At 40.3% G+C, this 72,089-nt stretch overlaps 1 protein-coding gene across 1 annotated transcript; it reads left to right on the top strand.

The window, feature by feature from the left end:
* The first annotated feature begins 21,412 nt into the window (after window positions 1–21,412).
* Window positions 21,413–66,949, top strand: LOC124622163 (molybdenum cofactor biosynthesis protein 1-like). The gene is made up of 4 exons (XM_047147810.1): window positions 21,413–21,622; window positions 30,827–30,972; window positions 39,676–39,761; window positions 66,882–66,949. The coding sequence occupies exons 1-4, from the start codon at window positions 21,413–21,415 to the stop codon at window positions 66,947–66,949; spliced, it is 510 nt and encodes a 169-aa protein (XP_047003766.1).
* Window positions 66,950–72,089: the final 5,140 nt, after the last annotated feature.

The raw sequence follows: 72,089 nt of genomic DNA, 5'->3' as shown, positions 1-72,089 counted from the left end.
GGCATATGGTGTCCCCATCTTTTCTGTTCATCCACGACGGCTATTGCTGGAGGCAGAATGCAGGGAGCAATACACCAAGCACAATCCTGGGCTTTCACTCATAGCATCCATTTTTTGCCTGCCATGACCTATGTTATGCATTTCTGTCATTGTGTTTTTTAGGACCGGTCTTAGATGCCTAGTTGACATGGGTTCCCCGTCTTTGTCAACTAAAGCAGACATGTAGGTCGCACCTGAATGCTCTTCTATGCCTCAGCGACACTGACCACGGTGTGGTCCACTCTACTTTGATATGGCTGTATGCAGCATTGGTGAAGTCACACCTAGATTACAGGAATCTCTCATATGACTTTTCATCAGCTTCGACATTACGTCTGGATTCGATACACTATTGTGGGGTAAGACTGGTAACAGGTGCCTTTGGACTAGGCAGCAGTTCCACTATTGTGGGTTCTGCACCATCAAAAATTGATGGCAGCTGCTCACCCATAGTACCCTAACTGTCATCTCCTCTTTCTAGATACGAGATCTACCTCCCAAATCGGCAACACAGATCTGGGGTTAAGATCACCAAGTTAGAGTCTTGGTCCAGCACACAGTTTTAATCTGCCAGGAAGTTTCATATCAGTGCACACTATGCTGCAGAGTGAAAATCTCATTCTAGAAAACGCTTTATCTGTAATTCTCTTTACGTATTGGCTATTTTCTTCACATATGGGGCACATGGTCTCATCTGAAAAGTGAAAGCAAGCCTGTAAATGAAAGGGGGGGGGGGGGCAGTTCTCAATTCTTGAGCAGTGACCCTCTTGGTCCTTTTTTTTTTTTTTTTTTTTTTTAAACCTTTGCAATTTGGGTGAGTTTATGTTCAATCCTTGGACCCAATTTACTTTTTCATCTACCTACTTTTTTTCAAATCAAGCAGAACGATATTTATGCCCATTGCTTAATACCTGTTTGTATAACTTACAAAGCTGGTATTTATGAATTTTTTAGCATTTGACTCCGGAAAGACCATTTTTCTTTGTAGTGAGGTCTTGCCAACAGCAAATTTTCTGGATGGAAAGTCGCTCAATCTGCTCATATACTCTAAAATTTAAAAGTAAATCTAGCAATGCTAGAATGTATACAAAATACTGATATACCCATTTTCAAGTTGTTGTTTAAAGATTCGCGACTTTTAAAACTTACGTAGATTATCTTTTTGATGATAGAACTTTACATAAGAAGTTATTAAGAACATTGTGCATATCACATGATGAACAATTGAATGACTAAAGCAATGTTATCAACCCTCATTCATTGACACATGTAATAAATTCATCGAAACAGTGAAGTTCAGAGCTGTTATAAAAATTTCTGAAATTAAAAGTATACATTGCCTAATGAATGTATTATTTTGATGTGAAAGAACACAATAATTATTATTTTTGGAATGTAATAATTCACTATGGCTTCATTTTAATTCTAATAAGTTTCACACTGTAATGAAACATTGTCTAAATGCCTCTCTCTCTGTCTCTCTCTCTCTCTCTCTCTCTCTCTCTCTCTCTCTCTCTCCTCTCTCTCTCTCTCTCTCTCCCTCTCATTTGTAATAACTTACCGCTGTTATTTTGTATTGGTATTGCAGTCATTACATTAAAATTGGCTATATTGATTCTGCAATTTATACTATTATGTTATTGCTAAGAATTGATTTAAAGAATAAACGTATATATTTATTTGTAAGATATTGTAAATTTATACCACTGGAACTCTTTCAAAATATTTGATTGCGTAATACTGCCAATAAATACAATGACTTTCTTTCATCTGTTTATAATTGTAATAGATGTTGGACACTTTGACTCCAAGTATGTTATACAGAAACGCAGTGATTTTTTACAAAAGGCAAAACTATGTGTTCGAAGAATTGTGGAGAGGAGGGTACGTGATGTATTTTAAGTAGGTTATAAAGAGTAACTATAACAACAAAAACAATAAATTATTGATAAATTTATTTAATTGAATAGATAAAAAATCTACTCACCAAGCGGCAGCAGAACATACACATAAAAGACAGTGGCTCTTCCAGACAGAAGCATTGAAGGGGAAGGAAGAAGGGTAAAGGAAAAGGCCTGCAGAGTTCCAGGAAAAGGTGTAGATTTTGGGAAAGTCACACAGAACTGCGGATCAGGCAAGAAATAGATACGACACATGTCATATACCAGCTATTATGTAACCACTTTTAAGCTTTCTACATCTGCATGAGTACCACCAAATTATCAGTTAGGATAAATGGGCATAGGCGTAGTGTATATACTGGGAACTCGCAATATCCTGTTGCAGAGCATGCTCTTCAACATGGCATATGTGACCTCGGCACTTGTTTCACCACACATGCCACCTGTATTCTTCCGCCAGACACCAGTTTCTCAGAACTTCGCAGGTGGGAACTAGCACTAAAACATGTCCTTGGTTCTCACCACCCACCTCACCTTAATTTATGTTAATTTCTCCTGTCTCAGCTATTCTTCACTGTAATTACTCTTTGCTTCACTCCGTTTTAGCTTTCTACATCTTTCATTGTCTTTCCCGTCTGTTTTCACTGCCCCCTCCCACAGCTGTTGCATACAATACACTTAGCTTCTCACTCTTATTAACTCATGTACAGTTTTAGTAGTAATCTCTGTCTTGCATATTACCCTGTCTTCCACCTTTAAGCTCTCAGGTTTCCGAATCTTGCCCGATGCAGTCCCCAACAATTAGTCTCTCCTTCTCATCCTGTACGGTAAGTCACCCATGACCCATGTTTCTGGGTAACTTTACCAAAATCTACTCCTTTTTTTAGACCTCTCCAGTCCTTTTCCTTCACCCTTCTTGCTTCCCCTGCAACCCTTCAGCCTGAAGAAGGAGTCACTGGCTCCAAACGCTTGCCTATCACAACAGTGTTTTATGTGTGTGTTCCGCCATTGCTTGGTGAGTAGATTTTTTATCTATCGAATTAAATGATTTTATAAAGAGTACCTGTGTGTGATGTTTTTATTGGTATACAACTTGTTATAAACAAAACTTATTTTTACCATTTAATATGTTTCCAGATATTTACCAGTGGTAAAGATGAAATTGGGTTGATTGTACTTGGTTCTGACAAGACACAGAATCAACTTGGTTACCCAAATGTGAGTGTGGAATTTCCTCTTGCACTGCCTACATGGCAGATGATATCCTTTGTGGAGAAAGCTTTACATGAAAGTGAAATAAAAACAGATTGGATAGATGGTGTTGTTGTTGGCATGCAAGTCTTGAAAGATGAGCTAGAGTAAGTATTTAAAGCTGTCTGTTTCATGGCATTCCTGGAACATGTTCCAGAATGTGTGTTACACAAATCACAGTGACATAGTTGTGACTTTATAAACTTGAATCAATATGTTTTTGTAATGAAAAAGAAACAGAAGGCACAATACCTGGAGAAATAGGAATTTTTTTTGTGTGATTTTACTGTATGATGTTTTTTACAGTTTTTCAGCTCAATAATTAAGGAGGTATTGATACAAGGCTTTGCCAAAAACCCATCTGTCACCTACAGTTCCAGCCCTGTCACTGGCATTCCGTACCCCACAATATGACTGGGCCACTATGAAAGCAGCCACATCGTTGTCAAATTCACTGAAACTACTGCACAGCAATTTGCTTGAGTATGGCTGCAGTTGTGGTCTTCTGTTTGGTTTAAGCACTGCATCAATACCTTCTCTTTATAGCACTCAGAGGTCGCGATCTGCGACTGTTTTTACAAGTGGCAAGAGAACTTTTCCTCTAGTTGCTTGTTTTGTCACTGAAAGATGCAAATATTTTAGAATGTAGTGCCCTATGTATATTTGTTAGAATAGCCACAAGGTCTGAAAGTTATTTTCAAATGATTGAGCTCTTCTACAGAGAATTGAAATTCACAGATACTTCCAACCTGGTCCACGAATGTCTTACATACTCCTCTTCCTCCATGGATTGTTTCCAGCATTTGGAGATGAAACGTTAGGAAGCAAAACGTGCCTTATAACCAAAATCTAATGAACATATAATTAAATTAAACAAAGATGTAATGTTGCACTCTCAGGTAAGACTGATCTTGAATGCTTAGCCAAAGTGGAAATTAAATGTACGCTGCAACATTTATCTCAGTTTTTGTTATTGAAATTATTCACTGTGCCATAGGGAGAACTGAGTTTATGTGTTTTATAGAGTCAGATACACACTGTGGCACAGGGTGCTGTCCGTTATTCTCCTGACTATGATGTCCAGGAATGGTAGTCTTCCTTCTTCTTTGGTCTCCATAGTGAATTTGATTTTGTGGCGTGTGGAGTTCAGATGTACAAAGAAGTCAAGAAGTTTGTCTCTTCCATGAGGCCAGATGACAAGTGTGTTATCCACATAACAGAAGAAGAAGAAGATGATGGATTTCCATTTGGATGACATCAGGGCCTCTTCCTCGAAGTGCACCGTAAACATATTCACAATCTCTGGTCAGAGTGGGCTGCCTATTGCGACTCCATCTGTTAGCGGGAGGGGGGTGTGCCACGAGTCAGTGAAGTGGGAAAGTTGACCAAGTAATATGCGTGACGTGTCATACCTCGACCGATATTGAGAACAGAATAAACAATTCAGAGGCATTACTTTTCAGCACTCCCATGCATATTCTGTATGCAAGAAAGCAGGTTTCTCATTCAGAAATTCTATTTCAGTGTTGGTTGTGTACACAAAGACCGTGTTAAGCATAATGGAAGAAGGAGAAATGTTTATCAGCATTCCAGATTTGGCAGTGGCAGGCTCATGGTCTGGTGAGACTCTGGTTTATTGTTTCACTATATTGCTGCTTGCATTGCTCAGAATCTCATTTTGTGCGAACATAGAATTGGTAGGTTCAGGAGGGCCATGCTAAATGCCTTGCAGGGCCTCCGTAGTGCCATCCAACTAGCACCTGAGAGGGCAGACAAGTGTTCGCTCATGCGTACATGATCCTGCAGTGAAGTTGTGTACATTTAGTCAGGAAGTGGGCTTGTATACAGTGAGACAAGTATCCACACATACAATGTGATGGCATCTGGAGCAGCACAGACTGTCAAGCCATTAATGCAGCTCTAGAGAGAGTTGAACTGACAGCGGTGCAACTGACAACAATGCCAGACACAGGAATGGCACTGTGTCATTGTATCAGATGAGTCTCAGTTCTGCAACATCGTCACAATTGATGTACTTGTGTGTGGAGGCTCTGATGCCAACAGACCTGGCCAGATTGTACCTGTCATTCACATGCAGGTCCAGCATGTGATGTGATGGTATGGGGTACAACTGGATACATGTCACAACCTCTGGTTCACATAGCCAGTAATTTGGACAGCAGCCATTGCATTTGTGTTTTGTTAAGGCCTATCGCTGTACCCTATTTTCAAGGGCTCCGTGATGTTATCTTTTAACAGGATAATGCAAGACTTTACATCACCTGAGCTGTACTGAGCTACCTCGATACAGAGAGTGTTCCACTGTTGCCGTATCCAGCATTTTCTTCAAATCTGTCACCTGTGGAGAACGTCTGTTCACAGGATGCCAAGAGATGGGTATGCCACCAGTCGCCAGCCACCAGTCACCAGCCACTACAGTTGAAGAACTCTGACGTATGACATACAGTTGAGTAGCATGAAATGATGTACCCACGGCTGTAATCCAACCTCGATTTGATATCCAGTGTGATGAGAGCTGTTCTGCTGTTCCAGTTTCAATACTGAAATTCATATATTATTTTTATGCTGTCCTAACCAGACTGGACTGTGGTGTCATACAGCATAAAATATCTTACAATGTGTTGAATCAGTGATGAGAAGTGTAGAACAGCCAGCAGGGGAAAGATGTTGACAATGAGACAGCTTTTATGTAGAACAGCAGTACAGTGTTTCACAGTGCATAATGCTTCCGCAGATTGAGAACAAAATGTGTGGTTTGCTTTCATCCATTTTCACAAACATAGCCTTGAAAAATAATGTTGACATTACTGTGCATTTCACTCTGAGGCATATTGCACTCTGAGAATGTTCATCGAATTCAGTTACTTTGTATTATATTTCAGCAACAGTGACATAATAGCAAATTTTGTCTGTATGAGTTTTTATGGATTATTTTTCCAGAGACACACTACCATTTCTTCCGATTTATTTAATTTGGGTATAAATCCTTTCCAGCATATATGCTGTACACAAAATGTTGAACATAAAATGTAGCTATCTGCTGATTTAACATCTTGCTGAGTATACCAGTACAATGTTTTGTTGTAACAAATAGTTCAATGTATTTTACACACTTATAAACTTATTTATACAGTTATAGTAATTTATACTATTACATTAATGTTGTACCTTAATGTTCTGGAAGATGATATTATAAGAAACGTCATACTTTTCCTGGATGATAGAGTTGTCTATAATGAGTTATTGCCTGAAAAAAATCTGCACAAATTTGAGTCAGATCATAACATTTCAAATTGCTCCAAAGATAGGCAACTGAGTTTAAGTTTTCAGAAATGTAAATTGGAGCACATCACAAAACAAATAAAAGACAGTATTGTATGACTACATTATCAAATAATCACAGTTTTAATTGGTCAACTCATACAAATATCTGGATGAAATGAAATGGTGACATAGACTCACTTGTAGGCAAAGCAGAATGCAGACTTCAATTCTTGGTAAGATACTGGAAAATGCAATCAGTCTATAGAGGACATTGCTTACAAAATACTTGTGTGGCCCATTCTAGAATATTGCTTAAGTACGACCCATAACAAATAAGGCTAATGGCAGACATTGAATGTATACAAAATAGTGTAGCATGATTGATCATAGATTTATTTGATGCATGGGAGAGCATCAAGAAGCTACTAAAAATTGGAAATGCCAGACAAGTGAAGATAGACGCCAAATATATGACAAAACCCAACTTATGAAATTTCAGGAACCTGTATTAAGCGAGGTATTTAGGGATTATACAATAACCGCATATGTATCACTCCTATAGGGACCATGAAGGCAAGATTAATTACAGCATGCACAGAACCATTTAAAGAATCATTCTTCCACACTCCACATGAGCATTGAATGGGGATAAACCATAATGTGTGGTACAACAATGTACTTTGTCGGACAAACCCACAGTGGTTTATACAGTGTGCATGGAGACATGGAATCAGTTGACAGTAGCTGGGTAATGGTTCATATTGATTCCCATTTCCCTGTTGCAGTAGGTGATCTTATGCCTCTAATTATTTTTTCATTGCTATCTTAACTTGCATTCTCCAATTCAGTTTATTAACCCTTCTTATCTCTTTGTATTAGGGCAAATGTACAGTTAACTTTTAAGGAATTTGTATTTTCAATTTATCAACTGGAGTTTTGTTTCATATGCAGCAGCAATGTTACAAATTATTTGTTTCAGTTTCTTTAGAATAATTTGCTGTTTCACAGGTGCCTTGAAGAAAATAAAAGATCTTGAAAGTGTCTTAATGACAACCGATGGCCTCATGTTGACAAGACAGCTGGTTGCCTTGCAGAGGGCAGGGCTTGATGGTCTGAACATCAGCTTAGACACCCTGCAGTCCCAACGCTACAACCAGATCATGAGGAGGAAAGGCTGGGAGCGTGTCATGGCTGGCATAGATCTAGCCTTGCAACTTGAATACAAACCTGTGAAGGTATTACTAGTGCAGCTGTCATCGCATGCAGACTTTCATAAACAAAAGATATAAATCTGTTGTTAAGAATATCAATACAAGAATCACCATTTTAAAGCAGTACGCCCTCACCCTCACCCCCATCCCCGCTCCCACCCTCACCGCTGTCTCCACACTGCAGCTGTAAGTGAAGGAAGGTATATTAAGACAGAAGAAGTAAATTTTAGCTGACGATGCTATCAGTTTCGTAGTTTATACAACATAAAAAAGTATGGCTTGCAACTTTACCAATTATTGTCAACATGAGGCCATCGGTTGTCATTAAGACACTTTTGAGATCTTTTATTTTCTTCAAGGGACCTGTGAAACAGGAAATTATTCTAAAGGAACTGAAACAAATAATTTGTAATTGGTATCTTATATTTTCCTCCCAAGAGAGCATTATGAAACTCAAGATCTTTACAGTTTCTCTTTTTTTCTTTTGTGTCTTTAGTTTAAAATAAGTATCCTCTATTGTGGTGCCATTTTGAAAAAAATACTCGATTGTTTGGAAAAATTATTTTTAATTCTATAGTCACACTTTTGTTGTATCTAAGTACTACTGGTTTCAGTAGCAAGTACCAGCATCAGTTCATCTTATTATCAAAAATTTCTTTGCAAAATAAAAGCTGACCACTGTGGCCAAGCGGTTCTAGGCACTTCAGTCCGGAACCGTGCTGCTGCTACGGTCGCAGGTTCGAATCCTGCCTCAGGCAGGGATGTCCTTAGGTTAGTTAGGTTTAAGTAGTTCTAAGTTTGGGGGACTGATGACCTCAGATGTTAAGTCCCATAGTGCTTAGAGCCATTTGAACCATTTTGCAAAATAAAAAGCTTCTGTACAACTGCAAACTAGACATACCATTTTCAGGGTGCAGTTCACATCTATTGAAAGCACAACAGTGACCTTTACTTTTAGTAGATAAGACACCTACTGGGGTAAGTGACTTGATGACTGCACACAAGAAGTTGTCATTTATTCCATATGTAGCTACCATGTAGACTCGTATTTTGTATTTGTTTGTCCTTACTCTTCCAAAAGGTTAAACATTGTCTCTGCAGCCACAGCTTCCTCTCTTCAGCAGTTGTCTTCATCTCCATGTGTGAAGAAAATCCCATTCATTGATCACATTGTTTAAGTAGGATGTTCTCAGTCATCCCCTTGTTTTCTTACCTACGATCTTGCCTTCAGAAATGTTTTTTAAAAGATTATCGTCTCCAGTTAAGTGTCCAGTGTATTTTGCTTTGCCCTGGCCTATAACTTTCAGTGGTTTTTTCTTCTCTCCTATTTCCTTTAATTTTTCTGTCAATGCAGCTAGTTCTTGTACTTCTCCTCCAGAACCACATTTCAGCAGGTTTGAGGCGAGCTTCCTTTGGCTTTTCTAATGTACAGATTTTGCATCTGTGAGTCAGAACACTCCACACAAAGGTCTTTACAAATATTTTGTTAATGTGGAAGCTGATATGTTTATTCAGTTGCAGCTTCTTCTTATTTTGGAAGGAATTCTTCACCTGTGCTATTCTTTTCTTGAATGCCTTGAAATATTGTTTGTTTTCTTGCAAAAAGCTACTGAGATATTGAATTTCAGTTGCTTTCTTGAGTTGCTCATTGCCTATTCTTGTGTCAGTCCTACCTCCACCTCCTTTCTTGTCTGTAGCCATAACTTTTGTCTTCTTTGTATTCATTTTTAGCTTTAGTTTTACCATTTCTAGATTTAAGGCCTGAAACATTTTATTTAGTTCCTACTTTGATTTACTATTGTGATGTCATCAATCTGCAGTGTATATGCATGCAATTAAGTTTCCATATCGACATCATGCTCCAAAAACCACCTAACTGTGTGTGGCAGGGGGTACGTCTCATGCCACCAACTGATCCCCTCTGCCTTGTTCCACTTGTGAACAGTGCTTGAGAAGAATGACTGTCAGTACACTTCTGTATTATCTCTAACTTCTCAAATTTTCTTCACGTGATCATTTCGTGAATTGTATATGAGAGAAACTATTATGTTGTCAGACTCTTCTCGGAAACTACTCTCTCGAAATTTGGGTAGTAAATCTTTCCGTGATGCACAACTGCTCTCTTATGGCATCTACCACTGGAGTTGCTGAGCATCTCTGTAATGATCTCACAGTGACTAAATGATCCTGTGACAAAACACTCCGCACTTCGTTGGATCTTCTTTCTCTCTTCTGTCAGTCCTACTGGGTAAGGACACAGGGGTAATTTACATTCACTTAAGATTCTTCCTGTGGATGTTAGTCTGGCATCTGCTTTTCTATTGCAGTTTTATGTGGTCATTCCACTTTAAGGTTGCTCTGGATAGTTACTTCTAGATATTTTATGGTAGATTCTGTTTCCAGCAATTTGTCATTAATAGTGTAGTTGTACAGTATTGGATTTCTTTTCCTGTGTGTGTGTGTGTGTGTGTGTGTGTGTGTGTGTGTGTGTGTGTGTGTGTGTGAGTGATATGTTACATTTATTTATGTGCAGGGTCAACTGCCAGAGCCTGCATCATTCACCAATCCTCTGCAGGTCATTGTGCAAATTGATACTGCCTTCTGTTGTTGCTACTTTCTGATGGACAAGTGAGAGTACCTGTGAACAATATTAAGGAGCCTCTGACACTTTCTACTGGATCATTTATATTCATTGTAAATGTAATGGTCCTATCACATTTCCTTGGAGTATTCCAGAAATTACCTTTTGATTCTTGTCATCTTTTCTTTGTTGTTGTTATTACTTCCTTGATGAAAATATTAAGGAAGTAAGGTGATAGAAGGCACCCGTCTCTCACTGCCCTTCTGGTTTTCCTTCTTTCATATCCGGTTCAGTACTCTGACTTTTGTATATACTCAAAATTAATCATCTGTCCTTCCACTTTGGACATTACTTTAAGGAATGATGATATAATGGTAATCTGTTTAATAAACAATATTTTAACGATACACTATGCTTTCCAATCATATAGTGGCTTGATGATGGAATTTGATACTGAAATTAGTAATCATTAGACAAAATAAAAGTGAAGCTATAATAAAAAAAAGTAATATTTTGGATCATGTCAGTTGTTGTTCCAAACAACAGCATGTCAGGAATAGGTTCAAATGGCTCTGAGCACTATGCGACTTAACTTCTGAGGTCATCAGTCACCTAGAACTTAGAACTAATTAAACCTAACTAACCTAAGGACATCACACACATCCATGCCCGAGGCAGGATTCGAACCTGCGAACGTAGCGGTCACTCAGTTCCAGACTGTAGCGCCTAGAACCACACGACCACTCCGGCTGTCCAGGAATAGGTACTAAATTATTTGTCCGCTGATGACTTCACAGCTTAGAACACTAAAACGCAAATGTTAATTGTTTGTTATGTGCCCTGGTAGAGTTCACAACTGTTTACAGTTCACGATTGGTTGTTGGAGATTGGGCGTTACTCACATAGTGTATTTAGTGCACAGTGCAGAAAAAGGCAGTGTCCAGAAAAGTAAAAAAGTGTAAAGGCAAAAGTTTCATGACAGGATGTTGTGTCACCATACTTGGAAGACAATTATAGCCAAAGACAGAAATTTAAAAGAAACTGGCTCATTTGAGCTGCGGAGACCTAGTCGAGGATTCTCAGTAGATAATTGTTAGCACAGTAGAATTTATAAAGAGACAATGTCAGTTCATGTGAGGGAAGGTTGATTGGTATGTACCTATCAGCTTTCTCATAAAACTCACAATTTGAAGAATACACATCAAGGAAAAGGTAGAAGTCCAACAGTGTCAAATCTAGACAATAATATCGATCATCCAGCAGTTTTGCAAAATCCCCAGTTGTACTTACTTTACTTACTTACTTACTTACTTACTAACTTACTCAGATTTGCTGTGTACCATACAAGGAACTGGTTTCACAGAGTTCACTCGATCAGCTGCCAAGTTCTCACCTTCCTCCAAGTTTGTGTCCATGCATTGAAGATTCATTGCAAAAGTTCCAGGTGTTAAAAGGTCTTCCTGTACATCTGTATCTGTCCATTGATTTCCACAACAGTGTTGATTTTGGGATTCTTCCACCTTACATGCGTAGAACATAACCTGCAATCTTCAGTCTTCTTTCAACAATAATTACGTGCAGGCTGTGTAGACCTCGTATTCTCAGCACTTCATCGTTTGTAACTTGGTTGGGTTAACATCTTCAGAATTCATCTCTAGCATTGTTGGTGAAAAATATGGAGACTGTGTGCTGATTTTACTGATATTTTCCAAGTCTCATACATATAAATGATAAAGGAGTACAGTCAAAGCTTTGTTGACATATTACAGACCTAATTACCATATGGACTGATTTTCCAGTTCTGCTGGTGATTTCTGCATCTGTGACCTCATTATTACATATAAAGCTACCGAGATATGGCAATCTGTCAACATCTTGTAGTATCTTCTATTGCACTGTAATCAGGGAAGAGATGAGTAATTTCCACTTACTTTGCACATTCTGTTTGTGCAATTGAAAGGATACCAAATAAATTAAAAGGGTGGTGCACAAAATATGTCAAAACCAAGCTGCAGAAGCAATGAAAAAAAGCATGTCAAAATTTAAAAGAATGCAAAATCTCCAAGATTAGCAATGTTTTACTGAAGCTCGAAACTTAGGGTGGGTTTCAGTGCAAGATGTGTTTAATAGTTCCCATAGTGAAACTTCATTTTGAAATCTGGAAGAAAATCCAAAGAGGTTCTGGTTGCATGTGTAGTACACCAATGGCAAGACACAACCAATACCTTCACTGCTCAATAGCTGTGGTAATGTTACTGATGACAGTGCTACTAAAGCAGGGTTACTAAACACGGATTTCTGAAATTTCTTCACCAAAGACAACAAAGTAAATATTGCAGTATTCAAATCAAGAACAACTGCAACTGTGAGTAACTTAGTAGTAGCTCTCCTCAGTGTAATAAAGCAGTTATGTTTCTTTCAGAGAATGCTGATACAATAGCTCCTTTAGAAATCATATATAGCCGCTCATTTGATAAAGATCCATACCTAGAGACTGATAAGTTGCACAGGTCACACCAATGCTCAAGAAAGAAAAGAGGAGTAATCTATTAAATAACAGACTCATATCACTAATGTTGATTTGCATTAGGATTTTGGAACATATATTGTGTTTGAATATTATGAATTATCTCAAAGATAATGATTCATTGATAAATAGCCAAGATAGATTCAGAAATATCGACCTTTTAAAACACAGCTAGCTCTTTAGTCACACAAAGTAATAAGTGCTGTCGACTGGGGATCTCAAATTGATTCCATATTTGTAGATTTCCAGAAGACTTTTTGAAACAGTTCCTCACAAGCATTTTCTAATCATATTGTGTGCCTATGGCGTATTGTCTCAGTTGTGCAACTGGATGTGTGGTTTCCTGTCAGAAAGGTCACAGTTCATAGTAATTGATGGAAAATCATCAAGTAAAACAGAAGTGATATCTGAAATTCCTCAAGGAAGTGTTATAGACCACCTGCTGTTGCCGATCTACATTAACAATTTAAGAGAAAATCTGAGCAGTCCTCTTAGATGATGCTATCATTTACAGTCTTGCAAATCATTTACTGTCTTGTAAAGTGATCAGATGATCAAAATGAACTGCAAAATGATTTAGGCTATGTATCCATATGATGCAAAAAGTGGTAACTGACCTTAAATAATAAAAATTGTTATGTCATCCACATGAGTAGTAAAAGGCATCTACTAAATTTTGGTTACATGATAATTCACGCAGATCTAAAGGCTGTGAAGTCTACTGAATACTTAGGAATTACATTTACAAATAACTTAAATTGGAATGCTCACATAGATAATGCGGTGGGAGAGCAAACAAAAGACTGTGATTTAATAGTAAAACATTTAGAAGATTAGGATTACTAAAGAGACTATCTACAACTATACTTGTCTGTCCTCTTTTGGAGTATTCTGCATGGTGTGGGATCCTTACCAGATAGGACTGACAGAGGACATCATTTAAAAGTTCAAAGAAGGGCAGCTCATTTTGTATTATTGGCAAACAGGAAAGTGCATGCCACAGATATCGCATGTGAATTGGGGTAGCAGTCATTAAAGCAAAAGCATTTTGCTGGAGCAGGTTCTTAAAATTTCAATCATCAACTTTCTCCTCCGAATGTGAAAATATTTTGTTAGAGCCCTCTTACATAGGGAGAAATGATCATTGTAATAAAATAGAGAAATCAGAGCTTGTACGGAAATATTGAAGTGTTTGTTTTTCCTCAAATGCTGTAGGGGAGTGGAATGGTAGATAAAGAGGTTGAGGGTGGTTCTGTGAACCCTCTGCCAGCATTTAATTGTGAATTACAGACTAGTCATGCAGATATAGATTATGTAGATAGGCTTTCAATATTGTGCACTGATTCTCTAATTTTATACATTGCTCAAATACTTTCGTTGCGCTTTGGAGTGACCCCTTTAAAATAACACTATACCAGTGTTCTTAATATGTATTTTGGTAACCAGGTTGATAAGAAGTTACAACAATACTCTCTTATTACTCCCCAGTTTTGGGTTTTATTAATGAACAAAATCGCCGCAGTGTTCCATAACAATTACAGGCTGAAGTTTCCTGCTGATGAAACCAATATGATTTTCTGTGTTTCTGAACATACAGGTTGTGTACGCTGTTTGGAGTCTGGTGTATGCTGAATCAAATGTTTTTATTGTTGTGATCTTCCATCTGAAGATTGGTTTCATGGAGTTGACCATGCTAGCCTATCCTGTGTGACCCTCTTCACCTCTGCATAACTACTGCAGCGTACAATAACTTGAACTTGCTTACTGCAGTCAGTTTTTGGTCTCCTACAGTTGTTACCCCCATTATATTCACAGAGGACCACATATTGTGGAAATTGCATATTGTAATGTAGGATGCAATAATAACGTACGGAAAGTTTCTGTTGAAAATTACGAATTATTTAGGAATAAAGGAGATGGCTCACCAAAAGGCAGAAGCACTGTCTCATCGATAGGCACATGAACAAAAGGTATGTAGAATGAGATTTTCACCGTGCAGTGGAGTGTGCACTGATATGAAAATTTCCTGGCAGATTAAAACTGTGTACCAGACCAAGAGTCGAACTTGGGACCTTTGCCTTTCATGGGCAAGTGCTCTACCATCTGAGCTATCCATGCACGACTCACGACCCGTACTCACAGCTTTACTTCCACCAGTACCTCGTCTTCTACATTCCAAACTAAAAGGTACGTTGCTTGGCGAGCTTCCAGAATGCACTTTCTTTTTCTAGCTGTAGGGAAAACATGCGCACGCGCACACACACACACACACACACACACACACACACACACACACTCACATGCGCATGCGCGTCTCCTTATTTTGTGGTCGCTCAACTGCCAGCTCTTTACTGGCCCACGGTGAGTGTTCTGGAGTGAGGTGGGGCTTTAGAGTGGGGTAGGATGGGGTGGGTTGAGGCAATGTGAGGGATGGAGAGAGATGGGAGGGGTTTGGAGGGAAGCATTTAGTGGCTCGTGGGAGAGTGGGGAGCCATCTGTGGGCTAGCTAGGGGTGCAGGTAGAGGGGTCAGGTGACAGACAGCTGGGTACTCATAGACTAGGGTGTGACGTGAGATAACAGCACACAACTAGCTGATTGGGGGGGGGGGAGAAGGGGGGGGAGGGGCGTGTGTGTGTGTGGGGGGGGGGGGGGGCTGGGAGTTAACTTGGATTTAGACCAGGAAGCAAAGGATGTGCTGTAAGTATGGCTACGAAAGTTGAGTATTCTTAAATAAGATCAGCTGGTGCCAATGTATTGGAAAGTAACTGGCACACAAAGTGCAATTGTGGCTCCTTTTTCTTTATGAATTTTAAATAGTCTGCAGAGCAAATTGAATTAGGAGGATCAGGCATTTGTGTGGGTCTAGGAAAGTAAATTGTAGGGCCAGATAAAAGGCGCGCAAGACAGGAGGGGTACTACTGCTCATCACTGCTGTATCGTGCTACTAGTACGTGTCTGTGTGAGTGCACCGAGAGTGGTGTTGCCGTACTTGCGTCTTTAAATTGGTCACCGACTGATCATTGCAGGCTGGCTGCTGGAGGCCGTCTCTGGGAGCCAAGCTTGCCGTGCGGTCCCTGCCATGCCATCTGCTGGCGACTTGCACATATGTAAGTGTGGAACAGTGCTGACTGACTCTCTGTGTGATTCTAGTTTGTAATGTGCACATCAGCGTTCTGTGTCTTGTTGAGTCCTTAGAGGCATATTGTTCGGAGGTTATTATTAAAGCCATATTTGTGCGACTTGAATCACACTTCAGTATTACTTGGTTAGTACATCACCACAAACATAAGGACCGGGGATGTACATGCTTTGACAGTTTGCTACGTCTCTTTCTTCTAGGACTGACATGGTAGCTGCCTTGCATTTCTTCATGACTCTGACCTTGTCAACCACAAACCGAATCTTAGTACAGTCATGATTTCCCTGAAGAGATTACATGACAGCAGAGACTTGTAAAATTGTGTTACCCATTTCTCTAGCCAGTGAAGATTCATTCTATACCTTCAGATACAGTGTCATGTAGGAGTAGAACAGCAAGAAATACGTAGCTCCTCTAACAGTAATGACAGTTTATCACCTCCCAACACTACATGTGCCAATGTTTCAGTGCATTTTTGAATATGTTTGTTAACAGATTCATCAACACAAGAAAAATTTATGATCTCAGTAGCATCTTATTTCTTAACTCATACTTTACTATTCATCAGAATCTTCATCGCTGCTCTTTGATTCGTCAGAGCTCCCTGCTGTACTTTGTTTTATTTCATAGTCAGAATTAGTTGAAATACCTCCTATCGTATTAACTCAAATCTAAGCCGCACTCAAACCTGAAAAATGAGACTCGAAATAAAGGAAGGAAAAAAAAAAAATTCCCGAATCTAAGCCGCACCTGAAATTTGAGACTCGAAGTTCAAGGGGAGAGAAAAGTTTTAGGCCGCACCTCCAAATCGAAACAAAGTCAGTCCATTGTAATATGAGACACAATTTAGTTCGAGTGAATGACGATACAGCTACAGTAGTTTGGTTCGAGTCGTAAGCATAGCACTTAAGCTTTACCAGGTAGCCATTGCTATGCGTCAGGCGCTCCGTCCGTATTTATACTGGTACCCTTCCTTTTTCACGTGCTTCATCTGGTTTGAATCGATTGCTTATTTTGCTTTGATCTGATAAGTGCCATTTTCCTTGTTATAGGCGTTTATGTCACTCTAAGCTGAAAATGCATTACTGTACTGTGTCATGCATTGTTTGTCGCATTCTGATAGTGCGTGTTTGCAGCCTTTCGTCGCTCGCGGCATGGCTTGCTTTTGTGCACGCTACTGCCACTTAAAAAAAAAAAAAAAAAAAAAAAAAAAAAAAAAACAAAAAGAGAGAGAGAGAGAGAGAGAGAGAGAGAGAGAGAGAGAGAGATTGTCTCATTAGCGGAACAATGGCAAGAGACTACTATTTCTTGTTACTTACACTGCTGCTTTCTTTGATAATGATCAACAAGAACCAAATAATAGACTGCGTATGATAGAACATGTTCTGAACGAGAGTTAGGTGAAAATTTTTCTCCATTTGAAAATCTTTGCGGCCGCTTCTTTAGTACATCAAATTCTGCACAGAAATTAGAGTCATCTTAGATATAAAAATCTAGTCAGTTGCCATGCTTCATTTCTGACTGTTAGGCATAAGAATAATACGAATATAAACATGACACGATATGTATATTCTTCCGCATTTGCTGTTGTCTCACTCTAGTTTCGTAGTTTATTAGGCAGACAGGATTTAAATAAGATAGCAGCAAACACGAAAGAATACGTGGCAAAATGTTTATATTCGTATTACTCTTATGATGAAGAGAATACTGCATGTGATTCATATTTCATCAGGTTCCTATTAGCAACCATCTCTTCTCACAGGTAGGAAAACATTCAGAATGTAGAGTTGGCCATATTGACAAACATCCCAAACAGTCTTGCCAGTCGGATTTTTGTAATACATTGAAGTTCTGCTACATTCGAAGATGAACAATACGGAATTTGTATTTACTTCTTTGGATAATGTATGAAAATTGTCTTCCACCTTTTTTTTTTTTAATTTATTTACTGACGCAGAGGTTTTGGCGCCAGTATTTATCTTTGTGCCTATGAAGCATGCCTGTGTAGCGCTACATATATTCGACGGCAGAAGTTAGTTGTTTCAGCACCTACTGACATTTTTCAGAACTTCCACTTGCTTTGCACTCGATTCTAAGCCGCAGGCGGTTTTTTGGATTACAAAAACCGGAAAAAAAGTGCGGCTTGGATTTGAGTAAATACTACTTAAGTATTATCTTTCAAGTCAACACCTGCTAATCTGTGAGACCGAAATGATGAGCCATACTACTCTATTTCACTGTGCCTGTTTGTTTCGTTTGTATAACATTTTATTCCATCATAGATGCTGCACTTACAGTTTCATATATGCATTGCAGCAGCAGACACAATAAAAGTAGCAATCAGCAGTGCTTAGTTTGTTGAATGGGTAAAAAATATGCCATTGTCCCAGTTCCACATATCCCCAAAATTTGATTCTGCCAAATTCTGTACTCTCTGAAATCGAATGTTTAATCCAAAGATGAAAGTGAACAAGTTTGATGCAGTATTGCTAATATTGTTTATTACGCATCTTGCTGAATGAAGAGCATACCGTGTCTTTTCTGAAAGGTTTGGAGAAGTAATGCACATACCAGTTTTCTAAAAACTTACATTGAGATTGTGCTCTCCTTCCTCTTGTACAAATTAGTAGAGCCCTTCGGATTACTCCACAATATGCCTCTTGGCAAGGTGGTAACGACAGTATTATGAAAAGGATAGATTGGCACTCACTGTATAGTGTAGATGTTGTGTTGCTGGCAGGGGGGGGGGGGGGGGGGGGGAAACACCACCTATTAAACACGTAAGCTTTTGGTGCAAACCCCCCCCCCCATTCCCACACACACACACACACACACACACACGCGCAAATGCAGATCACACATACATGACCACTGTCTCTGGCTGCTAGGGCCAGACTGGGAGCAACTGCGCATAATGGGAGAAACAACGGTCATGGGTGTGTGTGTGTGTGTGTGTGTGTGTGTGTGTGTTTTGTCCACTTTGGAAGAAGACTTTCTGATCGAAAGCTTACTTGTTTAGTAGTCTTTTTGTTGTGCTTGTCTGTGACCTAACATTTCCTGTATACAGTGAATAGCAATGTATCTTTTTTATAATATGGTCATTATTCCAGCCTAGATTTTCTATTGTTTGTTTCCTTTTAAGACCTTATAAAGACAGTTACTGACAATTTCTTTTTTTCTTATTGGAGAAAAGTAAAACCATATGGGGGCCAGACGTAGATTGTAAATGAATATGGAATAGAGTATTTTTATTCTCCCTGTATGCAGTGTCAATAACGTCACCTCACACACTTCATTTCTGGCAGCACCTCCTTCTCAACACATGACTGTCCCCCACCACCTCACCATAGTCTTCAAGTTATATCCTATAGCACTTCTGGGTGGACAAATAGATGAAGGATGTAGTTTAAAACAGTATAACTAAACTTAAAAGTCAAACTGCCCTTTTATAGAGACTGCCATCATTATTGAAACATACTAAACAACATCAAAACAGTCAAAAGAAATTTTTTTTCAAAAGAGCAGAAAATTGTAGTGAAATTCATGAAAGGATTGTTTTAAATTGTTATATCTTAAATCAATAAGTATGTCAGCATTTCCCAGGATTTTCTGGCTTAATTAAGACTAGGTCATGCCACCACAGTGGTCAGACAGTGGACTTGCCTTCGAGAGGACAACGGACCCGAGACCCATCGGGCCACCAAAATTTGGGTTTCCCTTGATTTCCCTAATTGATTTAAGGCAAATGCTGGGATGGTTCCTTTGTAAAAGATGACATTCGGTTGAGGAAGCTAATTTCTGTGGCAGGTCTGATGACACAGTGCTGGTGGAAGCTCGAGTATTTCAGAGCACACCATTCATTGCACATTGTTAAACATAGGGCTCTGCTGTAGACAACCCCTGTATGTTCCCATGTTGACAACACTGTTGAATTACAATTTCTGTGGCTCAGGAGCATTGAGATAGGGCAGTGAATCAATAGAAATGTGTCATCTGGTTGAATCATTCGTGTTTCGCATTACACCTGCTTGACGGTTTTGTGCACATACACTGTCATCAGAGTGAATTGGTGCTTGAAAGGTGCACTTTGCTACAGACTTAGGCCAGTGGGAGCAATATTATGCTATGGAGGACATTCACCTGGTCTTCTATGGGTCCTGTGGTAGTAACTGAAGGCTCCATAACAGCTTTGTTCTGTGTGAACATTATTGTGCACTGTCCGCACTCTGTCCCTAATGAAGGTGACATGTTTCAATAATATGACTTTCAGTGTCACGAGGCCAGAATCAAATTCACCCCTTCTGAATCTGATGGAATACATCTGCGATGATATCAGATACCAGTTCTGCACCCAGAAACCACTGATCTCCAATTTATGGGAATTACATGACCTGTGCTTAGACATGCGGTGCTGCATAATGCTGGGAACATACCTCACATAATGTTGGGAACATACCTGAAATTTATTGAACTTGTCCCACACAAAATCACTGCTGTATTGTGTTCCAACAGTGGACAAACACATTATCAAACAGGAGGTCATAGTGTTTTGTCTCATCAGTTTATATATTCAATGCTTGAATGAAAGGTGTGCTCTTTTCCTTTTTTCTGCCATTGCGTGTATGTGTAAAGCAGGATGTTCTACCATATGGGCTTGTTTATATGAAGGCTGTCAGTGTTACTACCTGCACAGATACTAAATGCTCCTTTTGTGAAGACCTTTTATCTTGAGAACACTTTTAACTTTGTTTCACAAATGGCAGCACAGTTTCAAGAAAGCTTCATAATTTAATGTAATAGTTAAAATAATACCTTCAGCAAAAGATGTGTGCGTTGGAGTGGGAAAAAGGATTGGAGATGTATGTAGTTTAATTTTCTTAAATTGTTAAGAAGGTTAACAGTTTGGCATGCTAAGATAAATTCCCACATTCACTAAAAAGAGAGAAAAAGATTAATTTAACAGAATCAGTGAGGTATACAAATATAACAACAGACTTGTAGAACCATTATTTTGTAGGTTAGATTAGATTAGATTCAGCTTTTGTTCCAAGACCCAAAACATGAGATGATTCTCATGGGTGAGTAACATGCCAGAAAGTATAACATAAAAAATATAAAACATTTGAATACCCTGATCATTTGTCAGGAGATTGTCAAACTAGGTGAATACAATACAAACTGTAACAGCTAATATTTTTGAGAATTGATACGCTGTCAGACCGAAACATTGTTATGCACTATTCATAAATTTATCAAACAAAAAGTACATAATCTTGACTGTTATGACAAAGTGCTCTCAGAACTGAAATCTAACAGACATTCTTATTTAAGCTGGCCTAACAGCCACTGTTAAGATATTCATGTATAGAGTAGGATGAGTCGCCTATCAAAAAGTCTTTCAAACTCTGTTTAAACCATGCTTTATCTGATACCAAGTTTTTAATGGTGTCTTTCTTCCACAGATAATTTGTGTTGTAATGCGAGGTTTTAATGAAGATGAAGTGTGCACTTTTGTGGAGTTAACAAAAGAGAAAAATGTTGATGTAAGATTTATCGAGTACATGCCTTTCAGCGGCAACAAATGGAATGATGGGAAGATGGTCTCCTTTAGTGAAATGCTCCAAATAATTAGAAAGCAGTGGCCTGATTTTGATCCTCTTCCCAATGGGCCCAATGATACCTCAAAGGTACGTGCAGTATTACATATGAACATACATTGAAAATAATTTAATGTTTATGACTTACTACCGATCACAAGAATACTTCACATCTGCTGGTGGTATGAGAGATGGACTGGTTTAGTTACATATTTCTCATCCCATTCAGTAAGTCTGTCCTGGCCTGGGTTTCTCTGCAGCTTCTCTGCAACTCTCCCCATTTCCTAAACCTTGACAATCCTTTTATTTCTTCCCTTTTCCTTCCCCTTCACTGTTTCTGCCAGAAGAAGAAGCCACTGACTCCAAAAGCTTGCACATTTCCATAACTTTAAGGGGAGTTAGAAGGGGAAGACATTCTTTTTCACTTTTTTGGGTTTTTATCTGATTATAAAATTTGCAATTCTCCAACTAAAATGATATGTATATTACTTATAAACTTGTGTGGGAAGTATTTTATTTTATTATCTAAAATATAATCTACACCAGTTGAAAATGTTAAAATTTTTACATGCATTACGTCAAGACCTAATAAAATCGGTAATTTCTTATATACAGGGTAGTTCATTGATTGTGACCGGGCCAAATATCTCACGAAATAAGTGTCAAACGAAAAAACTACAAAGAAAGAAATTTGTCTAGCTCGAAGGGGGAAACCAGCTGGTGCAATGGTTGGCCTGCTATAAGGTGCTGCCATAGCTCAAACTGATATCATCTGTGTTTTTTTTAAATAGGAACCCCATTTTTTATTACATATTCGTGTAATACGTAAAGAAATATGAATGTTTTAGTTGGACCACTTTCTTCGCTTTGTGATAGATGTCGCTGTAATAGTCACAAACATATGTTTCATAATTTTAGACGAACAGTTGGTAACAGGTAGGTTTTTTAAATTAAAATACAGAATGTAGGTACATTTGAACATTTTATTTCGGTTGTTCCAATGTGATACATGTACCTTTGTGAACTTATCATTTCTGAGAACGCATGCTGTTATGGCGTGATTACCTGTGAATACCACATTAATGCAATAAATGCTCAAAATGATTTCTGTCAACCTCAATGCCTTTGGCAATACGTGTAATGACATTCCTCTCAACAGTGAGTAGCTCGCCTTCCGTAATGTTCGCACATGCATTGACAATGCACTGACGCATGTTGTCAGGCATTGTCGGTGGATCACGATATCAAATATCCTTCAACTTTCCCCACAGAAAGAAATCCGGGGATGTCAGATCCAGTGAACGTGCGGGCCATGGTATGGTGCTTTGACGACCAATCCACCTTTCATGAAATATGCTATTCAATACTGCTTCAACCGCACGCAAACTATGTGCCGGACATCCATCATGTTGGAAGTACATGGCCATTCTGTCATGCAGTGAAACATCTTGTAGTAACATTGGTAGAACATTACGCAGAAAATCAGCATACATTGCACCATTTAGATTGCCATCGATAAAATGGGGGCCAATTATCCTTCCTCTCTTAATGCCACACCATACATTAACCTGCCAAGGTCGCTGCTGTTCCACTTGTCGCTGCCATCGTAGATTTTCCGTTGCCCAATAGTGCATATTATGGCGGTTTAGGTTACCGCTGTTGGTGAATGATGCTTCATCGCTAAATAGAACGCATGCAAAAAATCTTTCATCGTCCCGTAATTTCTCTTGTGCCCTGTGGCAGAACTGTACATGACGTTCAAAGTCATCGTCATGCAATTCATAGTGCATAGAAATATGGTACGGGTGCAATCGATGTTGATGTAGCATTCTCAACACCGACGTTTTTGAGATTCCCAATTCTCGCGCAATTTGTCTGCTACTGATGTGAGGATTAGCTGCCCCAGCAGCTAAGACATCTACTAGGGCATCATCATTTGTTGCAGGTTGTGGTTGGTGTTCCACATGTTGCTGGACACTTCCTGTTTCCTTAAATAATGTAACTATCCGGCGAATGGTTCGGACACTTCGATGATGTCGTCCAGGATACCGAGCAGCATACATAGCACACGCCCCTTGGGCATTTTGATCACAATAGCCATACATCAACATGATATCGACCTTTTCCGCAATTGGTAAACGGTCCATTTTAAAACGGGTAATGTATCATGAAGCAAATACCGTCCGCACTGGCGGAATGTTATGTGATACCACATACTTATATGTTTGTGACTATTACAGCAGCTGGCCGGAGTTGCCGAGCGGTGCTAGGCGCTACAGTCTGGAAACGTGCGACCGCTACGTTCGCAGGTTCGAATCCTGCCTCGGGCATGGATGTGTGTTATGTCCTTAGGTTAGTTAGGTTTAAGTAGTTCTAAGTTCTAGGGGACTGATGACCTCAGAAGTTAAGTCCCATAGTGCTCAGCGCCATTTGAACCATTTTTGACTATTACAGCCCCATCTATCACAAAGCGAAAAAAGTGGTCCAGCTAAAACATTCATATTTCTTTACGTACTACATGAATATGTAATAAAAAATGGGGGTTCCTATTTTTAAAAAATGCAGTTGATATGAGTTTGACCTATGGCAGTGCCATCTAGCAGGCCAACCATAGCGCCATCTGGCTTCTCCCTTCAAGCTAGACGAATTTCATTCTTTGTAGTTTTTTCATTTGATGCTTATTTCGTGAGATATTTGGCCCGGTCACTATCAATGGACCACCCTGTAGAAAGCTGTGGATTACTGTGTTATAAATGTTAAATTATGTGTTTGTATTGGTAGCACTGTCAAAAATAGTATCGTATCTTTTCATAGTATAAACATGCTTTGTATATCGAAGTGCTAACGTTCTTCCGAGGAAAAGTGACGAATAGACTGGTAAATCTCTCAAAAAGTATGACCCCAAAATGAAGTGTTTTTAAGAAATGTGGGTTTCATGGTAATAAATTTTTGTATAAACAGAAACTTTGCGTTCAGCATGTGGTGTGTGAAGTTACAGACAACGAAATACTGGCAAACTCATGAGTATCTAGCGAAACACCCATTAGTGCTTCGAAGATTAAAATGAAACATAGTGATAACACAGTTATCTCAAAACAAAACTCATGTAAACGGTAGGTTAGGTTATATTCTGATACATTTACACAACCTAACAGGGGTGTTATGTGAATGTGTGTGCTGTATGTATGTGGAGGGCCAGTTAGTTTACATGAAGACATTGAGGTATCAAATGGACTAGCCAGGAAACGTATCATTAATTCTGCCAGTTGTAAATATACTCATTCATTTTGGAATTCTGATAAGTGTAAAGATAATTATTTTGAAATAAATGTTAGGTGGTTTTATGGATTGAGAGCTATTGGCAAAGGTTACACTGCAGCAGAAACAATGTGTGTCATGATGTATATGCCACGCCCACTTTGTAAAATGGACAAGTATGCAGGATTTATTGGAGCTGCTGTGAAATCTGCTGCATGTGAGTCAATTAAGTGTGCTGCAAATGAAGCTGCTGAAATAAACGATGGTATGATTGACATATCCGTAGCTTTTGGGGCACTTGGTAGAAGCGCAGCTGCATTTCTAAGAATTCTGTTGCTACAGTGACCAGTGTGGATACTGGAAAGCTAATAGATTTCCAGATTTTAACCAAACATTGTTATAAGTATAAATCAGGGCATGAAGAAGGGCATATCTGTGACAGAAATTATGAAGGACAACTAGTCGTACGGAGGCCTGTGCAGCTGTTGAAATTTATAATCGATCTGTAAACTAAAGGCGAGTGTGTTACACTAAGTTCTTTGGTTATGCAGACTCAAATGCATATAACAGTGTAGTAGCCACTCAGCCTTATGGTGAGAAGCTTATCACAGAACTGGAATGTGTTGGTCATGTCCAGAAGAGGATGGGTACCAGATTGAGGAAGTTGAAACAAAGTTTGAGAGACAAGAAACTTTCAGGTGGTAAGACCATAAGAAGCAGGCTGACAGACAAAATGATTGATCAACTACAACAGTATTATGAGATTGCCATTAGAAATAATACTGAGGATTTGTTGAAATTGAAGCAGGCAGTACGGGCTACCTTCTTCCAGAGACTGTCAGCTGATGATAAACCAGTACACCATCTTTGCCCTCCTGGATCTGGTTCATGGTGCAATTACCGCAATGCCCAGTACTCAAACAGGTCATACAGCCATAAACATTCTATCCCAGCAGCAGTTGTGGATATCATAAAACCTGTTTACAGAGACCTGGCAATCTTGAATTATTGAAGAAGTGTCTGCATTGTCAGACTCAAAATCCCAATGAGTCGTTCAATAATCTTATAGTGTCAGTGTTGTCGTAACTGCCGTCTGCGTCATGTCTGCTGTGCAGCGAGCTATGCTAATTTAAGTATTAACTCTATTTTTCTTACTTGTCACTTCTTCTTCCAGGTGTTTTTGCTTTTAGGAAGCTTTTTATTGTCGAGTGCTAGTAATAGTGTTCCATAGATTTTGTGTTTGTTTTGAATACAGTCAGAGAGAGTCCGTTTAGTAAGCCATAGTGCCAGTAGTGCTAGTGTTTGTTTTCAATACAGTCCAGAGACAGGTAGGGCTATTTTCATTGTTTTCTACAGGAAGTGTCTAGTAACCACAGTTTAGTCAACTATCAGCCACCTTTAGTGAATTAGCAGTCTAGTTATAAGTTGATTAACTCTCTACAGTAAATTGATTTCTTAGGATGGATAGGATGTGTGACTGCTGTGTATGGACACAGGTGGAGCTGGCCACTGTTCGCGAACAGCTGAACGTGTTGATGGCCGCGGTTACCCGTCTTCAGGCTGCTGCCTTGGAGTGTAGCGGCAGTGGGGAGTCTGGTGCTTTGCATGGTACACCCCAGGTGATACATGCTTCACCCACTGACCCTTCTGTCGACACATCTTTGCGGGTACCGGGCGCGGTTGGGCCACCCTCTTCCCAAGGGGAGTGGCGGGTTCAGCAGCATTCGCGGCGCACGAGGCGGAGGGTCAGTGTGGAGGCTGGCTGTGTGGCATCGCCCGTTCTGCCTGTGAGTGGACATGTGGCCACTCCTTCAGCAAGGTCTGAGCAGGCATATGGGGGGAGGGGTTTATTAGTTATTGGGAGCTCCAACGTTAGGCGGGTGATGGAGCACCTTAGGGAAATAGCGGAAAGGTCGGGGAAGAAGGACAGTGTTCACTCTGTCTGCTTGCCGGGGGTCTCATCCGAGATGTGGAGGAGGCCGTGCCGGCAGTGATAGAGAGCACTGGGTGCACCCGACTGCAAATTGTTGCTCATGTCGGCACCAATGACTCCTGCCGTCTGGGTTCAGAGGTCATCCTCAGTTCATACAGGCGGTTAGTGGAGTTGGTGAAGGCGGAAAGCCTCGCGGGGTGGAATCTGAGCTAGCTATTTGTAGTATCGTTCCGAGAACCGATAGTGGTCCTCTGGTTTGGAGCCAAGTGGAAGGCTTAAACCAGGGGCTCAGACGATTCTGCGGAGATCTGGGGTGCAAATTTCTCGACATCCGCTATCGGGTGGAGAAATGTAGGGTCCCCCTGAATAGGTCACGCGTGCACTACATGCAGGAAGTGGCTACAAGTGTAGCAGAGTATGTGTGGAGTGCACATGTGGGTTTTTTAGGTTAGAGAATTCCCTCCCTAGGCCCGACAAGACACCTCCTGAGATGCGGCAAGGTAGGAGTAGACAAAATGCAACAGGGAATAACAATATTAATGTGCTAATAGTAAACTGCAGGAGCATCTATAGAAAGGTCCCAGAACTGCTCTCATTAATAAACGGTCACAATGCCCACATAGTACTAGGGACAGAAAGTTGGCTGAAACCCGATGTAAACAGTAATAAATTCTAAACTCAGATTGGAATGTATACCGCAGAGACAGGCTGGAAAGTGAAGGGGGAGGCATGTTTAAAGTGATAAGAAGTGCAATAGTATCGAAGGAAATTGACGGAGATCCGAAATGTGAAATAATTTAGGTGAAGGTCACGGTTAAACCAGGCCCAGACATGGTAATTGGATGTCTCTATAGGCCCCCTGGCTCAGCAGCTGTTGTGGCTGAGCACCTGAAGGATAATTTGGAAAATATTTCGATTAGATTTGCCCAACATGTTATAGTTCTGGGTGGAGATTTTAATTTGCCTGATATGGACTGGGAGACTCAAACTTTCATAATGGGTGGCAGGGACAAAGAATCCAGTGAAATTTTTTAAGAGCTTTATCTGAAAACTACCTTGAGCAGTTAAACAGAGAACTGACTCATGGCGATAACATATTAGTGACAAACAGACCCGAACTATTTGAAACGGTTAACGCAGAACAGGGAATCAGTGATCATAAAGCGGTTACTGCATCGATGATTTCAGCCATAAATAGAAATATTAAAAAAGGTACGAAAATCTTTCTGGTTAGCAAAAGTGACAAAAATCTGATTTCAGAGTACCTGATGGCTCAACACAAAAGTTTTGTTTTAAGTACAGATAGTGTTGAGGATCAGTGGACAAAGTTCAAAACCATCGTACAATATGCGTTAGATGAGTATGTGCCAATCAAGATCGTAAGAGATGGAAAAGAGCCAGCGTGGTACAACAACCGAGTTAGAAAACTGCTGAGGAAGCAAAGGGAACTTCACAGCAAACATAAACATAGCCAACACCTTGCAGACAAACAAAAATTACGCGAAGTGAAATGTAATGTGAGGAGGGCCATGCGAGAGGCGTTAAATGAATTCGAAAGTAAAGTTCTATGTACTGACTTGGCAGAAAATCCTAAGAAATTTTGCTCTTATGTCAAAGCGGTAGGTGGATCAAAACAAAATGTCCAGACACTCTGTGACCAAAAAGGTACTGAAACAGAGGATGATGGACTAAAGCCGAAATACTAAATGTCTTTTTCCAAAGCTGTTTCACAGAGGAAGACTGCACTGTAGTTCCTTCTCTAGATTGTTGCACAGATGACAAAATGGTAGATATTGAAATAGAGGGATAGAGAAACAATTAAAATCACTCAAAAGAGGAAAGGCCGCTGGACCTGATGGGATACCAGTTCAGTTTTACACAGAATATGTGAAGGAACTTGCCCCCCTTCTTGCAGTAATGTGCCGTAGGTCTCTACAAGAGTGTATCGTTCCAAAGAATTGGAAAAGGGCACAGGTCATCCCCGTTTTCAAGAAGGGACGTCGAACAGATGTGCAGAACTGTAGACCTATATCTCTAACATCGATCAGTTGTAGAATTTTAGAACATGTATTATGTTTGAATATTATGACTTTTCTGTAAACTAGAAATCTACTCTGTAGGAATCAGCATGGGTTTCGAAAAAGACGATCGTGTGAAACCCAGCTCGCGCTATTCGTCCACGAGAATCAGAGGGCCATGGACACGGGTTCCCAGGTAGATGCTGTGTTTCTTGACTTCCACAAGGCGTTCGATACAGTTCCCCGCAATCGTTTAATGAACAAAATAAGAGCATATGGACTATCAGACCAATTATGTGATTGGATTGAAGAGTTGCTAGATAACAGAACGTAGCATGTCATTCTCAATGGAGAGAAGTCTTCCGAAGTAAGAGTGATTTCAGGTGTGCTGCAGGGGAGTGTCGTAGGACCGTTGCTATTCACAATATACATAAATGACCTTGTGAATGACATCGGAAGTTCACTGAGGCTTTTTGCGGATGATGCTGTGGTATATCGAGAGGTTGCAACAATGGAAAATGGTACTGAAATGCAGGATGATCTGCAGCGAATTGATGCATGGTTTAGGGAATGGCAATTGAATCTCAATCTAGACAAGTGTAATGTGCTGCAAATACATAGAAAGAAAGATCCCATATCATTTAGCTACAATATAGCAGGTCAGCAATTGGAAGCAGTTAATTCCATAAATTATCTGGGAGTATGCATTAGGAGTGATTTAAAATGGAATGATCATATAAAGTTGATCGTGGGTAAATCAGATGCCAGACTGAGATTCATTGGAAGAATCCTAAGGAAATGCAATCCGAAAACAAAGGAATTAGGTTACAGTACACTTGTTCGCCCACTGTTTGAATACTGCTCAGCAGTGTGGGATCCGTACCAGATAGGGTTGATAGAAGAGATAGAGAAGATCCAACAGAGAGCAGCATGCTTCGTTATAGGATCATTTAGTAATCGCGAAAGAGTTACAGAGATGTTAGATAAACTCCAGTGGAAGACTCTGCAGGGGGGACGCTCAGTAGCTCGGTACGGGCTTTTGTTGAAGTTTCAAGAACATACTTTCACCGAGGAGTCAAGCAGTATATTGCTCCCTCCTACGTATATCTCGCAAAGAGACCATGAGGATAAAATGAGAGAGATTAGAGCCCGCACATAGGCATACTGACAATGCTTCTTTCCACGAACAATACGAGACTGGAATAGAAGGGAGAACCAATAGAGGTACTCAAGGTACCCTACACCATCAGGTGGCTTGAGGAGTATGGATGTAGATGTAGATGTAGACCAAAAAATGTTTTTCTTGTAATGAAGACACTAAAGTGGGGGTCAGTCATGCTGTTATTGCTTTTAATGATGGCAACATTGGTAGCGTGAAAGTGCTACAACATATGGGAATTAATTCTGGAGCAAACTGCATCAGAGAATTTGAATGGATGGACAAGGTTTGCACTGGTAAAGCAGAGTATGCAGCACAGTTGGCCACTACGGAGTCCAGAAAGAAGAAAACAAGAAAAAACTTAAAAAAGATCAAGAGGATGATATACAGTATGGTGCAGGGTGCTTCTGAGTGACTAAAAATAAAATGTTACGCATATATTGAGTTACAGTCTATTAAAACTTTAAAAACTCTTCCTGAAAATTTACATTTTGTCTTGCATTTTTCCCTAAATCTCAGTAACTAATTCGAATAGCGAATTCAAATTTTCAGTATGTATCCTGAGCCTTCTGATCTAAAAGAAGAACATAATGTTATGTATAAATAAAATTATTTAGAATAACATACAAAAAAGTACACAAAATTTTAACTGTGTAATTAAAAAATTGTATTTCCAAAAGCAGTGGCTGAAATGCAATTATTGTAAGACTCAGAACATATAGTTTAATGTCCTGTAAAAGTTTCTTGTCAATGGCTACAGTTGTTCCTGAAATATGGGGAAGTTAAGTCACTAAATTTAACATTGTCAGGATATGGCGTTCAAACTCCCCTTAATGCACATTTTCTCCTTCCTCCACTTGGTGAGCAACACATTTATAGTATTTTCACAACAGCAGTAGCTATTTTCTTACAATTTCTTTTTGCAGGCATACCATGTGCCGGGCTTCAAGGGACATGTGGGATTTATTACCTCAATGAGTGAACACTTCTGTGGCATGTGCAACCGTTTACGGATAACAGCTGATGGCAATTTGAAGGTGTGTCTCTTTGGGAATTCAGAGATATCTCTCAGGTGAGTGATGAAACATAGAATAATCGTGTCCAAGTGAAAATTCATGTGAGGAAACCATAAAATTACTAGAAGACTGACAGACTGATCAGTATTTTACCTCCAGGAGGTGAAATTCCAAAACTTCTTATAGACACATTTGTTCCTCTTGTCCTCACATTAGTCATGGAGTCCGAGTGACCTTTGAGACCTTCAGAAACTTATCCCTCTTTCCTCTCTCATGAAGGAACTGATAGTTCCAAATGCTGAGTATAGAATAATACTTTCAAACTGTTTGCCATGCACATTAGGTATGTGGTTGGTATATGGAAGAGATAAACTGCAGTTAAATCCAGCAGGTATGAAATGAGTAATCTTTTCTTGAAGTTTTCAGCTTGCACCTTCCTCCCTCCCAGACATACAAACCAGATACCTCTAGCTAAATAATTTGTGAGTATATATAATTTGCCTCTGTCAACATCATGTTACACTAACCTATTTGTGAGATTAAATTAAAGGAAAGTAATCAGAACTGGAAATTATGTAAAGACATTTTTAGTTATGTCCCTATGTTGTAATAAAGTTAACACAATATTTCTGTCCATGTGATGGTAACTATGATTCGTCAGCCACTGTTGCCGAGCGGTTCTAGGCACTTCAGTCCAGAACTGCGCGACTGCTACGGTCGCAGGTTTGAATCCTGCCTTGGCTCAGATGTTAAGTCCTATAGTGCCCAGAGCCATTTGAACTGTGATTCATGATTATCAGAGTCTATGTGTTCCAAATAAAAATTGGAACTTCATGTGTATAAATGTACAAATTATTAGACAATGGGACCAACAACTGACACTTTTAAATTGATGACTAGACTAAGAGATTAATAATAGGAAAAAAACTGCAAGATACTTGGCGATAAGTTTGCTTCAGGACAAGGTAAGGGGGGTGAGGGGTGGGAAGAATCAGCTCTCTCTTTGTGAGCATACCAGAAATCCTTTATCAACCGAAGGTAAAATAAGATATAAAAATACAGGGTCAAACAAGTAATTTAAGTATCTTAAAAAACCAAATGACTAATAAAATTGGAAGCTAAGAAAAGTAAGTTCGTAGTAAGTAGGGTGAAACACAAGGGGCTGCAACATATTGCCATTGTTGTTTGACTTGTCTATCAAAGAAAAAAGAAATGGATCAAAACAAAATAAAAGTGAGAATGGAAATGTATCAGAAGCAAATAGGAATAAGCAAGGAACATATTCTTTAATAAAAAAAAATGACCTGTGAGGCAGATGTTCCTACAATTTTATGTTCATAGCACAGCAGTCTGTGAAAGCAAAATATTTATGACATTGAAAAAAGAAAATCAGTGAGTGAAAAGTGTGTGTAGGTGAATTGTGGTGAAAGACTGGATATTGGAACTTCTGTTAGGCTGCCCAGTATTAGTTAACTTGGTAGTAAAGGAGCAAGTTTGCAAGGGCAGATAACTGTTTGACTACGTAAAATAGAGTGGGAGTATGGAAAAGCTAGTCCAAGATAGGATGAAAAAGATAACAGCAACTTAAAAAATGAATTGATAAGTTACCATGAACCCCATTCCAATCTAGTGAATGCAGTGGTTGACAATATCTTGTGACATTCGCCTATAAGGCTCAAACAATAATTGCTAAATAAAAATACAAAATGTTGACAAGACTGTATCGAAGCTGTCACTCTCTTTTGAAACAAGGGTGTTTAAACCAACAAACACGCAGGAAAGCAGGGACAACTCGGACACTAGAGGAGGATAGGAAGTATCATTGAAGGAGTGAGCATAAACCGTGTGGAATATGTGTGGTAAAAAAAAAAAAAAAAAAAAAAAAAAGAGAGAGAGAAGAAGTGGAAAAATCTTGATCTGGAAACAAGGGAATAAAAATTTGCCACGCGAAGAGACAATATGGTACTGTGCTGATGAGTGTGTACAAGTGGTGATATACAGTATACATTGATAAAGGAACTCTGCATTGGGCCCAGAAGACCACGCAATGCTCTTCGAGAGATGTCCTCTACTATATATCTATGGAGAGTTAGGGGGTCAGTATACAACTCTCCAGGCTGTTATCAACTTCCAGAAGTTGAAGACACTGCTTCTCACTTGAGTAGCTCCTCAGCTGGAACTACAAGCAGAGTGTACCCTATTCCAGTCCGTCCACCGAGCAGAATTTCCCGGCTCTACAAGGAATTGAACCTGATCCCTTTCTATGGCACCCCTGTGGCATACTGACTGCATAGCTGTGGCAAGAGTCATAATATACACTTGTGAACAATTGAGTTATAACTATTCTGTTTATTGGGGAGAGAGTATGTATATTGCGCCGTGAATGAAACAGTTTAGTGTATCGTAAATGGAATGTATTCAGACCTTGTACTTGTTGTGTGAGAGCACGGTGTCTTAGACACTTGTAGTGTTTGTCTTAGCATGTACGGACCAGTGAGCCTTACTTTCTAGTATTTTTAATTATATATCATTACTGGTGCCTCTGGCACTTTTGTGCTGCAATAGCAATAGCTTGCAATAGCAAACATTGAGTCAACCATGGTTTTTGGATTAGAAGAAGAGGTCAACTGGGTTGACATTGGGAATAGAGTGATGGGAAGTGGACAATAAGCAGTTATATCAAAGGGTGCATTATTTGATATGTTAAGGTTAATTATAAAATGTGGATTGGAGAATTTTTCACGTTGAGCAGAAGTAAGTTTACAGGACCAGATGTCAAATTACACATGATCCGTGTGAATCCCTATAGTCAGCATGAACACTGGCACACAGAATAATTTATAGGTAGCCTTTCTGTATATAAAAAATCAGATTTGTGCTGAACTGTCATGAACAAACTGTCACTTCTCTGGAATAAATAGACTCTGATTTGTTAATTACATCTGTGTAAATGAAAAATATAGGAAAACATAGATTGCTGCTTACTGTAAAGGAGACATGTTACATTGTAGACAGGCACAATTAAAAAGGCACTTACACAAAGCTTTCGGTCACAGCCTTCATCAGCAAAAGAGATACAGAGAAACACACACATTCATACACACAGGCAAGCACATGTCACACACATATGACTGACAACTCCAGCAGCTTGCCCCTAGCTGCTGGACTTGGCAGTTTTTTTTTCTCTGTGTGTGTGTGCGTGCGTGCGCGCGTGGAGTGCTTGCTTGTGTGTTGTGCCTGTGTGCAACTTTGTTTTCTTTACGGTAAATAGTGATCTATCTTTCCCTGCACTGTTGATATTCCTACCTGGAATTTCCATTGTTTAATCAGTGTAAATAAGAAGGACACAGTTACATATATTCTGTCACTTGAAGACTAATACATGAAGTAAGTGGACATTATTTTTTATTGCAGAGGATCTTTGTCACCACTAATTATTAATTTTGTGTTCCAGTTAATTAGACATGGTTTCATCCTTTCGTGGATGTGCTCTTTTTGTTAAATCTTCCTGCAAAAGATCTGATTTACTTCAAATTAATAAACCTGAGTATTCTGAAAAAGGAGGTGCAGCTTACAGCTGCAGTGTGACAGTTGATCACAGGGTGATTTTATCACTGCCATATCGTGGGTAACCATGGCTCGAGACACTTATTCTATAAGGGTGTGTAGTCATTGGGCTTTCTTGTACCACAGTGTCAAAGCTGTACTGTGAGCAGATTTATTCAAGGAAAATACTACCACAATCAGCAGAGTGAACTGCTATGGGCAACAGGATATCATTGACAGGGGTTACCACCGACTAGCATGGCTTTAGCAGCGGACAGGTGGGCCACAATGTAGCAAATGACTCACCAACTCAGTGACAGTCAATAAACAGTAACCATTCATGCCACTGGGAACTGTCACCTCTTTGTGGGATACAAAGATGCAATCTGCACACTGCTCATCACAGTTACAAAGATTAGCATTGGTTCGGAACAGCACCAGGGGATGCTCGAAGCATGCAGGAAGGTCGTCTGTCTGATGATTTGCGGTACATATTGCCAAGGTGGCAGGGTGCAAAATAAGGAGTGATCAAAAAACTTCCATTTGAAGGCTGCATAGTTCAGACCAGTATGCCACACACACACACACACACACACACACACACACACACATATCCATCCGCACATATACCCTGCTTGTGTCTGTATATGTGCGGATGGATATGTGTGTGTGTGTGTGTGTGTGTGTGTGTGTGTGTGTGTGTGTGCGAGTGTATACCTGTCCTTTTTCCCCCCTAAGGTAAGTCTTTCCACTCCCAGGGTTGGAATGACTCCTTACCCTCTCCCTTAAAACCCACATCCTTTCGTCTTTCCCTCTCCTTCCCTCTTTCCTGATGAAGCAACTGTGGGTTGCGAAAGCTTGAATTTTGTGTGTGTGTTTGTTTGTGTGTCTATCAACATACCAACGCTTTCATTTGGTAAGTTACATCATCTTCGTTTTTAGATATATTTTTCCCATTTGGAATGTTTCCCTGTATTATATTATATATCAGTGCTTTCCTCTCCCACAACTATCCTGCAGACCTTGTCCACAAACAGATCTCCCAAACAATACATTCCTCCCCACCCAACAACAATGTTACTACCCCCAGACCACACAGAAGCATCCCCCTTGTCACCCAATATTATCCTGGCCTCGAATACATCAACTAATTACTCCGCCACGGATATGAATTTCTCAAGTCAAGCCCTGAAGTGAGATCATCCCTTGACAATATTCTCCCCACACCACCCAGAGTTGCCTTTTGCCGACCCCCTAACCTCCGTAACATCCTTGTCAAACCCTACAATATTCCCAGTCCACCTTCTCTACCCAGCGGTTCCTACCCCTGTAACCGACCCCGATGCAAAACCTGCCCCATGCATCCCCCCACAACCAACTACTCCAGCCTTGCTACTGGTATAACATACACAACTCAAGGCAGGGCCACATGTGAGACAACACGTCATTTATCAGCTGACATGCCTGCACTGCACAGCCTTTTACATTGGTATGACGACAACTAAACTGGCTGAGCGCATGAATGGGCACAGACGAACTGTCCACCTAGGAGATGTCCAATACCCAGTAGCGGAGCATGCCCTCCAGCATAATTCTAGGGACCTAGGAACCTGCTACACCATATGTGCCATTTGGCTTCTCCCACCCAACACCAGTACCTCGGAACTGCGGAGATGGGAACTTGCACTCCAACACATCCTTTCATCCCGCCATCCCCCTGGACTGAACCTATGTTAACCAACCTCACTCCCATTTACTCTTTAGTCTTCCCCTCTTTCCCTTTCCTCTTTAGCCATTCATGCATCTTTTTATCCTACATAGTTGTGTTTATCTTTATACTATGTACCTCTTTACTTCTGTATTCATCCTCCTTGGTTTGAAGCTGGCACAGTAATTACAGTAGAATATCTTTGGCTTCCCTCTGACATCCATGCCTCCATCTTTGCTACCCTCCCTGTTTACCTTTCCCCTGTTGCTTCATAACCTGGGTTGTGAATAACTGAATCCACTTTCCCTTCTTCCCCTTTTTTCCCCTCTCTCCTCCCTGATGAAGGAACGAAGTTCCGAAAGCTAGGATACGTCAATTTTCTGTTCTGTTTTGTGTATCTATCGGCTGTACTGAGCTGAGGTAAGTACTCAGCAGGCCCTCTATCTCTTTGTTAGTATTTGTTTCATATATATAAACACACACATACACACACACACTCACACACACACACACACACACACACACACACACACACACACACACACAGGGTGATGCGTATTAACATTTAAAAACCTCCAAAGCACTGTAGATGACCCTGAGACAAGTAATTTAATACAAGACACATGGGATCACAAATGTTGGATACGATACAAATGTTGGGAAATGTGTCAAAAGCGAATGACAAATGTCACCAGATGATGTACCTTGCCATGCTTGCAGTGGTTGAGCCTCTTGGTCTGTCACACTTGATCATCCCAACCCAAGTCAAGTATTCATATCGTTGTGGCTACGGATACATGTGTGCGACTTTAGTGATGGCGTTCAGGATTTGCGTCTTGCATCTGGCAGGCAGTATTTTTTCATTGTGTTAAACAATTATGTATTTATATTGAAGTTTATTATTTTATTTACCGGTCTTGCAGTTTCCTTGATTTCTTGCAAAGTACAGTACAATGAAAACCTACCATATTGCATAACAAGTAGATGAGTGTAAACTTCAGAATAGCATCATCGCCATTAAATGACCTTTGTTTTCTTTACTAACTAATGTCTGTAAACAAAAAGAGAAGTGACAGAAGCAAAAAACACAAAATCAGAACTGCTTTTGCTTGATTACAGCAGGGACAGTAATTTTGTAACATCTACATTTACAACAGATCATATTTACAAAAGTTTTGAAATTTGCTCTGTTTTCTCAAATGAAAGTATTGCACTGCTCAATCATTCCTTTACACTCAACCCCGACTGCTGCACATGCTGTGGGGTATGTCATCTGGTTACGTCATATGTTCAGTGTTTCTCACCAATTTTTGGGGTATTTTGAAATTTACAAAAAGGCAAATGCAGAAAGTTATCACATTTTGCTGCACAATACCTGCGTCACAGAAAAATAATGCATACAAATCTTCTCAGATTGGCCACTGAATAACTTTGTGCAAGCCTCGCAATATTTCACCAACACAACTGTTCATCATCTTCAGGTAGTGGTGGGTCCTGTCATCACTGCTGCAAGATGTGACTGGTGATATTCGCACAGCAGAATTGAAATTTGTCAGGCTAGAAGCAGGAGTACGAATGTGTGGACAGGCACTCCCAGTTGGATGGAAATGCCATTCATAGTAGCCTTCTGCTTATGTGTTGTGGGCAATGACTGCACTTCTGGACACTCGTCTGGTTAAAAGCTGAATTAACTCTCTGCAAGGTGCTGCATCAGGTCATACATCGGAGGATCTGGTTTCTACTGTTTTAATTTCATGGCAGTCAGTGCTGGATTCTGGGCAGTGCTTAGTCAAAATTCCATATTCCTGTTGGTAAGATTGCCCACCGTATGGCCTCTTGGGAAACGTGTGGTGCCCTGTATTCAGGCAGTGCTCTGCTACCACAAATTTACTGGGTGGCATTTTTGTCAGTGCTGTTGAACACAGTGTTCTTGCACGATGTGAGGTGTCTGCCCTATATAAGATTTCCCATAATGGCATCAGATCTTATATATAATCTATGTTTTCTAGGGTCAAGATTGTCTTTAACTGAACACAAACACTTCCTTACTTTCGCTGGTAGACGAAAAACACACTTGATTCTGTTTCTCCTAGCGATTCTTTCTATTTTTGAAAACATGCCACTGAAATATGGCAAGAAAGCCATTTGCAGTGCTTGTCTAAGTATCTTCATTTACATCCCTACACTGAACTTGCTTTGCTCAGAACACATTGCAAATCTGTTTACAAGAATAAACATTCTGCTGCAACACTGTTCTTAGGTTTTACAGTTCACCAGGCAGACTGTTGGTATCTGAGATCACGTGTGCTCTATGTGCCAGGGAGTGTAAGACACTACCACATTGTGCAGGGTGATGGCAACTTTTGGACCGCAAATATAACTCTGCGTGTATCAGTTTGCAGTAGAGACTATGCCCCAGTGTTCTGTCAGCTTTTCTTCTAACTGTGACATCCAGGAATGGTAAGCTGCTATCTTTTTGTACTTCCACAGTGAACTGAATATTCAGATGGAGGGAGTGCAAATGCTGCAGGGACATAGGTAGTGTCTGTATTATGTGGGCCACACCATAAATGTCTCTTCAGCATTCTGCCAGAAGGAGGAATGTTGGATATTTACTAAGGGAAATAGAGGATCTCCCATGGGAACACTGTCCACTTGATTAAAGTAGTTGGTGTTACATAAGAAATAGGATGAGGTATGCACATGTTTAAACAGCACCACAATTTCTTTCTCAAACTTGCTGTTAATAACCTCTAATGAGGGCTGCAGGGGCACTTTTGTAAGTAATGATATAACATTTGAGCTAACTAAAAGATCTGAAAGTTCTGGTTTAAGCATCTTCAGGTATTCTATGAAATCCTCTGAATTCTAAATATGATGGTCATAGTCATCCACATGATAAATTTCAAAGCTGTCATGTGGAAATTGCCAGTTGCATCTTGCAGCAGTGATGGTGGAAATCACTACCACCTGTAGATGCCAAAACGTTGTGTCACTGAAATATTGAGGGAGGGACTTGCATAATGTTATCTGGTGGGGAACCCAAAGTGTTTTTGCAACAGATCTATCAGGCAAGCCTGAAAAGTCACATATACTCCAAGCAGTAAGTACCTGTCATAAAATGGTCACATTAGTGAGCTTGGCAATTAATTAAGAGTTTATCAATAAATTTGGCTTCATTTTGCAAGAAATTGTGCTGTGTTCCAGTACTCCCTCTTCAACAAAACTAATGTCAGTTTCTGCTCCACCTCTTCAGCCCAAGATCCTATGTACACTCTTGAGCATTTGTGTAAGATACCTGTTTATTTATAAAAATAAAAGTAACTTCTATCATGACTTTCCCATTCTTGTCCAGTGGGTTTGTTATCCTGCTGTTGCCTACTGCAGACTACAAGATTACTGTTGAAGATTTCTGCAAAGTTTTTCTTCCTTTTTAGTGTACCAACATTTCACTGTGTGGTAATTGCCTGGTACTGTTTAACGGGTGTTTTAACAGTTGTTTCAGAGATGCAATACGAAGCAAATGCAGTGAGGATGACTTGCTTGCCATGATTGGGGCAGCAGTGAGAAGAAGGAAGAAACAACATCGAGGTAAGATACATTACAGCAAATGTAACTCTATAGATAGAAAGAAAATTTCTGTTTAACAAGTCATAGCAAACATAAGAGCAAAATAGAACGAAAAACAACAGTGATAGAACCTGTGTTTTTTGTGTACACTTGGATTTAATTTTTATTTAGTATTCATTCTGATTAATGCCCATTGGTCAACAAGATATTTCAGCCCTAGAATTTGGTTCTGCAAGGTCCACCAGATAACCATATATGGCTGTTGTAACTCCTTTATTGGACTTCAGAAGTTTTCCAGCAACAAATCTTTTTTTTTTCTTTCTTTCTTTCTTTTTTTTTCTTTTTTTAAAAAAAAAGCTAAAATGCAGAAAACATCATAAAGCAAACACTCACAGAAAAGCATCAGTGTCCTTGAAACAATGGAAACTCCAGTAGGAATATCAACAATATTGGAAAAGGCAGATTACTACTTACTGGTGAAGGCTGTGGCTGAAAGCTTTATGTAAGTGTCTTTTAATTCTGCCCATCTGCAGCCTAAGGTATCTTCTTTATGGTAAGTAACAGTCTGTCTTTTCCTTCATTATTCATTAGTGTTCTTTGTTTTTATTGCTGTTTAGCAAACATCATGTGGTATATAAGGGATGCGAATAGCGTCAGATGAATCATCACTCTGGAGGATATGAAGGTGCTGCATATTGGTGTGAGACAGCATTATCTGATGAGAGTTTGAAAGAAACCTCATTGTGGATGTCCATTTGGTCGCCTGGTTAAACCTTGCAACATCTGTATTTTTGGAGTATTTGGATCTGACAGTGGCCTGATGTTGGAAAGTAAGGGCATACTCATCATCAATGTTCCAGTTGACTACATGAGACCACTACAAGGGAGCATCACTGTGTAGTGTACTGAGTACATTGTAACCTGTTCACATCTGTGACTGCCATCTGAGAACAAGTACAGTAAACTCTCGTGCAGCTACACTTTTGGCTAGCTAGATTGACACTTGACAAGTTTCAGTTTGCGTGCACCTGGAGCCAAGCATTTGCTGGTGTTTTTTGGCAATCTACTGCTAATCAGTGCACTGGTGCGTGTCAAAAGTCCAAGTATCGTCAATTCGTGCGTGTGTTGGTTGAAGCTCTAGTGTGTTTCTTATTCGTATTGCATGGTTTCATGCCACTGCCATCTATTGGAACTCCTTGGTAGTACAGTACATACAGTATTGTTCTATGCAGCGCAACGTAGCCCTGTCAAAACCGACAATTAGAGTGCGCCGCCTAACACTTTCCACTTGTTGTCAGTACATCAAAGCTGAGTGTTTAACAGTGAATGTACAACACCCTGTTGTGTTGCCATGTGGGCTTGGGTAGAACAGAGGAAATGGCATAGATGTATCGAATGCTTTCATTTGATGGCTGCCACAGCCTGGTTTCAAAAGTCAAACGTTTGTCTAGTGCATCTCGAGTGTTGTCAAGTTGTGCATCTGTGTGTTTCTGATTTGAGGTTTCGTGCTCCCACTATGTGCCTTAAAGTGTCCAGAGATAAAAGGGGCCAAAAACCATAAAGGACTCAGTCGAGTGTCTGTAGAAAGAACACTGAACATGACTACAGGCACGAAACATAAAATGAATGTGATCTTGTTGGAAAAAGAGCTTCACACTTTGCAGAGAATTGATGCTGGTGAGCCACCCACAAAAGTTGCTGCAGAGTAGGAGTACAATTACTGATCGGAAGACAAATTGATCAGGAATTGAAAAATTTTGTTCCATCCAAGCATTGGGCAGCGCAGTGAAATCTTGAAAAACAATGAGAAAAGGTGCACATCCTCAGTTAGAAGAGGCATTATTTTTGTGGCACGAATAAATAAGAGCCAAAAGTGTGTCAGTTTCAGGTCCTCTACTTTGTCAAAATGAGCTGATGAGCTGATTGAAGGAAAGAAGCAAGAATTGCTCGGAAGTAATGGCCAGCAGGATCGTTTCAAGAAGCAGCATGGCATTCATGAAATTGCCATCAGTGCCAAATCATTATCTGGGGATGAAGCTGCTACACTGATTTTAAGAAGAAACTGCACACAATCATTGACAAAGGAGGTTATACTGGCAATCAACTTTACAAATGTGATGAAACTGGGTTGAATTACAAAATGCTGCCAATGAAAGCCCTTGCCTCTAAAGAAGAAGAAATGGCTTCAGGGTACAAAAAAATCAAAGAAAGATTTACTGTCCTTGCTTGCAGTAATGCCACTGGCAATCATAAACTGTGTCTTACCTTAATTGGCAAATCCAAAACACCAAGAGCATTTAGACTCCAACCAACCAGTTTGCCACTGAGGTACACGAGTCAGTCTTAAGGCATGTATGAACAGTGCCATCTTCAGAGAGTGGTTCCAGGCAGAGTTTGTTCCAACTGTAGTAAATTACATGGAAGGAAAAGGACTTCCTTGAAAAGTGCTACTTCTTGTGGACAATGCTCCTTCTCACCCAGGTGATCTGCAAGATGGGGATATCAAAGTTGTATTTCTCCCACAAAATGTCACATCTCTATGTCAACCGATGGACCAAGGTATTCTTGAGGCGATGGAAAAACATTACAGACGCAAGATGCTGGAATAATTAATAGGTGTGATTGATGCTGCAGATGATTTTGTGGAAGCTCTTAAAAAATCGATGTTTTAAGTGTCATTCATTGATTGCTGAAGCTTGGAATCTAATTCCTCCAGTTCCTCTTGTTAGGTCTTGGAAAAAACTCTTAGATCGTAAGGCAACCTAAGTGGTGGGAAGGAGGAGGCAACACCGAAACTCAAGCTGACATAATTTTGGTGAATTTACTGGAGAAGCTGGTTGTAAAGACACACACTTCGAAGACACTGAAGAGTGGATAGAAAATGGCATTTTTTCATGTGACTGAGGATGAAATCGTCCAAATTGTGACCGATCATAAAGTGTCAGAAGACTATGTTTCTGATGATGAATCAGAGAAAAATATTCCTCACACATTCTGTTGCGAAGTGATCCAAACTGCCCTGGAGTACATCAGCCAACAGGCGGAGACGATTTATCTTGAAATAGTTTGATTTCAACGTTGGAGATGTATTGTTGCAGCAATAGTTTCTCAAGCAAAAAAACAAAAAAAAAAGACGTTTGTGACTTCGTTACCAAAAGATAAACTCTAATGAAGCATCCTAGAACTTCTATGTCCATAACTTAAAAAGTTTTTTTTTTTTTTAATTTTCTTGAAAGTTCCTCTAGACAGACTTTTTGTTCCTTTGAGTAATCTCTAGATTTGTTTCATAATTTTGTTCAGTAGTTTGTTTCTTACTCAAAAGAGTAGGTAATAAAATTAAAACTCCTGTTATTTCCTGCTGCCAAATAAGGGAGATTTTTTCTGTAAGAATGCAAAATAAACGAGCTTTGTTATACAGCACTTAAAAACTTTGAGTTTTCAATCATAGTTTGGTGCCTTTTTAACATGTCAACACAATTTTTTCAGTAAAAAAGTGCAGGGTTATTTGCAACCATATCAGTAACGTTTTACATACCCCACGCACGTTTTACGATCGTATTTCGCAATATTGATGCAATTTGAAGTGTTCACATGTGAAAACAGGGGGACTTTGATTTATCTGAAATTTTTGTTATCGGAACCGGCCACCATCCCGATCATTTAGGATAAACAGGAGTTCACTGTAATAGACTCCTTGCAACATGCTGTGTCATACAGCTAGGAGCAGCCAGACTATGGAATTGCCGTCCTGCACATAGGCTGCCATTAACACCCAAGCAAATGACTGCATGTGAAGTGGTGCCATGATCGAGAAGTACGGACTGCTAATGAATGGTGTCACATTATGTTCACTAATGAGTCCCAGTCCTGCACTGCTCCAAATGACTATCGTGGAGAAGTTCGACAGTGACCCGGGGAGATGGGTAGAGGTCCCATTCTTCCACATTTTGGGGGGGGGGGGGGGGGGGGTCACAAAGCAGTCCCATGGTGTGGGGAGCCATTGGGTATGACTTCAGGTCACGGCTTGTAATGGCCGAGGGAACTCTGATGGTACAGCAGTGTGTAATAGTATTGTGGTGCTATTTTTCAACAGGCCAGTGCTTGTCCACATGTAGTGTGTGTCTCTTTAAGTTGTCTGCGTGATGTTGATATACTCCTGTGGCCAGCAAAATCCCCATATCTGTCCCCGATAGAACATTATGGGACCAACATGGACGTCAACTCCATCCCACTGCCTGTATCCATGATTGCAATGTCCAGTTACAACAGTTGTGGATCACCTTTCTCAGGAGGGTATGCAGCAGCTTTACGACATCCTCCCGCACTGTCCAGGCCAGACAGGGTGCATTGCTGTATTGATAAGTGGGCTCAAACTGATAAGTTCTGTGTAAATTTGACTCTGTTTTGTTATCACTGAAATAACATCACATACCCTCTAAATTAGCTATGTTTCAATTTGTTTTCTCCCCACCTTCTGAGTGTCTCACTTTTTTTCAAGCAGTGTAATTTAAGACAGACATAAGTATATGAAAATGGGATGGCATAACACATTGCTATTCAACTATGCCCCTAAGAAAATTGTAAGATAATGGATAAGAGCAGGTGCACTATTACACTGACTAGAACGTAAACTTAAAGATAGAATTATATTGTGTAACCTATACCGATGATGTAATACTAATTGACAAAAACATCACTGATGTGCTAAAGCAATTTGAAATATTAAGGGAGCAATCTAGGAAAATTGGACTAATAATTTCACCTGGATAAAAAATTAATGGACGATACCAAAATGGCACTGGGTGAACTTATATAGGCAACAACATAGTATTCGGTGATAAAGAGTTTAAATAATTAGGTGAAAAAGACCACTGAACATCATAATGAAAAGAAGGCATAGAATCCAGACTACAGAAAATACAAACTGTCTCTCAGTTAACTAAAAGTATTTTTCCTGGAACTCTAAAATCTAACATTGCACAACAGTGATCAAATTAGAATTTCCTTATGCATGAGAGAGACTCTTTGTCCAACACAAGACATGAAAACAGCAAACTGAATTAGAAGAATGTAAAATTGTAGTAAAAATCTTAGGTCCAAGAATAAAAGATGGAATACATCACACAGAACCCAGTGTGAAATCTCCAGGCAAATTCCTAAAAACTCTTGTTACAATGTGTCTCCAAAGAATCCAACTTGTGGGACATACAGAAAGAATGTATCCAAACAGGCAGCTCATTGGATTCCCACATACTTGAAAAATAAGATCCAACTGATGAAAACAAACAGGAAGAGACCTTACGAAATTGGAATCACCCCATTTACAGTATTCTGATGTAGTGATGAGTCACACAGAGTGCAGTTTCACAGTAGCTTGATCGATGCTTGTACTTGTGTATGTAGTATATGCAAGTGTGTACAGCGTCTCTTCTGGTGTACTCACGATATGCTAATTTAGTGGCCGAGCAGTAAACCGGATCCCTACTCGGTTCCAGTGTGCTGTGCTAATTATTCTTCTTCACTATACATTTATGCTTGGAGCTGCAAGAGAGGCCATTTTCCGGATAGTGCCACAAAAACAACAAATTTTCAGATATCAGTTTAACTTAAACTCTTCAACATCATAGACAACATTTCACATTAATATGTTGCAGAACACTAGATTAGTGTTAAAATTGCCAGAGTAAACATTGTTCTCCATGTGACAGGTTGTCAAAAGATGTCCAAAATCGATAAATTTTATATCTCTGCACAGAGAAGCAGCTGGTTGCTCATTGTCATCTGTGGTGCTAATCAATGGGTCGAGCTCGTTGCTGGCACAGCGCCACCTCAGAGTAAGTGGCCCCTCATCCCAGCAGGTGGCGATGTTTAAACACCCGTATAGCTCCCAAGACTTACTGCGTCTGTGGATAACTCCGTCTCTGCACAGAACTTCCCACATTTCCCACACAGTGGGCCCTCGTGTCTCTTACACACAATAAATCTTCAAACTTATTTCATTGGCTAAGTTAAATTTCGAGTGTGACGTGCTATTTCGTAAAAAATAGCAAACGGTAGACATGGATGTTATTGTGACACTTTCCTAAGGCAACATTTGTGTATTACACTTGTAGAAGTGCACTGCAACATAAAACAGTAGACCGTAAGTTCAAACAATGGAAACTCCAGGTTGGAATATCAGCAGTGTAGGAAAAGATAGAGTGCTAATTACCATAAAGATGGCACGTTAAAATGCAGACAGGCACAGTTAAGACACTTACACATAAGCTTTTGGCCACAACCTTCAACAGAAAAAGAAATAGAAATACACACCATTCATTCACCACACACACACATGACCACCAACTCAGACAGCTCAGGCCAGAATGCTAGCCTGTAAGTTTGCTACACAATAAAATAATTATTCTGAGCTACAAGAAAAATGGATTCAAAGAACTAAACTGCTTGAAGAAAAAAAAGGGAAGCTCCCTGAAGCAACATAGTTTCACGAGTGTGCATACCAGTGGTAAATTATGAGAGTCGCAACTCTCTGAAATGGATAAAAAGGTCACCAGATTGCATTAGCTTTGTTTGTGTCTCGGATTGTTAACGTGAATGGTAGGAGCTATAAGAGATGTGAAGAGCGTAAGATGTTGAGTGATCCCTGTTAAGGACACAGATGCCCTGTACTTCTGTGAGTCAGCATTATCAGCACGTAACAAAATTTGAAGGGGCCTAATTGTGTGTCTCCATTTGCCAGGCTGATTGAATTATGCAGTATGCAGATTTGTGAGACATTCAGATGTGGTAGTGTCCCCATGTTGGACTGTTTGGGTACGTAAGGGTGGCTTGCTTTTCAGCAAGCTTCCGGTTGACCGTGTCTGACGAGCCCATGGGAGAATTGCTGCAAGTACGCCGAGCACATTGTAACCCTTTCACACCTGCACCTGTCATGTGATCAGCAGTGAGTCACATCCTGCAAGACCCGCGATGACAGTTGTCAGTGAGTATGACAACGACATAGGGAGAGGGCGTTTGGGGCAGCATCGGATATGACTTCAGGTCACTCTGACAGCACAGCAGTATTTCATGGACATCCTACATCCTCATTTGCTACCTCCATGTCCAACGGAGTTACAAGAGACAGAGCAGTGAAAACATATCCAGTTGTTGACTCACAAAACGGTTTTGAGCTGTGACGCATGTAGTCTTAAGTGAATCATTCATACAAAAAGGAAAGAAGAGGAAGCTAAAGTCAGAATGTGAAAAAATTGGAGAATGGAATAGATATTTGAAGACTTCACACTTGAAACTCCCAGTTTTCCTATTGTGAAAGTGCCTTTGTGACCATATGCATTTCACTGATGATAAACTTTTTTTTCCCCCTGGGTCTTGGCTCCATATTTTTTCATCCAGTTGAGTCAGAATACTTGCATAGTATTTGTGAGGTATTGTTTCAGTCTTGCAAGCTAATCTAAAATACAATCCCTTTTGCATCCTAGAAAACAATGACCACTCTTTCTCTCCAATTAAGTCACCTTGGCTACTTTTGTGCAACTGCTGTTTCATTTCATCCACGGGAACAGATTGGTGCATAGAATCAGTTGTGTGTCAGATTGTCCCAAATTGTTTTTCACATTAGGTTGTAGTCAGGCTTCAACAGACATGCCACTCACTTTCTGGTATGGCCACGGCATCAACTGTTTTGCACATCTTTTTAATTACTGATCTTGCAATATCACACTGTGTTCTTTCTCAGCATTTTCATATTTGATTGTAATTCTAGGAAGTAGTTCATGAGTCATCTTACAGAGACATATGCCACATATGAATTCAGCCACCCATTCCTTAACTGTTGACTATGAAGGAACTCCCCCCATGAACCATGGACCTTACCGTTGGTGGGGAGGCTTGCGTGCCTCAGCGATACAGATGGCCGTACCGTAAGTGCAACCACAACGGAGGGGTTTCTGTTGAGAGGCCAGATAAACATGTGGTTCCTGAAGAGGGGCAGCAGCCTTTTCAGTAGTTGCAGGGGCAACAGTCTGGATGATTGACTGATCTGGCCATGTAACATTAACCAAAACACCTTGCTGTGCTGGTACTGCGAACGGCTGAAAGCAAGGGGAAACTATAGCCATAATTTTTCCCGAGGACATGCAGCTCTTCAACTTGACTAGAAGAAGAGATCGGTTGGTAGGACATGTTTTGAGGCATCAAGGGATCACAAATTTAGCATTGGAGGGCAGCGTGGAGGGTAAAAATCGTAGAGGGAGACCAAGAGATGAATACACTAAGCAGATTCAGAAGGATGTAGGTTGCAGTAGGTACTGGGAGATGAAGAAGCTTGCACAGGATAGAGTAGCATGGAGAGCTGCATCAAACCAGTCTCAGGACTGAAGACCACAACAACAACAACAACAACATGAAGGAACTGACTCCTAATAAGTAAGATGATGCCTGTAGAAAAGTACAACAAAACAGTAATCTCAAAAAAGGACAGGATAGACAGTACATTCTGTAGGACATATTAAAAGTGATTGGTAAAAGAGACTTGGTGTGTTAAATGCAGCTTTTGATTACATGATAATTGAATTGGATAGATAAACAACCTACTTGCTAAGTGGCGGCAGAACACACACATAAAAGAAGATTATAATTAGGCGAGCTTCAGAGCCAGTAGCTCATTCTTCAGGCAGAAGGGTTGAAGTGGAAGGAAGAAGGGTGAAGGATAGGTCTAGGAAAAAGGGTAGATTTTGAGAAAGTTACCCAGAACTGCAGATCAAGGGCTGATTTTCCAGATGGGATGTGATTCCACATCTACATACATACTCCACTAGCCACCATATGGTGCATGGCAGAAGGTACCCTGTCTCACTACAATAGTCTGAATAAAATTACTTGATAGTTGACATCAATCACTTGCTGCAACAATGTTGCCACATTGGCTACCAGCTACCGTTTGGTTACAGGTGACAACAAACAAGCAGCTCACTTCACAAATTATGTTAAATGTTTAACACAGAGCAATTTTTCTAGTGGCTGGTGCAAGGTATGTCAGAAATGTTGGATACTCTGTCGACTATTGATTTAAAGTGACCAGTGACTGAACTGGGGCAGACGACCCGTTTTGTATCCCTGACTGTAAACTTGTGTCCTAACCCAGCCGAGAAAATTGTGGTCAACAGTCTGCAGCAGTACTAATATCATGATCGCTTTGTTCATGGCAATTAAAGCTAACCCTTAAGGGTAAACTCACGACAACAAAAACTCAATTTCAGGGCTGAAAGCAAATTGAAATTTCTCCATGTCATTTGTTACCTGTAACTATCCTTACACTAGCTGCACATGCTGCCATGTTAGAAACCAGTGAACAGTCCATGTGGGCACTTGGTCGTGGATTATAGATGACTGAGGCAGATTCCAAATGAAGAAATAATGACAGGAAGAAAAATAAGACCAAATAGAACAGTCAAAACAATGATGAAAAATGATGCAGCAAATTATTAAAAATAAAAAAAAATATATTTAAACCAATTAATTGAATGAAAATAATAATCACACTCTTTTGGTTAGATTTAAAAATAAAAATTTTGCTACATTGATGAGATTCAAACCTACAACATGCTACATATTAGATTAATCTGCCAACCATTGTGCTATGCCACAGCACTGCATGAAGTATTTATATATGTGAATGTAGTGACCCAGTTGCAACTATGAATTGCAACATTAAAAATTTCAGTTTCACGCAGTGTAGTGAAAAGCTTATCTAATGTAAGATGATCTCTGTGAATATGATAACTATATGTATGATACTGAATTACACCTTGTGCTGAGTTATTCAGTAGTGTTTGGTTAGTGCTATGAATGAAATGTGTGTCTTTCATTAGCATTGTTAATGTGTGTTGTTTTTGGTGTAGCTATCGCGTGTCATGAAATACATAATAAAAGTGTCGGGCTCGTAATTCGGGATACAAATACATCAAGAAAGAATGCTGAACCAGGAATTGGAAGTGACTGGCCAATTTTGGTGGAGTTTGGCAACAGCAGATAGTTCAAGTGTGACGCTGACTACTCTTATTGGCGTTTGAAGTGCCAACTATCAAGTAATTTTATTTCAACTGTAGTCAGTTCCTTTCCCGTTCCATCTGCCAATTGAGTGAGGAAAAAGTGAATGTCTATATGCCTCTCTATGAGTCCTTACGCATAATGTATGTTGGTGCAAGCAGAATTGTTCTGCAGTCAGCACAGTGTTCCTCAAAATCCCTCCAGGGATTCCCATTTGAGTTCCAGAAACATCTCCATAATACTTGTATGTTGTTGTTTCAACCTACTGTTAACAAATCTAGTATCCTGCCTCTGAATTACCTCAATGTCTGCTTTAATTCGACCCCTTGCGGATACCAGACACTCAAACTGTACTCAAGAAGAGATCACACTAGCATCCTATATGTGATGTCCATCACAGCTGAGCCACACTGTAGTAAAATCCACCCAACAAGCGAAAGATGATTATTCGCCTTCCCTACCATGACCCTCACACGTTTGTTCCATTTCATATCACATTGCAATGTTACGTCCAGATATTGAAACAATGTGACTTCTTCATTCATGACACTACTAATGCTGGATTCTGGCATTATGGATTTGTTTTTCCAACTCATCTGCAGTAACTTATATTTTTCTACATTTAGGGTTAGCTGTCATTTATCACACCAACTGGGAACTTTGTCCAGGTCATCTTTTATCCTCCTAAATCACTCAACGATGACACCTTCCATACACCACAACATCATCAGCAAACAACCACAGATTACTGTCCACTTTGTCCATCAAATCAGTTATGCACATAGAAAATATGAGTAATAGCGCTCCTATCACACATCCCTGGAACGATCCTAATGATACCCCAGTCACTGATGGACACTCACCGTCGGTATAATGTAGTGGGTTCTATTACTTCAGAAGTCTTTGAGCCACTCACATGTCTGGGAATGTATTCCATGTGCTTGTACCTTTGTTAAAAGTCTGCAGTGAGGCATTATGTCAAATGCTTCTCGGAAATCAAGAAATATGGAATCTGGGTTTGTGAATTTTGTAATGGCAAAGTTAGAGGAGCAATGCATCTGCATTAAATTTTGTGTGAAACTCAAGAAAACCTTTACAGAGACACACCAAATGATGCTGGGAGCCTATAGCGATGAGTACTTAAGCCATACTCGGTGTTACATATTATTCACACGTTTTAAAAATGGCTTTACAAAAGTCAAACATGATCCTTGTTCAGGACGCTCTTAGATGTCCACTGATGATGCTTGTGTCAGGAACGTCAACGAAATTGTGTGTGCCAGTCGAAGATTCACTGTCCGAGAGATTGTAGAAGAATGCAACATTTCAATTGGATCATGTTATGAAATGACACAGCATCTTGGAATGCATTGTGTTGCCGTCAAGTTCATTCCATGCTCATGAGTCAAGACCAAAAAAACTTTTTGGATCTTACAAATGAGACTGAGATGTTCCTTGTGAGAATAGTATGACCCCTGCAGAGTTCTTTTTATTTCCAAAGGTCAAAAGGATGAAGTTTTGCAATGGTAGATGAGATAGAAGAAAATTCGCAGACGGCACTTTATGCGACCCAGAAAGATGTGTGTCAAGACTGCTCCTGGAAGTGGAAATGATATTGGGAGCAGTGTATCAATTTTGGAGTAGAGTATTTTGAAGGAGACAATCCATAGTAACTAAAAGATAAGCATAGAAAATTTTGTGGACAAAGTTCTGGAATTTTTTGAACAGACATTGTATGACAAAAGGGCATGCTGAGTTGCCCATGAGTGATGCTTTGTACTGATTTGTGGACATAAACTTATTGGTCTCTATGAAACTGATTAGATTCAAACCCAGAATATGTTCAAGAATTCTGCAGCAAACTGATGTTACGGGTATTGGTCTGTAATTTCGCGGGTCTATTCTTTCGCCCTTCGTATATACAGGAGACGCCTCTGTATTTTTTCCCCAGTTGCTTAGGTCTTTCTGCTGGGTGAGAGATTCACAATAAATACCAGCTAAGTAAGGGTGCAGTGCCATATAGCACTCTTTGTAAAACCAAATTGAGATTCCATCTGCAACTGGTGACTTATTTGTTTTTAATTATTTCAGGTGTCAGGGATCCTTACGAGGGTGGTTTGAAAAGTTCTTGAAACAGAATAGAAAAAAAGTACTTATGTCACTGAAACTTTTTTGTTTTTCAATGTACCCTGCTTGTAGATTAATTCACTTGGTCCAACAGTGTTCCAATACCTTGATCCCATCTCGACAATGATTTTCCTCCAGGCCTACAAAATAGTTGTCAACTCAGGCTATCAATTCTTAATTTAAGTGAATCTTCATCCACAAAGAAAAATTTTCAGTTTAGGGAAGAGGCACGTGTGGCAACAATTCATACCTTAGTTTGTGTAATTTTACCATGGCGATGGCACATGCGTGCGAGCGTGCATTGGCTTGATGCTAGATGACTTTCTTCCTTATTAAACCTGGCCTTTTTCTCATATCTTTTGTTGCAATTTGTCCAGAAGGTTAGCATAGTATTCTCCAGTAATTGTTTGCCCAGTGGGGAGATAAAGTACAAACAGAATCCCCTTCTCATCCCAGAACACTGATGCCATGATCTTCCCCACTGAAGGAATTTGGTGGCGCATCCCAGAACACTGACGCCATGTCCTTCCCCGCTGAAGGAGTTTGGCGGCGGAGATTCAGCATGTTTCCAATGCTTTGATTGTTGCTTTGTCTCTGGGGTATAGTAGTAAACCAAAGTTTCCTCGTGGTCACAAACCAGCACAAAAGATCTTGTTTGTTTCTCCTAAAACAGGCCAAACATTGTTGTGATATGTCCATTCTCATGTGTTTTTGACCCAGCATCAAGAGTCGCGGCACCCATCTTGTGAATACCTTTCAGATGACATCTGGCAAGCGTGAGCAATTTCATGCACTCTAAATTGGTGATCCTCCTTGATTATTATGCGCACTTTTGCAATGATTTCTAGAGTAGTGACACATCTTGGCTGACCTATTCATGGATGATCATCATCTAAGCTCTCCTGACCAAATTTAAATTCATTTATCCACTTGGCAACAGTTGAAGACAAAGGAGCAGAGCCCCTGGTGTATTCTGGAAATCGGCATGAATGTCCTTCGCTTTCATACCTATCTTTATGAAGTACTTCATCACTGCTTGAATCTCTACCCGTCCCCCCCCCCCCTCCCCCTCCCCCCCCGTCTTTGCAGATCACTACACAGGAACAACAACAGCCGTGTCACTGCCACAGCTCTCTTCCAAGAGCACTGACATGGCACATGTTTACAGGTGAACAGGTGATTGTTGTTAGGTGTCTTTGTGCTATTGTCAAATGACGGTATGTTTATATGATTCTCTTGCATGAATTATTTCTTAAATGTAAAATTTAAAACATTTATCTCCTACTGCCACACCAGACTGGTCAAGTGACATGATGGAAACCTTTGACTCACTTAGTGATTTTACATAGGACAATAATTTCCCCTGCTTCTCAGCCAGATCTTTTGCTGAGGTATGACAGTGGTAGTAACCTTTCCTTGTTGCCATTTGGCATTCTCTTTTGAACCAAGAGTGCAGTAGCTTTTCCTTCCTCAGTATTTTCCGAATTTCATTGTTAAACCACAGTGGCTCTTTTGCATCCTTAATTCGTTTACTAGGTACAGACTTGTTGAGAGTGCAATTCACGATCTGTTTAAGCTTTGACCATAATCTCTCTACGTCCATCTTAATGGAACTAAGTGATGTCAGTTCTGTCTAAGTGAGATGCTAACATCTGCTTATCTGCTCTTTCTGGCATGAACGTTTTCCTAGCCTTCTTGACTGATTTATTAATTTTTGTAACCTTAGTTATTATGATGTTATCATGATTATTAATCCCCATCTCTATGCTGAAGTCGTTGATGATATCTGGCCTGTTTGTAACTACAAAGTCTAAGATATTTCCATTGCATGTGGCATGCCAAACTAGGTGCTCAAGACAATTTTTGAAAACCACATTCAAAAGTGCTTCACAAGATTGACTGCACCCCCTGCAATGAAGCCATAGGCTACCATCTATACTCAGTAGGCTAAATTAACCTCCAACTAGTATTGCATGATCTAGGTATTGACGTGCTACTGTCTGTAGACTTTCTGTGAATGGCTCCAAAACTGTCATAGCAGAACCGGGTGGCTGATTAAAACATTCATTAATTAACTTGATTTCACGTAGACTTGTTATATGCAACCAGATAACTTCACTGTCACAATCAGCTTTGACCTCAATAGAGACAATGGACACTCCCTCTCCTACAGTGTCTAACCTGCCTTTCCATATATATTCCATTAATCACTAAATATGTCAGAGCTTTCTACTCTGGGTTTCAGCCAGCTCTCAGTCTCTGAGAATAATTTGAGTGCGAGACTTTCCTGGATGGCAGTAAATTCGAAAACTGTGTTACAAGTACTTTGACAACTGATAAAATTTTGACAATCTACAATGGAGTGAATTCAAAAGATAAACCTCAACCAACATTGAATGTATCTTGGTGATAAAGAGCCCAAATAAATAAATAGATGATTTTATTCCATTTCATCTGATTGAATGAAACACACACAGCATAACTACTCAGAAAACAACTATAGTGCTGATTACATTTACTATCATACATGTAGCACTCTGAGAACATTTCACCTTGTCATAGTAGTCCTGTGTTTTGGAACTAGGCAGTGCTTCATTTCACAAAGCGAAAGGAATGGCTTGTGGGTAAAAAAAAAAAAAAAAAAAAGAAGAAGAGGAAATAGTGGTTGCTGGTGTTTTTAACACTATCAATCAATTTAGTTCCTATTGTGAACTTTGCAGCTAGGATATGTAAATGCTCTGAGACTGCTATTGATAATATCTTTATGAACAAATCTAGGGGAAAAAAGTCATATCACAAAACCAATAGTAAATGGACTATCTGATCACAACGTGCAGCATCCTGTGTTAAATGTTGAAACTTGTCAGGATAAAAAAAATATTAAATCTGAGTACAGGAGGATAATAAATAAGCCAGAAATTGAGGAATTCAGGAAATTGCTCAAAGGCATGAACTGGAGAGATGTTTACCTGACTCAAATGGAAAATACAAAGCATTTATTAATAAAGTTACCTCCTCTTTTGAAAATTGTTTTCCCCTAAAGGTAACTCAAATCACACAGAAGTCAAAAGATAAACCATGGATTACACAAGGAATAAAGATATCATGTGGGGAAAAAGGAGACTGTATCTACTATCTAGGAACATTTCTGATATTAGCATTGTAATGCATTACAAAGAATACTGCAAAATATTGAATCAAGTAATCCAGAAATTGAAGTAGCTTTATTAAGAGAAAAAGATAATTGTATCAACAAAATAAGAACTGTATGGGATATAGTGAAGACAGAGAGAAGTGGGGCCAAAAAGGAAGTGGAACAGATAGCTCTAAAAGTAAATGAGGCTTTGGTAACAAGTGCATGTAGTGTTGTAAATCTCTTAAGCAAGACTTAATTTTTGTTACTGACGGCTCGGGGTTATCAGGTTCGGTGAATGGTGCAATGGAGTATCTGGGACCAGTCTTTGAAGAACATTGTGTAGAACCTATTCAAGGAACTTTGAATTCCGACCATTGCTTCTCAGTATACTTACTCCTTAATGAAATTTGTTGCAAGTTACATATCTATATTTCCAACAAATAGCTCAATACATATTATCAATACTAGGAATAAGAACAATCTACATAAAGACCTAAAATCACTTATGTTGGTCCAAAAGGGGGTCCCATATTCAGGAACACACATTTTCAATAAATTACCAGCACCCATTAAAAACTTGGTTTCAGATAAAGCACAGTTTAAACAGAGTTTGAATGACTTTTTGATAGGCAATGCCTTCTACTCTATAGATGAATATCCTAACAGAGACTGAAAGGCCAGCTTAAGTAAAAATATGTTAGATTTAAGTTTTGACAGCACTTGGTTGCAACAGTCAATATTAAGTATTTTGTGTATGATAAATTTATTAATAGTGCATAACAATGTTTCATTCTGACAGCATATTAATTCTGTAAATATTAGCTTTTCCAGTTTACTGTATTGTATTCACCTATTTTGACAATCTCGTGACAAATGATCAGGGAAGTATTCATTATATTAAAATGTTTTGTGTTATACATTCTGACATGTTCCACACCCTCGAGAATCATCTCATTTTTTCGGTGTATGTAACAAAAACTGAATCAAATCAAATCCAATCACCATCTCTCGTCATGTAATAACTTCACTTCTTCTTCTTCCCTTGTCGTCTCCTGTTTTTCCAGTACTCGTCCATCTCCTCCTCATGTTTTTCCCCCTTTATTCTATTCGTGTTGTTCTCAATCCCCTATTTCTTCTGCATTGAAAACCTTTTATTTTTATTTACTTATTTTTTTTATTGAGGTGAGTCTCTATGGACTGCGTGGTAACAACCGACTTCACTCTAGTGTCCAGGTCTTGTTCTTGCTCCAGCTTTGACTTCCTGCCAGTATCTTCTGAGCCCCTCCAAGAAGTGCCTTTTTATGCTCTTCAGATAATGGTCCTCACTGTCTTTCGGATGTTGATGCCATGTTAAAACCTTGGTAGTTGGTCACCAATCTTCTAAATTTGTTCCTTTCAGGAATTTCTCTCTGAGATACCAATCTGCTTAAGATCTTTTTCACATTCTTTGAACCATCTCGGCCTCGTTTTCTTAGATAGGATGAAACTCCATATTCTTTTTGTTAGTCAATCACCGTCCATTTTCATGAGATGACCATAAAATAACAATCATTTCTTTGTAATGGATGCTGTGATAGGTTCTGTCTCACTGCACGTGTCCTCATTTGCTCTCATTCGTCATTGTCCATCGACCCATCTATTACCTTAGGATTTTCCTTAATATCCTACACTCACGCTTTTCCAGCCACTCAGCTTGACCTTGTCTATTCGTGGTCAAAGTTTTGGATGCTTATAAGCCCTCAGGTTGTACAACTGTATTATAATGTTGGAACTTGGCCCATATACTCATAGACTTTTTGTTATAAGTATTCTTTGTCAGTTGGTATGCTTGGTCTAACTTCCTCATCCCGACAATTGCTTCTTCTTTTAATCCATTCTCCTGGTGGATGACTTCACCGAGATACCTGAAATTCTTAACTCATCCGATTTTTTCCCAGGTTGGTTATCTTCCATTCAGGTCCGTCACAGATGTTCGTCATATATTTTGTCTTTTGAATAGAGATCTGGAGTCTAACTTTTTTCATCAATTTCTGACAGCCTATTTATTTTGTTGATTGCTGACTCTATGTTGTTAGCAAAAATGGCCAGGTCAGCCTCAAAATCTAAGCAGTCAATGCACACCCCTTTGTTCTTAGGACCAAGTCTGAACCACTCTTCATTTGTTTCTTCTTGGGCTAATAACTTTCTCCACTCTTGAATGACCTTTTCCAAGACACAATTGAAAAGGAGAGGGATAGTCCATCTCCTCGTCTTATGTCCGTTCTGATTGTAAAGGGTTCAGATACCTCACCCATAAGTTTAATTTTCGACACTGTGTTAGCAAGAGTTTGTTTGATCAGCTTTCTTGATGTATTATCCACCCCAAACTTTTCCAAAATATTCATTAATGCATGTCAGTCGATGGAGTCATATACTTTCTGAAAATCAACAAACATGACCACATAGTTATTTCTTCCAATTTTTTTTTGTACCTCATGATGTTCTTCAGGTTAAAGATCTGTTCTGCGCAAGAATCACCCTTTTGGAAACCAGCTTGATAGTCCCCAATCAGTTGGTTACAATGATCTTCTATTCTATTCTGTATCACTTTCGAGAGAATCTTATATGGAACAGATACTAATGAGGTACCCCTATAGTTATTGGCATTCTATTTATCACCTTTTTTGTGTAGACGATGGATTAAAGCTGACTGCCATTCAGTTGGTATCATCCTAGCTCTCCAGATCTCCTCAAAAAGTTGGATTAGTATATCTAGAGTTTCATTATTTGCCAGCTTCAGTAGTTCCACCACTATTGAATCCTCTCCAGCTGCCTTATTATTCTTAAAGTTGTTGATGATCTCTTTGGTCTCCTCTTTACTAGATGGAGATGAGGGGTAGTTTGTGGATTGGGGCACATACAGGGAATCTTTCTTTCGGTTCATCACAATTAAGTAGGTTTTCAAAGTAACGAGACATTATCTTGCAGTTTTTTTGTTGGTCAGGCCGAGTGTGGTGTGCGTACTGTAAGACCTTCAGTGCACACACCATCAGATTATTTGACTTGTTGCTCTAACAAAGTAAGCGAGTGTCAGCAATATGTCTCGTGGTCTTATCATGGCGTATTTATCTTCTGCCATTAGGTCAGACGATAGAAATGCCACTTGCACGCTGAGAGTAGCAGATTGACGGTGACCAACTTTAAACAGAACTTGATTAATTTTCACATACATTTATTAAAATAATAACAAATATAAAAATTACTTAACTTGGTTCTGGATGCTATTTACAATTGACAATCTGAAGTTCCTTTGGTATTGATACATTAATCTTATTCTCACATATATCTCGGGTACTTGACGAAAGTGTCTATACATTTATCTTCATGGCAATGTACAGGAATATGGTAATCTTATTAGGCGCAGACTGAATCTTGACTATGGACTGGTACAGACAATTGTAGAACTCGTACAGACTGGTACAGACTATGCAGACTGGTACAGACTAATGCAGACTGGTGCAGACAAATGCAGACTGACTGGTCGAAGGTCTTTACACTCGTTATAATACCTCGCACGTTCACGTACCACTGCGCGAGTGTGATGCGCGAGGAGAAAGTGTTCTGTCTTAGCAGCAACCTCATTGGCTGTGTTACATATTAATACGCGGATCGGCGGAAGCAGAATTTGGTCCGTCTCTGTGGCAGCGCCATCTCGTAGTGCGGAGATGGACGAGTGCTGCGCCTGCGCTGTTGTGCTTAGCGGGGCTCACTCTAGTGGGAAATTTGTTTACCCCCTGAATACGCAGAACTATGTACACAACACTGAGCTTTCCATTTTCGTCTCTAAAACAAAAACTAGGGGCTTGGTATCCTTTCAAATTCGATTTGAACGTCTGATAGAAGTCTCTGACATTGTTTATCTGGAAACGCTGATCGATCTGTTATAACTGCTGTTTCTCATGCAACTGCTTAGCCCTTCGTAGAGTTCTGGCTGCATATTTTCGAACTTCATGGAATACATCAAAATCATCAGGTCTCCTGGTAGAGTTCCACTTTTTCCATGCACTTGCTGTTTGGCCCACCACCTCACCACAAACCTCATTCCACCATGTATGATTCCTCTTTTTAGCTGTCAGGATTTTAGTATTAGCTGCTTGTTGGATCATGGAGTCAATGTCTGCCCATTTATGGGATTCAACTGTCAGTACTGGTGGCATTGTTCCAATATGTTTTGATTGATTTTGAGCTTCGCAATATCATATTTATGAATTTTATTTCCGGTTTTCACGGTCTTATTGAGAGGGATGAAATTAATTTTGATCTTGGAGAGGTGATGATCCTTTTAAATTCAGTATTTTATCTGTAAAAAGGTTTCTTTCTATTATTTCTGATTGTTTGATGTTGTTTCTTTCTTATTTCTGTAATCCATGCTATCATTGATTCCTTCTTCCAGAACTACTCATTCAGTAGAGGTCTCTAAAAAAGATTAATCTTCTTTTAGCCATTACTTCTGATATTTTCTCAAAATTTTTGTAGATCTCCTCATTACTTCTCATTTTCCAGCCATCTGTAGCTTGTATTGCAACCATTATTTTCTAATAATGCTCCTTTGAGGAACCTCTGTTCTGTCCAGCTTATAGTTCATCATTAGGCATCCTCATCCATATAAACATCCTGGTCATACCACTGTGGGATAATGTCTTAGTTTTGTTTTTTTAGTTGTACATTTCTTGTTGTAAATATCCTTTGTCAAACGATTTGCTCTCTCCAGTTTGCTGACTCTTGCATCTACTGTTAATTCTTCTAGTCCTTTTTGTTGTACAGTTTGTCCAATATATTTAAATTTACTTCCTAATGCTATTTTACATTTTTGTTTTTCTAAGAGTGTTGATGCATTGTTTGAAATTGTCATCAATGTTGTGATTCTTGAGTTTCTCCCGGCGTATTTGATAGTCAAAATATCCACGGGTGTGCTGCCGCTCTACAGTGTCCAATGGGCACAATATTTCGGCGATCATACATGTCGCCATCATCAGGTGAACTGACGGACTGAGCTCCTGTGAACGTGCCGGCACGGAGATCCGTACGCTATGGCTGCTCAGAGGGAACTGGGTTCGGTCGCGGCGGCGGCTGATTTAAATACCCTCCGCCCGCGGCGCGCTCCCTCCGCCGTCCGCGCCCCGCGCCACGGTCGCGCGGTGGAACAGATTGCGACGGCGTCTGAGATGACGTCGGAGTGATGGCTCTGTCCGCCGTGGTCGTCACAACTATACGTTTGCTCGATTTACTCTTGATTAACCCGATCGCTGGTTCCCAAGCCTTGCTAAGATTATAGCCACAGTCACGGTTTATGAGGTCGTCATTGGTGCGAATTTCGATGGCCTCTCTAACAACGCTGTCCCAATATCTCGACGTCTGTACTAGAATCCTCGTGCGGTCATATTCCATGGCGTGATTTTCCGACAAACAATGTTCAGCGACCGCCGACTTGCTCAGACGAGTGTGCCTCTGGTGTTCACGGCATCGATCTTCGACGGTACGCATCGTCTGACCAATATACGACTTGCCACATTGACACTGAATCTGGTACACGCCGGCCTTCCTCAAACCGAGGTCATCTTTGGCACTCCCCACCAGTGCACGAGTTTTATTTGGAGGACAAAACACAGTTCCGACCCGGCGTTTCTTCAGAATGCGAGCGATTTTCCCCGAGAGTGAGCCTGTGTAAGGAATAAATGCAGTGCCTACCTCCTCCCTCGTGACTTCATCCATCTCAAGAGGTTGTGCTGCAGTGGTTGGGCGGAGAGCACGTTGAATCTGCCACTCTGAGTACCCATTTTTTCGAAATACAGTTCTCAGATGTTCCAATTCCTGGGGTAGACTCTCTGCGTCAGAGATAGTGCGCGCCCTATGTACTAGAGTTTTAAGTACCCCATTCCTCTGTGAAGGGTGGTGGCAGCTGTCTGCGTGCAAATACAGATCAGTGTGCGTAGTCTTCCGATACACCCCATGACCTAGGGTGCCGTCAGCCCTTCTCTTGACCAAGACGTCAAGGAAAGGTAATTTACCCTCCGTTTCAGTCTCCATAGTGAGTTTGATGTTGGGGTGTATGGAGTTTAGATGTGTAAGGAAGTCAAGGAGTTTGTCCATACCATGTGGCCAGATGACGAACGTGTCGTCCACGTAACGGAAAAAGCAAGTAGGTTTCCATACGGATGACGACAGGGCTTCCTCCTCGAAGTTCTCCATGTACAAATTCGCTACCACCGGTGAGAGTGGGCTACCCATGGCGACTCCCTCCGTTTGTTCGTAGTATTCTCCATTAAAAAGAAAATACGTGGAAGTCAAGACATGCCTAAAAAGTTCAGTGGTCTTCTCGTCAAACTTCTGACTAATCAATTCTAGTGACTCTCGCAGGGGTACCCTCGTAAACAAGGAAACGACGTCAAAACTCACCATGATATCTGACTCATCCAACCTGAAGCTGTCAAGGCGTTTAACAAAATCCACGGAATTACGGATGTGATGAGGGCATTTACCCACATAAGGACTTATTATTCCCGTCAGGTATTTGGCCAACAAATATGTAGGTGCCCTGATGTTGCTGACAATGGGGCGTAATGGTATCCCCTCTTTGTGAACCTTCGGGAGTCCATATAGTCTAGGCGGTACCGGACCTTGGGGTAACAATTTCTTAGCGTCACCCTCCGGTAAATCTGCGTCCTTGAGAAGCGCCCTCGTCTTGTTCTCCACCTTCTTTGTAGGGTCAACGCTGATCTTCCGGTAGGAATCGTCATTTAGCAGGCTCTGCATCTTATCAGTGTAGTCCTTATGGGAGACAACAACTGTAGCATTGCCTTTGTCAGCCGGTAAGACAACAATTTCAGAGCGCTCCCTCAGATCACGAATGGCCGCCCTCTCTTTACTGCTGATATTTGACTTCATCGGCTTGGATTTCGTCAACGCACGACAAGTTTCACGACGTATTTCCTCGGCTGATTCTGGCGGAAGTCGAGCTGCAACCTGTTCAACAGCACTAACAATTTCTGCGACCGGAGTGAACTTGGGGGTGGGAGCGAAGTTGAGACCTTTCTGCAAAACCGAGACTGCATCCTCACTCAACACCATGCCACTCAAATTGATGACAGTCTTGCACGGAACCTGTAGAGATGGTTTGTCAAGGAGACGTGAGAACTTAGCTGTTTGACGTCCCGTAGCCTTCTTATGGGCGGAGTCAGCTGACACCCAGGTGACACCATCAATCCAATCCCAGGAACAAGAAGTAAACTTACTAGCCAGTTGCAAATGTAGTTTGAGTAATTCCTGTGAGATAAACTCAAGGCTCCGGCGGGTGAATTGCACTCTCTGACGTACCAATGCGAGGCTGGCTCGTTTCTTGATTCTCTTAGCTGCTGCAGAATCGATGTGATGCATAACCTTAGCAAAATTTGGAACAACATTCTCGGAACGACATCTCTTTAGAAAGGCAAGAGTACTTAGCAAACGACATCTACGGCGGCGCAACTTTTCAAATTTCTTCATGCTGCGATACATCTCCTCCCCGTAAAGGTGTATGATGTGATTCTTGAGTTTCTCCCGGCGTATTTGATAGTCAAAATATCCACGGGTGTGCTGCCGGTCTACAGTGCCCAACGGTCACAATATTTCGGCGATCATACATGTCGCCATCATCAGGTGAACTGACGGACTGAGCTCCTGTGAACGTGCCGGCATGGAGATCCGTACGCTATGGCTGCTCAGAGGGATCTGGGTTCGGTCGCGGCGGCGGCTGATTTAAATACCCTCCGCCCGCGGCGCGCCCCCTCCGCCGTCCGCGCCCCGCGCCACGGTCGCGCGGTGGAACAGATTGCGACGGCGTCTGAGATGACATCGGAGTGATGGCTCTGTCCGCCGTGGTCGTCACAACTATACGTTTGCTCGATTTACTCTTGATTAACCCGATCGCTGGTTCCCAAGCCTTGCTAAGATTATAGCCACAGTCACGGTTTATGAGGTCGTCATTGGTGCGAATTTCGATGGCCTCTCTAACAACGCTGTCCCAATATCTCGACGTCTGTACTAGAATCCTCGTGCGGTCATATTCCATGGCGTGATTTTCCGACAAACAATGTTCAGCGACCGCCGACTTGCTCGGATACATCAGGCGAGTGTGCCTCTGGTGTTCACGGCATCGATCTTCGACGGTACGCATCGTCTGACCAATATACGACTTGCCACATTGACACGGAATCTGGTACACGCCGGCCTTCCTCAAACCGAGGTCATCTTTGGCACTCCCCACCAGTGCACGAGTTTTATTTGGAGGACAAAACACAGTTCCGACCCGGTGTTTCTTCAGAATGCGAGCGATTTTCCCCGAGAGTGAGCCTGTGTAAGGAATAAATGCAGTGCCTACCTCCTCCCTCGTGACTTCATCCATCTCAAGAGGTTGTGCTGCAGTGGTTGGGCGGAGAGCACGTTGAATCTGCCACTCTGAGTACCGTCATCCGTATGGAAACCTACTTGCTTTTTCCGTTACGTGGACGACACGTTCGTCATCTGGCCACATGGTATGGACAAACTCCTTGACTTCCTTACACATCTAAACTCCATACACCCCAACATCAAACTCGCTATGGAGACTGAAACGGAGGGTAAATTACCTATCCTTGACGTCTTGGTCAAGAGAAGGGCTGACGGCACCCTAGGTCATGGGGTGTATCGGAAGACTACGCACACTGATCTGTATTTGCACGCAGACAGCTGCCACCACCCTTCACAGAGGAATGGGGTACTTAAAACTCTAGTACATAGGGCGCGCACTATCTCTGACGCAGAGAGTCTACCCCAGGAATTGGAACATCTGAGAACTGTATTTCGAAAAAATGGGTACTCAGAGTGGCAGATTCAACGTGCTCTCCGCCCAACCACTGCAGCACAACCTCTTGAGATGGATGAAGTCACGAGGGAGGAGGTAGGCACTGCATTTATTCCTTACACAGGCTCACTCTCGGGGAAAATCGCTCGCATTCTGAAGAAACACCGGGTCGGAACTGTGTTTTGTCCTCCAAATAAAACTCGTGCACTGGTGGGGAGTGCCAAAGATGACCTCGGTTTGAGGAAGGCCGGCGTGTACCAGATTCAGTGTCAATGTGGCAAGTCGTATATTGGTCAGACGATGCGTACCGTCGAAGATCGATGCCGTGAACACCAGAGGCACACTCGCCTGATGTATCCGAGCAAGTCGGCGGTCGCTGAACATTGTTTGTCGGAAAATCACGCCATGGAATATGACCGCACGAGGATTCTGGTACAGACGTCGAGATATTGGGACAGCGTTGTTAGAGAGGCCATCGAAATTCGCACCAATGACGATCTCATAAACCGTGACTGTGGCTATAATCTTAGCAAGGCTTGGGAACCAGCGATCGGGTTAATCAAGAGTAAATCGAGCAAACGTATAGTTGTGACGACCACGGCGGACAGAGCCATCACTCCGACGTCATCTCAGACGCCGTCGCAATCTGTTCCACCGCGCGACCGTGGCGCGGGCGCGGACGGCGGAGGGAGCGCGCCGCGGGCGGAGGGTATTTAAATCAGCCGCCGCCGCGACCGAACCCAGTTCCCTCTGAGCAGCCATAGCGTACGGATCTCCGTGCCGGCACGTTCACAGGAGCTCAGTCCGTCAGTTCACCTGATGATGGCGACATGTATGATCGCCGAAATATTGTGCCCGTTGTACACTGTAGACCGGCAGCACACCCGTGGATATTTTGACTGTCATCAATGTTGTTTTTTCGGCTGAAATTTTGGGACCAGCTCCCTTTGCTATTTCATCCAAAAGATTTCTTTCAATAACTGTCTGCCAGATTTTTTGAAAGTATATCAGAATCATCTGCAGAAGCCAGGCAGTTTACCTTAATTCCATTTGTTTTTCATCCTAAAATTATTGGTTCAATTTTGTGATTTTTTTTTTCTCCAAATTCCAGATACTTTCTATTTTTTCTAGAATGCAGTGTACAGTAAAGGTGATAAACTGTCCCCTTGTCTAACATCAGTTTTTATTTCAAATGGTTGAGATACTTCTCCCATAAATTTAGCTTCTGCCATCCTATTTGCTGGTGTTTTGAGGATTATGTTTGCTTTAACACAAAATTCTTTGATGATTTTACCTATAATTTCTCTGCCTACCAAATCAAATGTTTTCTTGAAACCAATACATGATACTATTATAGGTTTGGTGATTAACAGTATGTGGAGAATTATCGATTTTCTAATAAACATCTGTTCTGTGCAGGGTATTCCCTTTCTAGAGCTCCTTGAGATTCTCCCAGTTATTTGTCTAAAGTTTCTACAACTCTGTCCAGAGAATTTTTGATAATATTTTGTATACCACTGGCAGAAGTGAGGCATCTCTGCAATTGTTGACATTTTGTGTGTCCCCTTTTTTTCATAGCTGTGGGTTAATGCTTTCCATAATCTCTTCAGCTTTCCAAATGTTCTCAAACAGCAGTTGTAGATCATTTGTGTGTTCTGACTATTTCAATAACTTTTCTGTAGTGGAGTCTTCATTTGTTGCTTTGAAGTGTTGGAATGATTTGATGGCTTCATGAATTTATTGTTCTGTTAGTGGAAAATCTTCCTCCAGATGTTGTGGGACTGCTATTATATATTGCTACAATGTGCTGTTATTATTATTGTTGTTGTTGTTGTGGTTGTTTGGTTGCCTGTTCTTCAGCACTATCTTTCTGTTTCGTTTATCTATTTGCCGCCATTCTAGCCCATTTACCGGTATTTTCAGCTTGTTTTCCACTTATTTGACCTTTTGGTGGCTCCTCTTGAAGAGATCTTATTTCTCAGCATTTAAAATTACATCATCTGCTGCTCTTTCGCAACTCAATTTCATCATGTCCAGTCTAGTTTTTTCATTCATTTAACCATCCATCTTCCTTGACTCAAGATCCTGAATTTTCATCCTTAATTCTTGAACAGTCTCATTTCTCTTTTTACATTTTCCAGATGAAGAAACTTTTGGTCCTCAAAGCTAAGATTAGTATCAGTTTTTTTATTTGTTTCTGCCTATGGCTGCTATATCTCTTTAGTTAGAATATTTTCTCTCTCTGTATTTGATTATAGTCTAAGTCTGAATATTTTTATAAGTACATTTATTGCTGTAGCAATGAGTAAAATAAATTGCATTGCACTGCCTGTAGCATGTAGCACCATTTTGACTGTTAGTCCTCTTGCTGTATAAAAAGTAGCTTTGATGATTACTTAATGCAAGTATTTTGTAAGAGCTGTGGAATGGTTAGTATCTGTTTATATTTTTCTGATTAATTCAAGCTCGTCAATGCACATCCTCTGTTAAGGAAATACTTGAACTGAATTTACTGTGTGTTAAATATAAGCAGTGGATCCATTGGGGTAGTCTTTTTGGTTAGAAATATGTCAAGGTGAACAAAACAGGAGATGAAACTTCCTGGCAGATTAAAACTGTGTGCCCGACCGAGACTCGAACTCGGGACCTTTGCCTTTCGCAGGCAAGTGCTCTACCAAAGCACGACTCACGTCCGGTACTCACAGCTTTACTTCTGCCAGTACCTCGTTTCCGCTGCAGAGTGAAAATCTCATTCTGAAAACAGGAGATGGTGAAGGAAGAGAGGGAAAAGATCAACATTTGCTTCTCATCAGCAATATAACTGGGTTGCAACATTCAGTGAAAATTATCTGTGACAGGAAGTTGTCAGAAATACATTTTTTGAAGAAACTTTATGTTTGTATAAGCATTTATTAAATTTAAAAAGTTGGATTTCATCTGTTAATACAAAAGATAATATTTTGCATTGCAGGCATGCTGAACCTGTCAAAGATGAAGAATCGGCCAATGATTCTTATTGGAGGATTACAGTATGTATAACTTAAACTTGAGATTCTTGAAAATAAAGCTAGTCAGTATTTCTTAACAGTACTGATTTAAATACATCTAAAGATCGCTGTTACCTAAATGAAAGTTGACGAGCAAAGTCTTAGTGGACATTTGTATAAAATTGTCATAGGTGTTATTTACAAGAAGAGTAAATAGTTTCAATAGGAATGTGGTGAGACATTTAACAAATGTCATGACCACACATTAATAGGACCTTATAACACTACCATTATGATATTAGTATGCTTTTACGTAAATAACAGAAACCCTGTCTCTATGATGCCACGTATAACCCTCTTACTAAAATTTAATTTAGTTTCCAAATAAAATACACTATGGAAGGATAGTCCTGTTTGTAGGAAAAGATAATCAATAGAGTTATCCTTCTTACAGGATTTACCATGTGTTGCATCTAATGGATAAGAAAATTTGACTATTCACTTCTTTTCCTAAGATCTTACCCAGTGGCTAGATAGAAACACAGTATGAATAATAATATACTGAAGCTAGCACAACTCATTTCCAAGTTCATATAGTGGTATGAAACATGTACTTAATGGTCACCAACCTATCCTGGCAATGAAATAGTGAAGTATTGGAGAAGCAGAAATGTGAATTTTGCCTACTTTCTTGCTACTGTTTAGTTTGGCTCTTCAAATAAATTACCCCACTTAAACAATTTTGGGCTACATCTTCATGCATTATGTTTTTAAAAAAGAAAAAACCTTCAAGGAAGGTAAAAAAAATTAGCCGGGGTGGGGGGGACAACCTTTAGAAAAGCACTTTCCATAATCAAGAAACTTAAATACTTAGACACTAAAGCACACACTTTTTAACTGAACATTTCACTTAAAGAAAACCTCTTTCTTGGTGGAATTAACTTTCAAAAGCTATTATTCTTTGAACTAATTCTGTATAGCCATATAACAGGTTTTAGTAACTTGGCTTCACTCTGATTGAATTTTATGTAACCAAACTACAACACTTTGCAATAGTTAAGAAAACATTTTTATTATTTACACTAAAGCTATTTAAATGGTGCCTCTTTATATTAACTTGGAACTTCATAAGTCTGTAAAACAGGACACTCGGATTAATCAAACACCAGGAAGGAACCCTATACAGATGTATGATTAGGATGAAATAACAGGGTGAGCCAGTTTCCGTAAAGTTCAAGAATGATTATTAAAACACAGTTTAAATTAATGGTTCATGCCCTACAAAGGTAAAAATAGAAAAAAATCTTATCTGTGGGCTGTAGGCTTGGGTGTGGCGAACAGTTATGACGGCTAAACTACCCACACTACAGCCTGCAAGTTTCTTGCTGTATGGGCTCAATTTCTCTACTTGGCTTCATTCAGTTTTACATACAGTAGCTCAACAACTCGCAGCTATGCTGCAAGCTGTTTGCAGTCTTCAACCGAGGCATTTTTATGAAAATTTGCAGGCAAAGCTTCTGCTCCACAAAGGAGTTACCTCAATCACTGCTGCCTACAGACTGTGTGACTTACTTCCCGCACTTGCTCAAAGTAGCACGCCAATTCGCCTTTCGAACCTTTTCCACTCTCCATAGCCATTTTTGTTTCAAACAAAAGCACACTGGCTTTTACATAACGCCTATTTCTTATATTGTTCCTAAGCATGACCATTTCTTAAATTGTCAAATTCACATCAACATGAACAATTTATACACACAAATATTTTTAAATACAAAATGTTATCAAAAAATTATTTAGACCCTTGGTATCCTTTGTAGAGGACTTGGGCAGCTTTGTCATATCCTACTACACATTATTTTGTTACTTCCCTTCAGATATTCCATTTAGCTACATCTACAATTATTCCCAATGTTCTGCCTTTTGAGGTATCCAGTGCGGGTTCCTCTCCACTTCCTGGGTGTATTGTAACGAGTTAGCTCCCAGGAGCCTCTCAAACCACAAACTCTTAGAAGATTCACTCTTCTTGTACTTAAGTCAGCATTGTCACTTTTGTATTCAATCCCGATGCAATTTCTGTGTTTCATAGTCAATGTGAAGGTCCAAGGGATACAGAAAACCTGCACTGGTGCATCAGAATTCAATACTGGTCTCCCAGGAGCCACTGAAAGCACAAACTATAAGAAGATTCACTCTTCTTGTACTTAAGGTGGCATTGTCTCATTTGTATTCAATCCCGATGCAATTACTGTGTTTCATGGTGAATGTGAAGGTCCAAGTAATACAGTAAACCAGCACTGGTGCATCGGAATCTAATACTGGTCTCCCAGGAGCCGCTCAAAGCACAAACTCTTAGAAGATTCAATCTTCTTGTACGTAAGTCAGCATTGTGCATTAAGTATTCAATCCCGATGCGATTTCTGTGTTTCATGGTCAATGTGAAGGTCAAAGGGATACATTTAACGTTCACTGGTGCATCGGAATCTAACACTGGTCTCCCAGGAGCCGCTCAAACCACAAACGCTTAGAAGATTCCCTCTTCTTTTACTTAATTGGCATTGTGCCTTTTGTATTCAATCCCGATGCAATTTCTATGTTTCATGGTCAATGTGAAGGACCAAGGGATACAGTAAACCTGCACTGGTGCATCGGAAAGTAATACTGGTCTCCCAGGAGCTGCTCAAACCACAAACTCTTAGAAAATTCACTCTTCTTGTACTTAAGTCGGCATTGTTCCTTTTGTATTCAATTCCGATGCAATTTCTGTGTTTCATGGTCAATGTGAAGGCCAAAGGGATACAGTAAACCTGCACTGGTGCATCGGAATCTAATACCGGTCTCGCAGGAGCCGCTCAAACCACAATCTCTTAGAAAACTCACTCTTCTTATACTTAAGTCGGCATTGTCCCTTTTGTACACAATCCCGATGCAATTTCTGTATTTCATGGTCATTGTGAAGATCCAAGGGATACAGTAAACTTGCACTGGTGCATCGGAATCTAATACTATTCTCCCAGGAGCCGCTGAAAGCACAAATTCCTAGAAGATTCATTCTTCTTGTACTTAAATTGGCATTGTCCATTTTGTATTCAATGCCGATGCAATTACTGTGTTTCAAGGTCAATGTGAAGAAACAAATGATACAGTGAACCTGCACTGGTGCATCCGAATCCAATACTGGTCTCCCAGGAGCCGATGAAAGCACAAACTCGTAGAGGATACATTCTTCTTGTACTTAAGTCATCATTGTCCTATTTGTATTCAATCCCGATGCAATATCTGTATTTCATGGTCAATGTGAAGGTCCAAATGATAGAGTCAACCTGCACTGGTGAATGGGAATGTAATACTGGTTTCCCAGGAGCCGCTCAAAGCACAAACTCTTAGAAGATTCACTCTTCTTGTACTTAAGTTGGCATTGTGCATTTGATTTCAATCCCGATGCAATTTCTGTGTTTCATGGTCATTGAGAAGTTCCAAGGGATACAGTAAACCTGCACTGGTTCATCGGAATCCAATACTGGTCTCCCATGAGCCGCTCAAACCACAAACTCTTAGAAGATTCACTCTTCTTGTACATAAGTCGGCACTGTGCATTTAGTATTCAATCCCGATGCGATTTCTGTGTTTCATGGTCAATGTGAAGGTCCAAGGGATGCAGTAAACCTGCACTGGAGCATCGGAATCTAATACTGGTCTTCCAGGGGCCACCCAGAACACAAACTCTTAGATGATTAACTCTTCTTGTACTTAAGTTGGCAGTCCCTTTTGTATTCAATCCCGGTGCAATTTTTGTGTTTCATGGTAATGTGAAGATCCAAGGGATACAGTAAACCCGCACTGCTGCATTGGAATTTGATACTGGTCTCCCAAGAGCGGCTCAAAGCACTAACTCTTAGAAGATTCACTCTTCTTGTACTTAAGTCGGCATTGTCCCTCTTGTATTCAATCCCGATGCAATTTCTGTGTTTCATGGTCAATGTGAAGGTCCAAGGGATACAGTAAACCTGCACTGGTGAATCGGAATATAATACTGGTCTCCCAGGAGCCGCTCAAAACACAAACAGTTAGAAGATTCACTCTTCTTGTACTTAATTCGGCATTGTCCCTTTTGTACTCAATCCCCATGAAATTTCTGTGTTTCATGGGCAATGTAAAGGTCCAAGGGATACAGTACACATGCACTGCAGCATCAGAATCCAATACTGGTCTCCAAGGAGCCGCTCAAATCAATTTCTCAGATGATTAACTCTTCTTGTACTTAAGTCGGTAGTAGCTTTTCTATTCAATCCCATTGCAATTTCTGTGATTCATGGTATATGAGAAGGTCCAAGGGATACAGTAAACCTTGCGCTGGTGCATCGGAGTCTGATACAGGTCTCCCAGGAATTGCTGAAAGTACAAATTCCTAGAGGATTCATTCTTCTTGTACTTAAATTGGCATTGTCCATTTTGTATTCAATCCCGATGCAATTTCTGTGTTTCATGGTCAATGTGAAGATCCAAATGATACAGTCAACCTGCACTGGTGCATCGGAATGTAATACCGGCCTCCCAGGAGCCGCTCAAAGCGCAAACTCTTAGACGATCACTCTTTTTGTACTAAAGTCGTCATTGTGCCTTTTGTATTCAATCCCGTTGCAATTTCTGTGATTCATGGTTAATGAGAAGGTCCAAGGGATACAGTAAACCTGTGCTGGTGCATCGGAATCTAATACTGGTCTCCCAGGAGCCGCTGAAACCCCAAACTCCTAGAGGATTCATTCTTCTCGCACTTAAGTCGTCATTGTCCTATTTGTATTCAATCCCGATGCAATTTCTGTGTTTCATGGTCAATGTGAAGGTCCAAATGATATAGTCAACCTGCACTGGTGAATTGGAATCTAATACTGGTCTCCCAGGAGCCGCTCAAAGCACATACTCTTAGATGATTCACTCTTCTTGTACTTAAGTTGGCATTGTGCATTTAGTATTCAATCCCGATGCGATTTCTGTGTTTCATGGTCGATGTGAAGGTCCAAGGGATGCAGTAAACCTGCACTGGTGCATCGGAATCTAATACTGGTCTCGCAGGAGCCGCTCAAACCACAATCTCTTAGAAAACTCACTCTTCTTATACTTAAGTCGGCATTGTCCCTTTTGTATTCAATCCCCATGCAATATCTGTGTTTCATGGTCAATGTGAAGGTCAAAAG

The sequence above is a fragment of the Schistocerca americana genome, chromosome 1, assembly GCF_021461395.2.
Source record: "Schistocerca americana isolate TAMUIC-IGC-003095 chromosome 1, iqSchAmer2.1, whole genome shotgun sequence".
Classification (NCBI taxonomy): domain Eukaryota; kingdom Metazoa; phylum Arthropoda; class Insecta; order Orthoptera; family Acrididae; genus Schistocerca; species Schistocerca americana.
This window is presented reverse-complemented; position numbering and strand designations above follow the sequence as displayed.

Excerpts from the sequence above, each read along its gene's own strand:
- LOC124622163 (XM_047147810.1), top strand. The coding sequence starts at position 21,413 with ATGCGAGGTTTTAATGAAGATGAAGTGTGCACTTTTGTGGAGTTAACA. Across the intron at positions 30,973-39,675 it reads AATTCAGAGATATCTCTCAG|AGATGCAATACGAAGCAAAT; the intron begins GTGAGTGATGAA and ends CAGTTGTTTCAG. Across the intron at positions 39,762-66,881 it reads AAGGAAGAAACAACATCGAG|GCATGCTGAACCTGTCAAAG; the intron begins GTAAGATACATT and ends TTTGCATTGCAG.